Below are 72089 nucleotides of genomic sequence, written 5' to 3'. Positions count from 1 at the left end.
ACACTTAAATGTATCTCCACTGTCAAGAGCAGCGCCACTAAAATGTTTTGCCCGCAAGGTGAAGAGGGCCTCCTCACCAAATCTCACTTGGGGCCCCCAAATGAGGCATATTTTCATAAGCTTCAGTCCCAGGAAAACACTGAATTTCTCATTTGGGTCCCAGGGTGAAAAAGTTTAAGAACCCCTTGTCTCATTGATCCTATCTTGGAGGAAGTTTCAAACTATAGATATGGCTTTTAACCACCTATCTAAATACCGTTAATTTGTCACTTTCACAAAACAGCCAATAGGACACACGTTTTAGAGAAAAGAGTTAAGGAACGAGTTCCATTCAGTATTAAGTACTGCACTTGATGGTAACCCTGCTAAAAGTCCTTGGTTGTACAGCACAGCAGTGGGTTGGAGTTAGTATGTTCAGACAGTCCCCAAGCGGTCACTTAGGCTGCGTTTAGACAGGCAGCCCAATTCTGATTTTTTTCTTTCTCCACTAATTGGTCTTTTGACCAATCACATCAGATATTTTTCAGAGCTGATCTGATTGGTCAAAAGACAAATGAGTAAAAAAAATATCAGAATTGGGCTGCCTGTCTAAACGCAGTCTAAGAATCAGTGACCCTGAGATTCCAAACGCTCCAAGACTGCTGCCACTTCACATCCTCTGACTCAACGCTCTCACTTCACCATGATTGACAGAATGACTCACATCTGTCTTGACGAGGGTGGGCTCAGCCCTGGTATTGACTTCCTGTTCTAGATTGTGGCAACGTCTCAGCTTCCGGTTGCCTTTCTCTGACCCAAATGGCACCCTATTCCCTATATAGTGTACTACTTTTGACGAAGGCCCGGTTTCCCAAATGCATCGTTGTAACGATGCGCCTATGAAGGTTCTATCTCCTTCGTTATTAACATTGCACTTAAACACTTGTAATCTAACACCTGCCTCAGACCATTCGTAGAACGGGCTAAGTGCGTCCTTAGATGCTTTTTTTGCCCTCCCGCGTCACTGTACACACACAAGATCTCGCTAAACATAGAATCACATAGTTTATCCGTATCTCTGTGACCGCTGATAACTTCAGAACAAAGTTGACAATAGTCAATGTCTTTGCAATTGATACAAACAAGCGACGTATAAAAAGATGCTTCAAATGAAAACCGAGGTGACTGCATTTAAACAGTAGGCTATAGGCCTATTTCAATCATATTGAAATACATTTAATGTTCAAATCGAGTTCTATGTTGATCATTATAGTCTGTCTATAATTTGTCTCAATATATTTAATGTGTAGCCTAACATGAGCAATGTTGTTCCAAATTAATATTTGCAGCCGTAGGCAGTAATATCTCTGTAGGATCTGATCCTTCATCAGTATTTTTAAATAATTTAAATGTTAAGGAAAGATTTGAATGGAAAAAGCTGATCTGAGCGCTGCACTCACTTTCGATCCTATCATTATCGATACATGCTCCAACGACATTATGTGTGGTGTTTTGGCAATGAAAGATACATTGTTAAAACACTCAAAGCCTAATGCCCCTTTGACATCGTGACGTGCTTCTTTACGCCATCTTCAAGTAGCCCCGCTACTGAACATACAATTGTAGTGTTTGTAACACAAGATAGAGGAGAGCCTGTCTCTCTTCAGAGATTTTATTTATTTTGGGAGATTTTATTTATTTTTTATTTAGCTAAATATGACCTCTTCATTCAAGACAGAATAAATATGTTGTTTCAGGTGACAAACATGTTTTTGTTTAGTTAATTTTTCCACAACTTTCTCTAATTTTATTGCAAGTCAAGCTAGCTAGGCAAGGTTGAAGATAGCATTGTAGCTAGCGACCTCCATTAAATAATTATAAAACAAACATCATTAGCATCAAACTTTAACGGGAGGCAACAGTCAATGTGTATTATTTAACAAGGGGGCGTTGCGTTACCACTCCGTTGTGGACATCCCCTGAAATGCATGACATCTGGCGCAACGTAGTCGGTCGGAGTGCTTATTGGTAATGTGAAGAGGTTTTGGAATCGCAACGCCCCCTTGTGGTTGAAGGCTCCGTTACGTCGTCTTTACTCCAGCCAGAGTCAGTCAAAAAACAGGAAGATATCAAACCACAGAAGATGAAAATGTTGTTTTCAATCATGGATTAATGGGATAGCTAGCAACTTGTAAACAATTACCCATTCCTATAAGTGAGTACTATTTTAATAATGTTAAATACACATTGGCTGTTAAGCCAATTACAAACTCAGCAAAAAAAAGAAACATCCTCTCACTCTCAACTGCCTTTATTTTCAGCAAACTTAACATGTGACTAACAGAAGTTGAATAAAATCAAAAGTAACAGTCAGTATCTGGTGTGGCCACCAGCTTCATTAAGTACTGCAGTGCATCTCCTCCTCATTGACTGCATCAGATTTGCCAGGTATTGCTGTGAGATGTTACCCCACTCTTCCACCAAGGCACCTGCAAGTTCCCGGATATTTCTGGGGTGAATGGCCCTAGCCTTCACCCTCCGATCCAACAGGTCCCAGACATGCTCAATGGGATAGAGATCTGGGCTCTTCAATGGCCATGGCAGAACACTGACATTCCTGTCTTGCAAGAAATCACACACAGAACGAGCAGTATGGCTGGTGGCATTGTCATGCTGGAGGGTCATGTCAGGATGAGCCTGCAGGAAGGGTACCACATAAGGGAGGAGGATGTCTTCCCTGTAACGCACAGCGTTGAGATGCCTGCAATGACAACAAGCTCAGTCCGATGATGCTGTGGCACACCGCCCCAGATCATGACTGACCCTCCACCTTCAAATCGATCCCGCTCCAGAGTACAGGCCTCGGTGTAACGCTCATGTAACGGATGTGAAACGGCTAGCTAGTTAGCGGTGGTGCGCGCTAAATAGTGTTTCAATCGGTGACGTCACTTGCTCTGAGACCTTGAAGTTGTAGTTCCCCTTGTTAAGCAAGGGCCGCGGCTTTTGTAGAGCGATGGGTAACGATGCTTCGTGGGTGACTGTTGTTGATGTGCGCAGAGGGTCCCTGGTTCGCGCCCTGGTATGGGCGAGGGGACGGTCTAAAGTTATACTGTTACATTCATTCCTTTGACGATAAATGCGAATTCGACCATCCCCCCTGGTGAGACAAAACTGTGATTCGTCAGTGAATAGCACTTTTTGTCAGTCCTGTCTGGACCAGTGACAGTGGGTTTGGGCCCATTGTCAACGTTGTTCCTGGTGATGTCTGGTGAGGACCTGCCTTAGAACAGGCCCTCAGTCCAACCTCTCACCTTATTGTGGACAGTCTGAGCACTGATAGAGGGATTGTGTGTTCCTGGTGTAACTCGGCAACAACTGCCCATCCTGTACCTGTCCTGCAGGTGTGATGTTCAGATGTACCGATCCTGTGCAGGTGTTGATACACGTGGTCTGCCACTGCGAGGATGATCAGCGGTCCGTCGTGTAGTGCTGTTTTAGACGTCTCACAGTACGGACATTGCAATTTATTGCCCTGGCCACATCTGCAGTCCTCATGCCTATGTCACATTCACGCAGATGAGCAGGGATCCTGGGCATATTTGTTTTTGTGTTTTTCAGTCAATAGAAAGGCCTCTTTAGTGTCCTAAGTTTTCATAACTGTGACCTTATTTGCCTACTGTCTGTAAGCTGTTAGTGTCTTAATGACAGTTCCACAGGTGCATGTTCATTAATTGTTTATGGTTCATTGAACAAGCATGGAAAACAGTGTTTAAGCCCTTTACAATGAAGATCTTAAGTTTTTGGATTTTTACAAATGCTCTTTGAAAGACAGGGCCCTGAAAGGGGCATATCTTTTTTTGCTGAGTTAATATGACTGTTGCCTCCCGTTTAAGTTTGATGGTGATGACGTTTATTTTTTATAGGATAATCATTAGGTGGAGGTCGCTAGATACAGTGGTATCTAAAACGTAGCCTATCTAGCTAGCTGCTCTGCAGTGCAAGCAAGCTTGACATGCTATAAAAGGTAAAGAAAGAAGTTGAGAAAAAAAAAAGTAAAACATGTTATCACCTGAAACAATATATTGAATGAAAAGGTCATATTTTGCTATTTCTCCTCCATCTTGCGTTACAAACACCAAACTTGTCCGTTCATTAGCGGGGCAAGATCTGAAGATCACATATCGTGTACTATGTCAGGATGTAAACAGTGGATCAGTTCCATTGCTATTGGGAAACCGGGCCCAGAGCTCTATGGACCTTGGTCAAAAGTAGTGCACTATACACAGAATAGGATGTAATTTAGGACTGTCCTTATCTCTCACACTTGTTCATTCTGCTGTTGTACCTGCCGTTCAACTCACTGTGGACTTGATTACTTTAATGTTTCCTTCTCAGCTACAACTTTCCAAATAAAAAAGGCATGATTCAAGAGCTTGGCTTGTACTATACAGTCCTTTCATTCCTCACTTCTCCAAGTTGATGTGAACCTGTAGTCATTTCAGATAAAAGAAACAAAAACAAATGAGCGTACCAGAATGAGATTTCTTAACACACACTTTGAATGATCCAAGAAACTGAAAACGAGGGATAGACAATGCGTTTCCCAATAACATCTAGGGCATTTCTGGTAAACAAAAGGTACGATTAGAAACGGCTATTTTAGTTGATGATTGGAGCAGCTTTATTAGTCTTTGCAGCACTTAAACATTGCAAGGTGTTCTTGGAATGAAAGGGAGGGATACTTAGTACAGAACAACACATTATTTGGCCCGTAAACATGTTCAACAAATGCCACTTAGCTAGCGTGTCCTTCCATGTGCACTTTAAAAAAAAATCATTAAGGCCCAGTACAGTCAGTGATTTTCCAGTGTTGTGTGTGTGTGTATACACACACAGTGGCAAGAAAAAGTGTGTGAACCCTTTGGAATTGCCTGGCTTTCTATATAAATTGGTCATCAAATTTGATCTGATCTTCATCTAAATCACAACAGAGAAAAATAGTGTGCTTAACTTAACACAAATTATTGTATTTTTCTTGTCTATATTGAACACATTGTTTAAACATTCAGTGTAGGTTGAAAAAAGTATGTGAACCCCTTAGGCTAATGACTTCTCCAAAAGCTCATTGGAGTCTGCTAACCTGGAGTCAAATCAATGAGACGAGATTGGAGCTGTTGGTTAGAGCTGCCTTGCCCTATAAAAACACTCACAAAATTTGAGTTTGCTATTCACAAGAAGCATTGCCTAATGTGAACCTTGCCTCAAACAAGAGATCTCAGAAGACCTAAGATTAAGAATTGTTGACTTCGATAAAGCTGTAAAGAGTTACAAAAGTATCTCTAAAAGCCTTGATGTTCATCAGTCCAAGGTAAGACAAATTGTCTATAAATGGAGAAAGTTCAGCACTGTTGCTACTCTTCCTAAGAGTGGACATCCTGCAAAGACGACTGCAAGAGCACAGTGCAGAATGCTCAATGAGGTTAAGAAGAATCCTAGTGTCAGCTAAAGACTTCTTCTCTGGAATCTCTGGAACATGCCAACATCTGACAAGTCTACGATACATAAAACACTAAACAAGAATGGTGTTCATGGGAGGACACCACGGAAGATGCCATTGCGGTCCAAAAAAAACGACAACATTGCTGCACGTCTGAAGTTTGCAAAAGTACACCTGGATGTCCCACAGCGCTACTGGCAAAATATTCGGTGGACAGATTAAACTACAGTTGAGTTGTTTGGAAGGAACACACAACAGCGTGGAGAAAAAGGCACAGCACACCGACATCAAAACCTTATCCCAACTGTAAAGTATGGTGAAGGGAGCATCATGGTTTGGGGCTGCTTTGCTGCCTCAGGGCCTGGACAACTTGCTATCATCGATGGAAAAATGAATTCCCAAGTTTATCAAGACATTTTGCAGGAAAAACGGTAGGCTATCTGTCCACCAATTGAAGCTCAACAGAAGTTGGGTGTTTCAACAGGATAACGACCCAAAACAGAAGTAAATCAACAACAGAATGGCTTCAACAGAAGAAAATATTCATTTTGGAGCATCCCAGAGTCCTGACCTCAACCTGATTGAGACATCCCAAGAATATTGCTGTACTGAAACAGTTCTGTAAAGAGGAATGGTCCAAAATTCTTCCTGACCGTTGTGCAGGTCTGATCCGCAACTACAGAAAACGTTTGGTTGAGGTTAATGCTGCCAAAGGAGGGTCAACCAGTTATTAAATCCAAGGGTTCACTTACTTTTTCAACCCTGCACTGTGAATATTTACACAATATGTTCAATAAAGACATGAAAACGTATAATTGTGTGTTATTAGTTTAAGCAGACTGTTTGTCTATTGTTGTGACCTAGATAGATCAGATCAAATTTTAAGACCAATTTATGCAGAAATCCAGGTATTTCTAAAGGGTTCGACATACTTTTTCTTGCCACTGTGTGTGTGTGTGTATATATATATATTTCCACACAGAGGTTGGAATAATACTGTGAAAGTGTGAAAATAATAATGCCCTTTTAGTGTAAGAGCTATGAAAGTAAGAGCCTGAAATGTCAGCCTTTTTTGGTGGAATGGAATTTTGGCCTACCTGGCGACATCACCAGGTGGTAAATTAGACCAATAAGAAAATGTTCCAAATCTCTCTGCCAATAATAATCAGTTTTCCCATCCCCACTCACACTACTGACAGTCCTAGCAAAATTCTTGCTTAAAAAAAAGAAGCTATTTGCTAAGAAGCTATTTTGGTAGAAAAATATCACAGCAAGGTACTTCAATTGTTAAACAGAAAATATTTGATATTGTAATAAAAATGTATGCATTGGATCTTTAAACTATAATATTAAAATAACCACACAGGAGGACAGTTATTCCATGTTGTATGTGTGTGTGTGTGTGTGTGTGCAACCTGGTCTCAGAGCATTTCGTATTATTCTGTACGTAAAACTGAGACACTCGCATTTAATATGATGCGTCACGTTTCATATGGTATGAATTAATTTGTGGACTTCAAATAAAATGTTACGAATTTGCTAAATGTATGATATGTTAAGAATTCTATCTACGTCGCTAATGTTAGCTCGGCTAGGGGTTAGGGTTAAGTTTAGGAGTTGGAGAAGGGTAGGTGGAAAGGTTAGCTAACATGCAAAGTAGCAAGGAGTTGAAAAGTTGCTAATTAGCTCAAAAGTTGTCAGTGACAAGATTTTAAATAACCACTGGTCTTAAGTAACTATACCAAACGTAATATATCATACTAATTTCAGTGTCTCGTTTTTAAGTTTATTATGTTACGTCTAGTCTATGAGACCAGGCTGGAGAATTCATTTGAGGAATGCGAGGGGAGTCAATCCTTCTTCAGGTTCATATCCATGTTGGTCCTTGAACTCCACTTCTCTACTCCTATACATTCTCAAGGGGTGCAACTGGCTTCTGTAGTATTTTTTTTTTTTAAAGAACCACAACAGGGATCTGGCCTGAAATGCACTGAATGACAATATACACCAAAATGGAGTCAGGGTTACCATTCCTCACGGTCCCATCCTTCGATGTCATTCACTGCATTTCAACCATTTGTCACTTCCTCCTCATCCTCCTGGAAGTAAGGATGTTCTTGAGCGTTTAGGGCAGAGATTCTTCTTAGAGGGTCAAAGGTTAGCATTTTCTGTGGGAACAAACAGAACGGCTAGGTTTACAAATGTGACTCAAGTAGCAATTAAAAGTAGGGGTTGTCCTATCTCTATCATAGCTTTTACAGGTGTTGGTCTGGGTAAATAAATACACTTTTAGCCAGGATTCACATATACAATTTTACCATTTAGCATTTCAACGCTCCCAAAAAGTTTTTTTTTAACCAAACAGAATACACCCTACAGCTGGTTAAAAAAACAAAAGTTTCACCAAAAGCAGCTCTGCCCCCTGCTCATTGATCTCAGGAACGTAGTCTGTGATTGGGCGGGGGCTGATAGGACTGAAGTTGTGTCGTGAGAGGGTGACATCAGCAGGCCACTCCTCCATGGGTGGCAGGCCAATCACACTGTGGAATGGCAGACAGAAAGGAACAAGCCAACCAGTCAGACAAGTGTTTCAGAAAGTATTAACAGAAGTTAGACTGATCCAAAGTGGCAAGGACTGAGTCCCGAAATGCACCCTATAGGCCCTGGTCAAAAGTAGTACACTATATAGGGAATAGGGTGCCATTTGGGATACACAAGTGGACATTTCTGCCCATACTCACTTGAATATCTTTCCCAGTTGGTCCATTTCAGAGTCTCCAGAGAACAACGGTCTACATGAGAAAGTTTGGATTTGGGTTAATGTGCTGTTGGCAAACTTCCCCTGCTGTGACAAGCAGTACCGTCTGTCTCTCTGTCCCCATATAGTCTTATTTTATTGTGCTGACCTACGGCCATGTCTGTGGGAGATTACAGGGCCAGGGCTGACCCTCCCCTGTGTACACTGGTGTGGCCTGGCCGTTAGCGTGGAGCCATAATGATAAGAGAAGAATCCCTGAGTCCTAGTTAATTGGAGTGCCACAGCAGTAGACTGCTATACTTCGATTTGACCACCTGGTGGGAGCATAATCATAGAAATGAGAGCTCGGTCACACTACAGTCTGAAACAAATTAGGTTTCTCAGTTTCCAATGTGGTAACTTGCTGGGTGGGATATAATCTATTAATCCAGCGGGCATCTTTTAGAATATCAGATTTACACACATACATACATAACATATACCATACAATATACCATACAATTTATATCACAGAGAGAAAATTATTTTAAAATAAATGTCCCAGTATGTCAAATAAGCCTTCTCTGGCCCTGACCACTCACTTGCGTCGGAACATCTCAGCAAAGATGCAACCCGTGCTCCAGATGTCCACCGGCGTGGCATAGGTGGACTGGAGCAGGACCTCAGGAGGCCTGTACCACAGAGTCACCACCTAGGGCAGACAAGGAGGATAGAGATGTCAATGGAGGGACAGTTGAGAGTAGGAGAGAGGTATGAATGTGTATGAATATTTATGCCAACTGTAAAGCATAAGTAAGCATTATGGTGAATGCACATAGAGACCCTTTCCATTCTCAACCAGTTTGTGTGTGTCTGTGTTCCTACCACAGGGGTAAGGGCCATGTGGCAACTGTAGATCCTGGCCAGTCCAAAGTCGGCCAGCTTAACCTGACCACGGCTGGTGACCAGGATGTTCTCTGGCTTCAGGTCCCGGTGCACCACACGGTTCGAGTGTAGGAATGACAGGCCGCACAGCAATTGACGCATCAGGTCCTAACACACAGGGGGACACATTTAACATGTGTACCAGGCTCGGGCCACACAACGGTCCAACATATCCAGCCAGATAGAGGGCGACCTGTGGACCTGCCAAACACTGAGATCATTTAAACGTTTGTTTTGGATGTACCTTCCTTTTAACATGGTTTACAGGGACCTACTATGTTTATTTAACATGGTTTACAGGGACCTACTATGTTTATTTAACATGGTTTACAGGGACCCGAGGGGGCTTCTCACTCTGATGTGGCTGGGGGGCAGTCCTGGGGCGGGGGCCTTCTCTAGGTAGGTCTTCAGGTCCTGGTCCACGTGTTCAAATACCAGGGTGACTTTAGTCTCCTGATCTGTCCTCAGGGTGGCACACACATCCATGAGCCTGATGTACAAACACACACACACACAGACAATGAGCCTAGCGTACACATACAGTCAAACATCACACACAGTCACGTCCATGAGCTCAGTGTACACAGTGTGTGATAAGTCATCTGAACGTTCCATGGTTGAATTTAGAATTCCTCAAGGTTCTGTGCTTGGACCCCTTATTTTTCTTTATACATGCTACCCCTTGGTAATGACATGCACTTTCATTACTATGCTGATGACACCCAATTGTATTCATCTTTTAAACCAGACGATACTTTAAAGTCAGCCCACCTTGAGGTGTGCATCACAGACGTTAAATACAGTTATAGTGCACTGGCATTGTAGCGTTTTTGTATATTCTATTTAATGATCTCGAGAATGGATGTCATGGTGGCATTTAATGTCTGTTTTTATGTGGTGAAGCCAAACAAATTTCCACATTACATGGACATTGGACAGTTTCTAATTATAAAAACATCCAACTTCTTGCATTTAAACTTTCACAAGGCTGAAATGATGGCACTTGGCCACAAGAAACTCTGTGTCAGACCTCACCCTCAACATTGATGGTTGCCTTATTACACCAAACATGGTTGTTAAAAATCTTAGTGTCCCCTTTTGACCCCGGCCTCACTTTTGACAACTACATAAAAAGCATATCCAAAACAGCATCCTTTCATCTCAGGAAAATGTCCAGAATTAGACATCTCTCAAACAGATGCAAAAAAATTGGTCCATGAATTTGTTTAATCTCCAGTTGCTCAGACTACACTATTAAAAGCCTACAACTTGCAAAGAACACTGCAGCTCGCATTTTAACCAACACTAGAAGGCACGAGCACATCACTCCAGTTTTATCAGCACTACACTGGCTGCCTGTAAAGTATTGGTTTGAAGACCTTACTCTTAACATTTAAAGCGCTGCATGGCCATGGCCTCTTATCTGACAGACGTGCTCGTTCCACACAACCCAGTGAGGGTGCTCCACTCCCAAGGAGACAGTTTGAGTTGATGAATCCTGCACACCCCCAACTTTTAAATTAGTGCTCGTCCACAACAGCACTGAAAAATAATATAGGGGAAACACTGTGTGGGATCTCTTAATACACAGTCAAACAGACAAGCTCATGGTCAATCACCATAATTTGAATGAGAGGCGAGTCATGCCATGTTGAGTCAGTCACTAGATAATAACCTTTATAGAACCTGCTTATCATAGACATACCAGTCAGTTTTTAGGCATTCCAAAGTTCTTATGCTATGTGGGCGTAGGGCTTCACAAGATACAGGTGATCAGGTCAAAACTAAAGTCACAGGCTACAAGTCGCAACAAAAACAACACAATGTGTCAATGAAAGCGTTTGACTGTGATTGTTCTCGTGTTTACGCATTTCAAAAGGTGTTATTTAAGTATGAAGTAGAAACATTGAACGTGTATAGCTTACGTTATTCCATTCATTCCCTTTTTACCACTACAATTTTACAGTTGACAGTGAGACTGTGCGGTTTTGTCAGTTAACCCTAGATCTACACAAAAGATGGCATGGGATGTGAACTAATCTCAAAACTAGACCTCTTTCCTGGCTGGAGAACATCACTATAAATAAAGGTTCAATGATTAAATGTGTTCTTCAAACCTCTTTGGAATGGCATGATTGCCAAAGTTTTTGCATGCATTTTTAGCAATACCAACTACCCACTGAAGACATTCTTTAAAAGGAAAGTACACTTGGTCATAAGACTTTATATGGGCAAATAAAATTAATAGAATAAAAAGGAAGGTTTTACATCTTCTTAAGTCTGACGGTGGTTTTAACCTTCTAGTCTTGGAATTGTATGAACAGACAACCCAACCCGTTTACTTGCGACATATAGTTAAATGCACTAAAGAGGAACAATGGGAACATATTGAAGATGAGCACACTCATCCCCAGAATATTTTTACATGTCTGTTTTCAAAAGATAAAGTTAAGAACATTAACAACTTCATAGTTAAGAACACTACTATAACAATATGGAAAAATATAACCGTATTCTACACAAACCAATATCACTTCCTAAAACCACAACCGTATGGAACAATCCTTGGATAGCTTTTCAGAATTCACAGATAAGAATGGTCCACATGGTAAACTAAAGTCATAGAAACTGTAAATGACTTGGTAACAGGAAATAGATTTATTTCCATGACAGAATTCAAAAGTAATTTTGGACTGACCAACGTAGATAATTTGAAATACATGAAACTTTTTAAAATAAAAAAAAGTTACATATCACCATTTTTCCCCTTTTGGACATCAGAGCAACCTTGAGGGAATCTTATTTGAGTCAGAAAAAGGATATGACATGACATGTTTTGTATATCTTCCCTTGCAGAGAGCATATCCAACTGACAATCTCTTAGAAAACAAATGTACTATTGGAACCAAGACTTTAAGAACTGATGTTGGCACAAGATGGAGGGAAAGTTGGAGCATAACTAACAATCACAGTTAATGAAAATGTGTGCTTAATCCAGTATAAATTAATGTATAGAATGTATTATACAAGAGACAAAATTAACTAATTCTACAACAACGGCAGAGTCATGTCTTAAGTGTAAAACTAATAATGACTCAATAATCCATGCTTTCCGGGAATGCTATAAAGTCCAGAAGCTGTGGGCAGAGCTAGAAAGTTTGTTGTCAGCAGTATTACAATGTAAACTTACTTTTAATCCATCTGTCTGCATATTTCAAGACATGGCATATGGGGGTGTAGTGAGATACCCGGTGGGTTGGACGATTCTCTTCTCATCACTCATCTTGAAAAAACATATACTAAAAACTTGGAAATCAATCAATCTGCCATCATTAACACAATGGAAAAATCGAATGATTTATTATTTAAATACTGAAAATGTGTGGGCTACGGAGAGAAACAAAATGGTGCAGTTTCAGGCCTTGTGGCGGAAAGTGATGCGGGCGCTGGAAATGGGGGTGTGTGCTAGTGGGCCTGTGTAGGCGTGATGTTGTTGATGTTGTCGTTTGTATTGTTTATAAAAATAGTTAAAAAAAAAATGTGTTCTTACTTGACCACGTTGGGATGATCAAACTGCTCCAGTCTCTTCAGCAGGGCCACTTCTCGGACCGTGGAGATAGGGAGGCCATCTTGGTCCGTCTGGACGCGAACACTCTTCAGAGCAACAAACTGGCCACTCTCCAGGTCCCGAGCCTTGTACACTGTTCCGTACGCACCCCCTCCAATCTCTGCCACTGGCTCGTACTGGACCCCACTGCCCTGGGCCATGGTCTGGTTGACAGACAGGCAGGCAGAAAAATAGCTATGTATGAATACATTTTCCTTCTGCAGTAAGACACTGTCCCCTCCAATCCCCTCTCTGTCACCGTGCTCTCCAAAATGGAGGTCCACCTGTCTTAGATCCAGCCCCCTCCTACGATCTTTCACCTTCTTGTGCACTAGACCTCATTAGCTGGGGTCACCTCTGCATTCCAGAGCGGAAGAGGCTGTCGGAAAGTGCGTGTGTGTATGTGACTGAATGGGGTTGGAATCTGACCTGATATTCAATGAGACAAGATTTCAGTCAACAAGACATTCCAGTGGTCAACCACACAGCACAGGCTCCCTGCAGACATAAGTCAGAGAGGGGGAGAGAGAATGACTCAGAGACATTAGACACGAGACAGAATGATGCCAGCACCATGGCGCTTTGTATTCCATACAGAATTCCATGCAGAAATAAAGGAAGTTGTGATCAGTCTGCATACTGTACAAAGTATGTAAACAAGGAAGGAAGTAGGCTAAATGCAGGAAGAGTAGCCTAAGTCACCTTATAACAAATAATATATGGGTAATAATGTGGTCAATGTTATATTGACAGGGTGTATGCTGTATAAATTATGTTATCTAAGGGTGCAAACAGAGGTAGTTCCACTGAATGGAGCCAAACAGAGGTTGGTTTCTCAGACAGAGATTAAGCCCAATCCTGGACTAAAAGGCTAATTTAATACAGATTCTCCACTGAGAATGAGTAAGGAAGACTAGGCTTGAATCCAGGATTAGTCTTAATCTAGGTCCTGGAAACCAGCCATAAATGCTTTTACCAAATTGCCATCCTTAGCTCCTCCTAGAGCCAGCAAGTATACAATAGGTGCGTGCTCAGCCCCCTTCTGTGCTGACTGTTCACACATGACTGTGTGGCCATGCACACCTCCAACTCAATCATCAAGTTCGCAGACAACAACAGTTGTAGGCTTGATTACCAACAACGACGAGACAGCCTACAGGGAGGAGGTGAGGGCTCTCGGAGTGTGGTGTCAGGAAAATAACCTCTCACTCGACATCAACAAAACAAAGGAGATGATCATGGACTTCAGGAAACAGCAGAGGGAGCACCCCCATATCCTCATCGACGGGACAGCAGTGGAGAAGGTGGAAAGTTTAGTTCCTCGGCGTACATATCACTGACAAACTCAAATGGTCCACCCACACAGACAGTGTGGTGAAGAAGGCGTAACAGTGCCTCTTCAACCCCAGGAGGCTGAAGAAATTTGGCTTGTCACATAAAACCTTCACAAACTTTTACAGATGCACAATTAAGAGCATCCTGTCGGGCTGTATCACCGCCTGGTACGGCAACTGCACCACCCACAACCGCAGGGCTCTCCAGATGGTGGTGTGGTCTGCACAACACATCACCGGGGACAAACTACCTGCCCCCCTGGACACCTACAGCACCGGATGTCACAGGAAGCCAAAAAGATCATCAAGGACAACAACCGCCTGAGCCACTGCCTGTTCACCCCGCTACCATCCAGAAGGTGGGGTCAGTACAGGCGCATCGAAGCTGGGACCGAGAGACTGAAAACAGCTCCTATCTCAAGGCCACCAGACTGTTAAACAGCCATCATTAGCACAGAGGCTGCTGCCTACATACAGACTTGAAATCATTGGCCACTAAATGGAACAGTGACAAATAGTCACTTTAATAATGTGTACATATCTTCCATTACTCATCTCATATGTATATACTGTATTCTATACCATCTATTGCATCATCGCCCATGCTGCTCTGACATTGCTCATCCATATATTTATTATTATTCCACTCCTTTACTTAGATTTGGGTGTATTAGGTATTTGTTGTTGACTTGTTAGATTACTTTTTGCACTAGAAGCACAAGCATTTCGCTACACTCTCAATAACATCTGCTAACCATGTGTACGTGACCAGGTGGTCAGTCACATGGTTCACAGGTGTACATTATCAATAGGCCACGATGGGGCATATGCAATGCTACATCAAGGACCATCTGAAATTTGTTCTGAATTATTTACTGATGTGGTACTACATTCTACCCAATTAAAAAAAGATAGGACAACTTTCATTGTTAAATCTACATACATCCAATAAACAATTTAATTATATGTAGTTGTCCTAGTATTTTCTTATCAAATAAACTTAAGCAAGCAAAATTAGCTAATGCTATCAAAATATTGGACAGAGCTCGTGGCATAAAGCATGAAAACGAAAGCACCCCCTCGACACGTGGTGTTCCTCCATAGTTCTATTCTCAGACAACACAGAGAACAGGCCACAACACTTTTCAAACGCAGTTTAACATCTGACGTGGCAAAAAGTCGTATATGTTAAAACATGGTTCTATACTTATTTTTGGCATAGCAAAGCATGTTTTAGCGGCAATAGCAAATTCATGCAACAAGTTGTGTAGAACTTGTGTGATTATGACTTGATATGTAAACATTGCCACAAACTAGCAGGAATACATTGCAACAAGCGACATTTGTTTAAGAAGTATTTTACAAGATGATGTGAACATAATGTTTACTAAATTGTATGTAATAGGCTACTTACCACGTGTCTTTACGTTTTATTTAACGTTAGCAGGCTACACTGCTACATTTAGTGCATGAACGAAATCATGTTTTTCACTTGGTTCTTCTTATCAAACCACAGTCGACACAGGTTTTACACCAAACTGGCAGAAACTGTTGCGGATGTCTTCGATCAAATCATTCGATTTAACTTCGGCCTTACTTCTTTTTTCTAAACACTCTGGCAAATCTCTAGGTAAGGTGGAGGCGCTTCCTGTAGCCATGCAAGGCGGGGCCAAATATCCATATACCCTCTTAAAAAATCATGACAACTTTGCAGCATGTTTTTTATTTAGGTGGCCATCCACTAGTACATTACACTCTGTAGAATGATACAGCTGCCAATTACATGTTCAAGTCTTCATAAACATTATGAATGAGTGAGTGCAGAGAGAGGCAATAAGTGGGTATTTTAAAAGTATTGAATTCTATGATGTGCTAACTCTTAGTATTTTTCCTCATGTAAGACTACACATTTGGTTTATTTCCTCCAAAGACAATGTATATTATATACATTGAAGAAGAGGGTGTGACTCCTTCGCCCCGGGCGCGCGCAGAGCTCCATGGCTTGGTGAATGAGGACCGTGCACCAAACCCCTCCCAGCTCTTTCTTACGCTGCGATTGGCGGGGAACTGCTGTTGCTAGGCTCATACACCAGCCCTGCATTCCAAATGAAGTATTCAGAATGAGTAATTGGACTTTTAGTTAAATTAAATTAATACTATATCGTATTAACAGAAACACAATTCATAGTATAGGGATATAAATCATGCCCTGGGCCTTTGCAATAAAGTTAATCATCATATAAAAAAAGAAACCTGAAATGACCAGACTTGGGGATATAAATCTTTCAATGCATAATTGCCCAGTCCATATAAATAATCACATTCTTTACCCATCTGCCACTGAAGGCAATGGTCATGTTCCTGCCCCACTATGCTGCATTCAAGACAACTCAGAAACTCTGAAATTTCCAACGTGGAAACTTGTTATAGAAAGATGAGCTCCAAGTTTCCCACTTGGAAAGTATCAGAATCAACCAATAGGAAGCTCTATGCAAAAGATTCACAAAAATTTGAAATCGGGAGGCTTTGGGGTTTCAGAGCTGTTTTGAAAGCACCGCCATAAGTTGCATTGCATCAACCAATGGTTGCGTGCCACATCATCGACTGTGCAGTCTGCATCAGATTGCAATATCATATGATGGGTTTAGCTGATAGTTAAACACATATCCAAGCGTTGTGATATCTGGCAGGCATCTGCAATGTAGTTGGACAGGAAAACAATCAATATCAGAGTCACAGACTACTTCAAACTAAAGGTATTCCAAGGTCCAAAAAGTTAAACCCTTTCCGAAATGGACCATGGGCTTTCCAACCCGGACCCGATATGCATATATATATATTTTTTTAAATATAGAGACCTGTTCCGAACGGACCCGAAGACAACTAGACCTGGTCGGATCCAGACCCGATCCGATCAGAGTGAGGGAAGCAAAAGAAAAGGAATTTTTATACCTGCTTTATTAACTGGGAACTGATAAAGTGTGAGAGGAGGGATAGAGGTACCGCTCTAACAGCCAGGGGAGGGGCCGTACTATTAGGTAGTGACAGGGTGAGCAGGGAGGGAGAGACAAGAGACACCAGCCAACTCGAGCAATAGTAGACTAATAGCTGCCAGAGCTATGTTACTTATCATCAAATATGATTATGTAGTACCTGTCTTGACTGCAACAAACCCGGGAGAAGATAGAGCGGTTAGAGTGTTTGGACAGTAACCGGAAAGTTGCTTGTTGGAATCCCAAAGGCAGAAAGGTGGAAAAATCTGCCGTTCTGCCCTTGAGCAAGGCAATTAACTCCCACAACAACTGCTCGGTTGAATGCATTCAGTTGTACAACTGACTAGGTATTCCCTTTCCCTAACAGTTTATAGGTTATTATAGGTAGTTGATGTCATCATTAGGCCTGATTGACAGTTAGCGTTAAGTGATTCTCTTTATTTTGATAACATTGACATCATGTTATTCATACTCTTCTCATCCACCTCCTGTTTACTCATAAAAAGGACTTCCTTTCTCAGATTATCCAATAGTAAATCATCAGGGAAGTTGATCAGTTGTAATAGCTCCCCCCTAAAGCCATTCATTCAGCGCTGGAAGTTTTGGTGATACTATAGACAAAGTTGCAGGGTGGTACAGTATGCTTCTCCATTATCCTTTAACTGCAGTGGGCTAAATTAGTGTCACACAGAGTGTTTCTAGGAAGTCTTAAACAAATCTACTTTGAAACAAAAGTATACACCTCATACACATGGTTATGGGCTTCAAAAAAAGAAGACACCTGTACCATGTCAGATACAGTATAGCGCTAACATGTATTATATTTTGAGTTTGCATCCCAACATTACGCTTTATGTATAGTACCAGTCAAAATGTTGGTCATACCTACTCATTCAAGGGTTTTTCTTTATTTTTACTATTTTCTACATTGTAGAATAATAGTGAAGACATCAAAACTGTGAAATAACACATATGGAATCATGTAGTAACCAAAAAAGTGATAAACAAATCAAAATATATTTTATATTTTGAGATTCTTCAAAGTAGCCACCCTTTGCCTTGATGACAGCTTTGCACACTCTTGGCATTGTCAACTGTGTCATGAGGTAGTAACCTGGCATGCATTTCAATTAACAGGTGTGCCTTGTTAAAAGTTAATTTGTGGAATTTCTTTCCTTCTTAATGTGTATGAGATAATCAGTTGTGTTGTGTTATACAGAAGATTACTTTAAGACATGAAGGTCAGTCAATCTGGAACATTTCAAGAACTTTGAAAGTTTCTTCAAATGCAGTCGCAAAAACCATCAAGCGCTATGATGAAACTGGCTCTCAAGAGGACCGCCACAGGAAAGGAAGACCCAGAGTTACCTCTGCTGCAGAGGATAAATTCATTAGAGTTGAGTTTGGGGCAGAAGGTAGCCTAGTGGTTAGAGCGTTGGGCCAGTAACCGAAAGGTTGCTAGATCTAATCTCCAAGCTGACAAGATAAAAATCTGTCGTTCTGCCCCTGAACAAGGCAGTTAACCCACTGTTCCTAGGCCGTCATTGTAAATAACAATTTGTTCTTAAGTGACTGCCTAGTTAAATAAAGGTTAAAAGAAAGAGTTAACTGCATGTCAGATTGCAGCCCAAATAAATGCTTCACAGAGTTTGAGTAACCGACACATCAAGGCACACTTAACCAGCATGGCTCCCGCAGCAATATGCCATCCCATCTGGTTTGTGCTTAGTGGAACTATAATTTGTTTTTCAATAGGACAATGACCCAAAACACACCTCCAAGCTGTGTGAGGGCTATTTGACCAAGAAGGAGAGTGATAGAGTGTTGCATCAGATGATCTGGCCTCCACAATCACCCGACCTCAACCCAATTGAGATGGTTTGGAATGAGTTGGATCGCAGAGTGAAGGAAAAGCAGCCAAAAAGTGCTCAGCATATTTAGGGAACTCCTTTAAAACTGTTGGAAAAGCATTCCATGTAACTACCTCATGAAGCTGGTTGAGAGAATGCCAAGTGTGTGCAAAGCTGTCATCAAGGCAAAGGGTGGCTACTTTGAAGAATCTAAAATATAACATGTGTTTTGATTTGTTTAACACTTTTTTGGTTACTACTTGATTCCATATGTGTTATTTCATAGTTTTGATGTCTTCACTATTAATCTACAATGTAGAAAATAGGAAAAATAAAGAAAAACCCTTGAATGAGTAGGTGTGTCCAAACTTTTGACTTGTACTGTGTGTGTATAATATATAATGTATGTAATGTCTACGATCATATTTTAATTGTAAGGTACTTTTGTCTGTAATGTCTTTTTTCGTTATGTGTCGGACTCCAGGAAGATGATCTTTCGCCATTGGCGTCGGCTAATGGGGATCCTGCACCTTCAACGCTGTTCTATTTGTACTTAACTGGGCTTCTGTATGGTCTTATTATATAGTTCATCATCACCCAGTTGGGTACGAACACCTATAAGGGTTACATTCCAAAGGTGGAGAGCTCTTGTCTCAGTACGTTTTTAGCACCATGGTAAAGTTGGATGCTCTCAGGCAAACGAACGCAGGACTCCATCCTGTCTGGTGCGTCCAGAGGGCCCTCTGCCAGGACCCTCCCACGATGCGGGCGCATATGCCGGGTCTATTTCACTCAGAATGGCTGGGTGCACTAACGGTAGCAGTAAAGCCACTTAGTTGGGATGACCATCTGTCCACCAGAGAGATATCAGAGCCTAGACAGCCTGCAGCCTGTCGGCCACTAGAGCAGCGATCAGAAAGATCTCCACGATGTTTGAGGGACCCAAGATTTCCTTGCAATGGCTACTTTTAAGGAGACTCTTATTGGTCAGGATTGTGGGGAAAACACCCTTATTAAGAGCAACCTCGACCTCTTGTATCCTATTTTGTGTCAGAGTCACTATTATAGTTGATTATTCCACCACTCTATTTGTCTGTTTCTGATGGCAATATCTCAAAGCAGAAGCCAATGACAAAGTGGTTGGGCTAATTATTGATTTGTAAGGACTAAGGTTATTATAGTTTTTATTTTTATTTCGTTTTTTGATTTTATTTTGAAATTCAACCTTAATGTGACTTGGATTTCAAATGAATAGCAGAGAGACTGGTGCAAAACAAATATTGTGAAAGTAAACTATTTTGCTCATGTTTCCATCAATCCAATGCTATTTCATTTTAGTAGTACAGATGTTCTATCTTAAATTGACCAGTTTCTCACAGCAGGAAAATAATCCTGCTGCAACAGAAAATGGGAATTATTATGTGTATTATATTTGATGTACATTTTTGTAAAGGTTGATGCATTTTCGTTAGTGCAAATCAAGTCCGAAATGTTAAAGTCGAAATTACAAACTTTAGAAGCCTTTTTAAAACTTGATTACATACAAGTTTGCATTTCCCGCTGAGCAAGACAATTCCCTGCCACAACAGTGATCAAATTAAGATAGTATATCTGTACACATAAGAAGAATCAAGTTCGCTATCGAGACTATTCCCCCCCCCCCCCCCCTGTTATTAGTGATAGCTTGTGATTGCGATGCACAAACTAGGCCTATTTGAAAAGGCGCCCTCTCCTGGCAGCATTTACCCACAAGATTCAGTAGTTTGAACACCCCCACCCCAAAAGCATGAAAACCATTATTTGTTATGTGAAAAATAACTGTAACTGAACTAATTTTATTATGGTTCTTATTTTATTTTGAAGCCAAAGATAATACTTTCAGTACAGTTTTAGTTTTTCAAATGGGTTTGTTAATTATTTTACTTCAGAGTACTAAATATTTTTTTCATGATTAGTTTTCGTTTTCGTCTCAGTTTTCTTTTACTATAATAACCCAGTGTAATGGGAAAATTATTATTGGATGTGAACTTAATGACCAGGGGAAAACAAGTCTTGGTGAATGTAATATTTCTGGTAAACAAGCTAGACAGCTGAACTGAGAGAATTCTCTTAGTTTAAACCAGCTGCCTTGCCAGCACAATCTGTGTGCATTTGGTGTGGGTGACGTGGCTGAGTGCATAGACAGACTGTGCACAGCCAGCAGGGGTGGTCACTGTGTACGTGTGTGTTTGTTTGAGTGTCTAAGTGTCTGTTTTTGTGTACCTGTGTTTGTACCGTGTCAGTGTGTGTGTGTCTTTATGAGTATTTCAGTGTGTTGGTGTGTGTATGTATTTTGTTTTATGAGTTTTTGTAGATGTATTATTCAGACTGATGGTCACAAAGCTGCTCAGCCCTCTGTAGATAACCAATGACACATTTTGCTATTGTCTCAGTGACACAACCTTGTCCCTCTACCTTTGAATGCTACACTATCTTTTCCTCATCTTTCTCTCTTAAGTTGCTTCTGCTTTCTCCTACAGTAGTTATCTCCCTCTTAGTTAGCTAACATTGTGTGCTGTAGTAGTGTCTCTAAGACTGACAGAATCTCAGAGTTAGCATGCCTGGACAACCTGCTGGCCCTTTTCACAGAACATTACGTTTTACATTTACATTTTAGTAATTTAGCAGACGCTCTTATCCATAGCGACTTACAGTCAGTGCATTCATGTTGCAGTCAGTGTTAGCTTGTTAGCATGAACTGATGGAGCCTATCCAAACATCATATTCTTAAATTGATAGTTTATGAAATGTGACACAGTCCTGCCTAGCAGTTGTTTCTTCTTTTTTTTTTTTTTTACACTCGTACAGACAGATAGAGCAGTGGTTGTCAATTTTCCATGACCTAAATCTCTTTTTCTTTCATACATCTGGGCCTCGCTGTCCTTTCATGGCTCTTGTCCTCCACACAAATTATCTAATTTCAGTACTAATATATCAGCAGATAATTGTACTGGTTACAATTCTATTCACAGTGCTGCAAAATCTGACTGCTCATTTTGCCTATACAGTACCAGACAAAAATTTGGACACCTACTCATTCAAGGGTTATTCTTTATTTAGACTATTTTCTATATTGTAGAATAATAGAGAATACATCAAAACTATGAAATGACACAAACAGAATCATGTAGTAACCAAAAATGTTTTGAATAAATCAATATACATGTTATATTTTAGATTCCACCCTTTGCCTTGATGATAGCTTTGCACACTCTTGGCATTCTCTCAGACAGCTTCATGAGGAATGCTTTTCCAATAGTCTGAAGGAGTTCCCACATGTGCTGAGCACTTGTTGGCTGCTTTTCCTTCACTCTGCGGTCCAACTCATCCCAAACTATTTCAAATGGGTTGAGGTTGGGTGATTGTGGAGGCCAGGTCATCTGATGCAGCACATCATCACTCTCCTTGGTCAAATAGCCCTTACACAGCCTAGAGGTGTGTTTTGGGTCATTGTCCTGTTGAAAAACAAGTGATAGTGGGACTAAGTGCAAACCAGATGGGATGGCGTATTGCTGCAGAATGATGTGGTAGCCATGGTTGTTAAGTGTGCCTGGACTGTAAAATAAATCACAGACAGTGTCACCAGCAAAGCACACCCACACCATCACACCTCCTTCTCCATGCTTCACAGTAGGAACCACACATGCGGAGATCACGCTGCGTCTTACAAAGACACGGCGGTTGGAACCAAAAAGCTCAAATTTGGACTCATCAGACCAAAGGACCATTTATTTGGACTGCAATCTGAGGTGCAGTTAACTCTAATGAACTCATCCTCTGCAGCATAGGTAACTCTGGGTCTTCCTTCCCTGTGGCAGTCTTCATGACAGCCAGTTTCATCACAGGGCTTGATTGTTTTTGCAACTGCACTTGTATAAACTTTCAAAATTCTTGAAATGTTCCGGATTGACTGATCTTTCTGTCTTAAAGTAATGATGGACTGTCGTTTCTCTTTTTTTATTTGAGCTGTTCTTGCTATAATATGTTCTTGGTATTTTACCAAATAGGGCTATCTTCTGTATACCACCCCTACCTTGTCACAACACAACTGATTGGCTCAAACGCATTAAAAAAGAAAGAAATTCCACAAATGTACTTTTAACAAGGCACACCTGTTAATTGAAACGCATTCCAGGTGACTACCTCATGAAGCTGGTTGAGAGAATGCCAAGAGTGTGCAAAGCTGTCATCAAGGCAAAGGGCGGCTACTTTGAGGCGGGCAATTGGCCATCGAAGGTGAGCATTTGCCCACTATAGTCTGTTACAATGCCAAACTGCAGTCAGGTCAAGACCCTGGTGAGGAAGATGAACACGCAGATGAGTTTCCCTGACACGGTTTCTGACAGTTTGTGCAGAAATCCTTTGGTTATGCAAACCCACAGTTTCATCAGCTGTCCGGGTGGCTCATCTCAGACCATCCCGCAGGTGAAGAAGCTGGATGTGGAGGTCCTGGGCTGTCATGGTTACACATGGTCTCTGGTGGACATTCCTGCAGTCAGCATTCCAATTGGTGGCATTGTGTTGTGTGAAGAAACTGCACATTTTAGAGTCACCTTTTATTGTCCCTAGCATCAGGTGCACCTGTGTAATGATCTTGCTGTTTAATCAGCTTCTTGATACACCACACCTGTCAGGTGGATGGATTATCTTGGCAAAGGATAAATGCTCACTAACAGGGATGTAAACACATTAATGCACAACATTTGAGAGAAATAAGCTTTTTGTACATATGGAACATTTCTGAGATCTTTAATTTCAGCTCAGAAAACATGGGACCAACACTTTACATGTTGTGTTTATACTTTTGCTCAGTATGAATGTAAGAGGAAATACACAAAAAGGCCTAACATAAATAATTGTTTGATTCCCTAAACAGATCTGCTACTGAGATAAACCATTTTTCTTGTTATGTGATCATTGAAATCATCTGTCATGTGACCATATTTTCAATGCATTATTATAATGAGCTTATACTTGTTTCTTTCTTTCTTTCTTATTTCCGTTGGCTAGTTTAAGGATCCGCCCCTTTTTTCAATTTTCGCCTAAAATAACATACCCAAATCTAACTGCCTGTAGCTCAGGCCCTGAAGCAAGGATATGCATAATCCTGGTACCATTCGAAAGGAAACCACTTTGAAGTTTGTGTAAATGTGAAAGGAATATAGGGGAATATAACACAATAAATCTGGTAAAAGATAATACAAAGAAAAAAACAGCCGTTTTTTTTTTGTACCATGATCTTTAAAATGCAAGAGAAAGGCCATAATGTATTATTCCAGCCCAGGTGAAATTTAGATGTTGGCTACTAGATTGCAGCAGTGTATGTGCAAAGTTTTAGACTGATTCAATGAACCATTGCATTTATGTTCAAACTTTTTTTTATCAAGACTGTCCAAATGTGCCTAATTTGTTTATGAATAACTTTTCATGATCAAAATTGTGCCCTCTCCTCAAACAATTGCATGGTATTATTTCACTGTAATAGCTACTGTAAATTGGACAGTGCAGTTAGCTTAACAAGAATTGAAGCTTTCTGCCAATATCAGACATGTCCAGGGAACAAGTCCAGGGAAATGTTCTTGTTACTTACAACCTCATGCTAATCGCATTAGCCTACGTTAGCTTAACCGTCCCGTGGAAGGAACACCGATCCCGAAGAAGATGTATTTTTCAGCTAATTTATTATTGAGTGAAAATCTTCTGTGTACATGCGAGGCGCACGTGGATCCAGCACTCCGTAGGCTGCTGCATGTGTAGCCGATAGAGAGCATCCTGCCCCTAGAGAGTTCGACCCAGGGTGACTCTCCGCGGGTGTCCGGCCGGGCCAGACAGCGCTCATAATACACACAAGGCTTTACCCTCGCTCCCATATCGCTATGACTAATGTTTTCATCTGGCTGTGATTAAACTCTAATCTAGTTATGGCATAATTCATCTATATAATCGTCTGATGCTGCTTGGCCGAGTTCTTTGAAATTTGTTAAACATTTTATTTGTGGCATCAAGTACCACCTGGCTGAACTTAATGAAAGAGCACCTCAATGGTGGGGTGGCCAGTGAAGCAATGTGCATCATTACAACATCCATGTAAGCCAAGACCCTAGTATGCGTTTAGGTGATAGGCATAGACTTGTTTGAGAAAGCTTTGAATAAACGATGCATAGGCACATGTTACAAGAGAGAGATATTTGATAAAAGACACACCCTATTGCAGTGGCAGACTACTAATGTCCGTCCTTGTCCATACACCGTTTAGATTTCCCGGGACACTCTGACTAACACGTGGCTGCAACGTCACATGGAAATCAGCACCTCGGACAGCGGCTTCTGCCAACGCGCAGCAAAACGGTGGAGCTTTTTCCTTTACGGATAGACGGAGGAAGGAATAATCATAATAATAATCATTCGACAACAACAATATAGATAAACACATCTGTTTCAATTCGGCTAGCATGCATTTCCATGGCAGGATCCTCCAGTTATCAGATTTCGATGGAGGCACGTCTGCTGTCGGAAGCAAGTATTTCAGCGCAACCATGTAAATTAACGTCTTATTGTTATTAATTGAACTGGTGAAATTAGTTATTGGTAGTAAACTAACCCGTTATTTGATGGCAAAGTTTAACTGGCATAGCGAAGTAATCGCTTCGTTCGCCTATTCTGGGGGGTTCTTCCCTGGCATCTTCGTTCTTCCTGGTTTGTGTTGTGCAGGAATCATTGCAGAAAGAATAAAAAAGCAGCATGGAAATTCAATGGCAAAGTGATGTGCGTTTTTCTACACATTTTTGGTGTCTCGTCCGATTCTGTTTAAAATGCAAACACGTTGGATAGTAGTGTCTCTCGGACTTGTGTGGAGGGGGAACAGTGTGGACGTAGCCTATTCTCTATCTATCAGCCAGAAAAAACACGGTAAGGAAACAGGGGACGAGAAAAACGGTGATCTGATGGCTAGCATGCCATTGAGGGACAAACAAGAGAGATGATTGCCATCTCGTTTTAATTTCAACTGGCCTTTTTTGTATGGACTAAACAGCTGAAAGCAACACCCCAAAATGACTCGGTGGAATTACTCATGCCATAGCATTAATATAATTGTATATTATACCTGAGACTCCAAAGCTCCTCTGAACCCCTCTCAATCTTGCTCCGCTCTCGTCTTGAAATAGAATATCACATTTTCGCTCAAAACCATGTTAAAGGTTCCCCTTAAATGCAGCTCCCGTTTAATTCAAGCTTTGGCATTGTCCCATGAGTGACTGGGTCGAAAATGAACGTGAGGGGATTCCGTTTGATCTTATTGATGTTTGGATATGCTAATCGCTCACACTGAAAGCTATCATGATGGTTTTGTATTGGTATCCGTTGACTCGCGAAAAGAAACCTCTGCCCATCCATTAAAAAACTTCCGCATTGGCTATCATAGGCTACACTTGGTAACAGAAAAAATGTATCAAGAAATGATACAATCTATTTACATTGTCATATTTGGATTTCTATTGACCAAGATTTGTGCCCGGCAGCCATACTTTTTATAGACACCTCTGATATTTTGTTTTGATACCATAGCTAGAGAAGGCTACTTGAAACAAATAGCCTCGCACTTGGCATTAATAATAATAATACTAACAAAGCCCCCTTTGGCTCCCAAATCATGCAAACTAAATGCCTGATTCATCCAACTCCCTTTATTGATACCTTCTATTTCACCCTACAGCTGCATTTTGCCTATGTAGGCTAGTTCATGATGTTTAAGTACCGGATCCGTATGTTTTTCAATGAACTGAAAGTGCTGGTTTTCATGCGGTCTGGCTCAAGACGGGAGACCGATTCAGACACAGACACAGACAGGCGAACGAGCAGCATGCGAGGGCTCGGGGTAGGAGGCTGCGGGTGGCCACGCTTCGACTGCTCTATTCGGGACGATGAGGAGGAGTACTATGGCACCGATCCCCGGCCGCGCAGCCTGGCATTCGAGGAGAAGGATCAGAAGCTCCAAGCAGGCCTGGACACGGTGTCGCTCACAAGCAGCTTGGACAGTGGCATGCGCTCGCCGCAGTGCCGGATCTGTTTCCAGGGCCCCGAACAGGTAGGCGCCCCTGTCCTCAACCGTAGCCCTGCACTTCACCTATCTATCCAAGTCTAGGCTACCCTTCCCCCTGCTCCTTGTGACTACCCATTGTTTCCAGGGTTATTTCTATAAGTTTCTTCAAGGCTTATAAGTTGGTTCTTTGCATGTACTGTATTTCAGGTCTATACATAAGCACACACTGCAGGGAAGCTCAGGTATCCCTCTACTAGGCTATGGCAAACAAGCATGTCTTTTATCAGTTCAAAGATCAAACTGTTTGGATCAAGCCAAGCTTTGTCTCCAAAGACCCCATATTGGCAGGGCCTCCCGAGTGGCTCAGCAGTCTAAGGCCCTGCATCTCGGAAATCAGCCGCACCAAAGTGTCAGAGGAAACACCGTTCAACTGGCAACCGGGGTCAGCCTGCAGGCACCCGGCCCGCCACTAGAAGTCGCTAGAGTGTGATGAGCCAAGTAAAGCCTCCCCGGCCAAACCCTCGCCTAACATGGGTGACGCTAGGTTAATTGTGCCCTGTCCCATCTTCTCCTCTTCCGAGCCCGTAGGGGAGTTGCAGCGATTAGACAAGATTGGGTTGGTAAAATATATATCTTTTTAAATAATAATAATATGACATATTGGCTCCATACAGACTGTTACATTTTCCTGGAACCCAATAACTAAAACGGATACAAACCTTTTAACTTAAACTTTGTTGACGTGTTTCTGCATCATCATGTTCCAGCTGCAGCCAAAACAGACAGTGGTACAGGTTCCTTCTATTGAGGAGTTTAAACAGGATTTTGGTTGAATTCATTGTGACCCTATTAGGATGCCAAAAGTCTAATTTCAGAAAGCAACACATAGAATATGGAAATGTCTCCAATGGGCAAAACATTGTTGTTTTGTTGCATACATTGTTCCATACACACATTGTTCCATACATTGTTCCAAACATACATCTTGTTCCATACATTGTTCCATACACATGGAAAATAAATACAAATAAATATAATAATACAAATAAATAAATAATACATAAAGGAAGGAATGCACTGCATGCCGAAACTTTGGTTGCATTAACTGTTTGGGAGCATAATTAGGGTATGCGACTTACCTTCTTTATTTTTATAATTTACTTAGTCAGCAACTCTATAACGTTTTTGGTGGGTGTGCGTCAGTTTGTCTTTTACTAGACCATACACATGTTGTTCCATACATTGTTCCACATGTACATTTTGTTCCACACATTGTTCCAGACATACATACATACATACATACATACATTCATTGTTCCATACATTGTTCCATACATTGTTCCATACATACATACATACATACATACATACATACATACAGTGGGGCAAAAAAGTATTTAGTCAGCTACCAATTGTGCAAGTTCTCCCACAAGATGAGAGAGGCCTGTAATTTTCATCATAGGTACACTTCAACTATGACAGACAAAATGAGGGAAAAAAAATCCAGAAAATCACATTGTAGGATTTTTAATGAATTTATTTGCAAAAGATGGTGGAAAATAAGTATTTGGTCACCTACAAACAAGCAAGATTTCTGGCTCTCACAGACCTGTAACTTCTTCTTTAAGAGGCTCCTCTGTCCTCCACTCATTACCTGTATTAATGGCACCTGTTTGAACTTGTTATCAGTATAAAAGACACTTGTCCACAACCTCAAACAGTCACACTCCAAACTCCACTATGGCCAAGATCAAAGAGCTGTCAAATTGTAGACCTGCACCAGGCTGGGAAGACTGAATCTGCAATAGGTAAGCAGCTTGGTTTGAAGAAATCAACTGTGGGAGCAATTATTAGGAAATGGAAGACATACAAGACCACTGATAATCTCCCTCGATCTGGGGCTCCACGCAAGATCTCACCCCGTGGGGTCAAAATGATCACAAGAATGGTGAGCAAAAATCCCATAACCACACAGGGGGACCTAGTGAATGACTTGCAGAGAGCTGGGACCAAAGTAACAAAGCCTACCATCAGTAACACACTACGCCGCCAGGGACTCAAATCCTGCAGTGCCAGACGTGTCCCCCTGCTTAAGCCAGTACATGTCCAGGCCCGTCTGAAGTTTGCTAGAGAGCATTTGGATGATCCAGAAGAAGATTGGGAGAATGTCATATGGTCAGATGAAACCAAAATATAACTTTTTGGTAAAAACTCAACTCGTCGTGTTTGGAGGACAAAGAATGCTGAGTTGCATCCAAAGAACACCATACCTACTGTGAAGCATGGGGGTGGAAACATCATGCTTTGGGGCTGTTTCTCTGCAAAGGGACCAGGACGACTGATCCGTGCAAAGGAAAGAATGAATGGGGCCATGTATCGTGAGATTTTGAGTGAAAACCTCCTTCCATCAGCAAGGGCATTGAAGATGAAACGTGGCTGGGTCTTTCAGCATGACAATGATCCCAAACACACCGCCCGGGCAACGAAGGAGTGGCTTCGTAAGAAGCATTTCAAGGTCCTGGAGTGGCCTAGCCAGTCTCCAGATCTCAACTCCATAGAAAATCTTTGGAGGGAGTTGAAAGTCCGTGTTGCCCAGCAATAGCCCCAAAGCAACACTGCTCTAGAGGAGATCTGCATGGAGGAATGGGCCAAAATACCAGCAACAGTGTGTGAAAACCTTGTGAAGACTTGCAGAAAACGTTTGACCTCTGTCATTGCCAACAAAGGGTATATAACAAAGTATTGAGATAAACTTTTGTTATTGACCAAATACTTATTTTCCACCATCATTTGTAGATAAATTCATTAAAAATCCTACAATGTGATTTTCTGGATTTTTTTTCTCATTTTGTCTGTCATAGTTGAAGTGTACCTATGATGACAATTACAGGCCTCTCTCATCTTTTTAAGTGGGAGAACTTGCACAATTGGTGGCTGACTAAATACTTTTTTGCCCCACTGTACATAATATTGTTCCATACATTGTTCCATATATACATGTTGTTCCATACATTGTTCCATACATACATGTTGTTCAATACATTGTTCCATACACATGTTGTTCCATACATTGTTCCATACATACATATTTTTTCCATATGTTGTTTCCATGTAGATAATTTCAGGGTAAAACAGGCAGTGGTTTCACCATCAAGAACCAGATACAAATTAATACTGTAGGTACATACCATGATTTTAACAGAAGTGCTTTCGATATTAATCTGATTGTTGTGATTTGATTCAATGTCAGTCTGAACCTGACACTACTGTATAACACCAACAGTCTTGAAAGGTTTTCATCAATCGCAAACCTTTTCAGGATTTCATCACAGGCAAAAAGGAAAACACAAATAATGTGAAGAGGTGTACAACATGTTAGGGAGCAACAATGACATACAGTAGTTTTAACACAGTAGGACATACCTAGTCCGTTGCACAACTGAATGTATTCAATCGAAATGTGCTTCCACATTTAACCCAACCCCTCTGGATCAGCGCCATAGGCGCCCAGGGATCAGTTGTTGTTTGGGGGTTAACTGCCTTGCTCAAGGGCAGAACGGACAATTTTTCAACCTTGCCAGCTCAGGGATTCAAACCAGCGACCTTTCAGTTACTGGCACAACACTCTTAACCTCTAAGCTACCAGTAGATAAAGTGAAATACAGTTGTAAAGTGCATCCTGGGTAATGCATTTAATGACTTTTGCCCTTTTATAATGACATCCAATCACAATTAATCAACAAAGATTATTGTTTGCACAAAATTCAATCTATTAGTGATGGTAGAAAATGTCTGTTACTCTAGCAAATCAACTTCCTGTATTCTTGAGTAAATTAAAATACATTTTGTTTGAATTGGGCTATTTGTCAAAGCTAAGTCTAACTTTGGGCTGTAGTTTTATAGATAGGAACAGTCTCTGTTGCAGCACCATGTCCCATGATATAGGGATCCCCTGAGGGAATCAAATGAGACAGGACCTTTGAACACTTTTAATTAGGCTTGGTGGTATCCTTTGAAAGGAGGCACGTGGGTCCATTAATAGAGTGGAGATGACAACATCGCATGGAGTTGATTTATAGGAGTGTCGTGATGGGGACTTACTGTGCAGGGAAATAAGAGATGAAGAGAGGACTGTGGAGTCTGCAAGACAAAAACCATGTAGCTAGGGGTATAGGGCCCTAACCTTATCACAAATCTACAGTCAAGTGTATTATTCCACCTCTGCACTGGGGAATGGTATTCCTTCCAAACCTCTAATTGTACATGTATATTAAACGGGTCACATTTTCTCATTTAGCCGAAAGACTGCAGATAAAGAAGAGCTTAGGAAGTGGGTTTCGAATGGGAGGTCGAGGAGTCTTTTATCCTAGATGATAATTCATTTTCAAAGTATGGTTCTAAGAATATCCTTGAAACGGCTGGCTATAGCTCTATGTTATTTGCAGTGAGGTAATGGTGGTGGTGCACGTGTATGGACCCAGGCTCTGCTGGTTGAAGAGTGCTGATGTGTAAGGCATTGGACTGCAGGCAGATTCTGACATTCATCCAACATCACTGGAGAGACATGCTCATGGAACCAAGAGTGCCCACAGTGGATTGTCTAGATGGACAACTCCCACATGCAATCCCAGGGTTTTAGCTGAAACACACCATGAACACTGTATTCCACTCCATTACATTAAAGATATAATCAACTTGAGTCGGTTAAATCGCATTCTTCCTTCTACCTGTGTATTTGTTCTCTGAATAGAAACTATACAGAAAGTGGTCATTACCATCTGGGTGAAAGAATCTGATCACCTTGTGCATGAATTCATATACACTGTTTTTTCACACTGGTCTAGTCAGAGAGGAATGTTGTAAGTTATGTCTGAGACCAGAGACAATAACAACCTTTCTGTCACCGTCAGGTGTTTCTGGAGCACTAACTCTGTGTAATTGTGCACATGTCAACATATGTGTATGTGCGGTTGTGTCTGTGTGCGTGTGTGTGTGTGTGTGTCTCATTATGTAGTACATCCTAAATGATATGAACCAAGCAGAGAGCAAGATAATAAAGGAGCGATGATGAGAGATGGAGAAAGACAGTGGGGGAGGGGAAAGAGACAAAGGAGAGCGAGGGATAGAGAGAGGGGGAGGTGAGATGGACAGTTAGGTAAAGTGTAGTATGGTGGGAAAAGAACAATAGAGTGGGAAATAGGTGATGAAAAGAAAATGCAGATTTGAGGGATTCTGTTATCTCTTTTAAAACCACATGGTTAATTGAGAACGTTCATTTTTACATGTACCTTTCTAGCTTTTGAGGTTTCATTATGATGATTCTATGTAAGCTATTCACAAAAAAAGGTTACTCTTTGGCTTTGATATTGGTACAGTTTGACATTTTCAATTTTCATACATCAGCCCTTTCTATAGCCAGGTTATATTCAACTTGATAAACACTTGAATGTCAGTTGTGTTTTCAATTCAGTCAATTCATAAGGTTAACTGGAATTCCAATTCCATTTCCAAATGTTTCTAATTGAATGCCATTGAGGAAAATATAAACTACCTTTCAAAAGTTTGGTGTCACTTAGAAATGTCCTTGTTTTTTAAAGAAAAGCACATTTTTGGTCCATTGAAATAACATCAAATTGATCAGAAATACAGTGTAGACATTGTTAATGTTGTAAATGACTATTTAAAAGAGGGGTGAGAGGCCCAGGTGCACAACTGAGCAAGAGCACAAGTACATTAGGGTGTCTAGTTTGAGAAACAGATTCCTCACAAGTCCTCAACTGGCAGCTTCATTCAATAGTAACCGCAAAACACTAGTCTCAACGTCAACAGTGAAGAGGCGACTCCGGGATGCTGGCCTTCTAGGCAGAGTTCCTCTCTCCAGTGTCTGTGTTCTTTTGCCCAGCTTAATCTTTTCTATTCATTGGCCAGTCTGAGATATGTCTTTTTCTTTGCAACTCTGCGTAGAAGGCCAGCATCCCAGAGTCGCCTTTTCACTGTTGACGTGAGTTTTATTGCTTCTTTAATCAGGACAACAGTTCTCAGCTGTGCTAACATAATTGCAAAATGGTTTTCTAATGATCAATTAGCCTTTTAAAATGATAAACTTGGATTAGCTAACACACCGTGCCATTGGAACACAGGAGTGATGGTTGCTGATAATGTGCCTCTGTACACCTATGTAGATATTCCATTAAAAATCTGCCGTTTCCAGCTACAATAGTCATTTACAACATTAACAATGTCTACACTGTATTTCTAATGAATTTCATGTTATTTTAATGGACAAAAACTTTTGAACGGTAGTGTACATTTCAGTTAATGGGGGCAATTGAAATGGAATTGATCCCAACCTTAGTTATGGTCAGCCTTTTACCCAACATAGTGAGAGGTAACCGTTGGCCTTGAAACAACTTCATGAAAAAGCTGAGGATTTTGAGGAGCACAACATTAATCACATACAGTGCAATAGCACTACACCTATATATATATATATATTATTTTTTTAAACCTTTATTTAACCAGGAAGGGCTCATTGAGATTAAATTAAAATTTTCAAGAGCGCCCTGGCCAAGATAGGCAGCACCAAGTCATTACAAAAAAATTACAGACAGACAACAATAGGAGTGTCGTGATGGAGACTTAATGTGCAGGGAGTACAAGTAATCTTGTAAAAAACATTGAATTCACAAGAGTATAAAAAAGCAAATTAAAAACATTGACAGGTCAGGGAATCAGCCTCAAAATCCTTCATCAAGTGATTTAAAAACACCAATCAGGACAAGTTCTTCCAGTTTTAAAGTATTTTCCAAGACGATGGCGCAGAGTACATAAAAGCCCTTTTACCAAATTCAGTTCGGACATTTGGAACAGTTAGCAGGATAAAGTCAAGCGAACGAAGAGAGTACCCACCACATTTCTGAACAATAAAAATGCACAAATAAAAAGGTAATAAATAAAAAATGGCTTTGTAAATAAAGGTATACCAGTGACTGAGCCTACGAGTGACTAGAGAAGGCCAGCCATCCCTGGTATACAAAGTGCAGTGGTGCGTAAGGGTTTTGCAGTTTAAAATAAATCTCTAAGTGCCATGGTAAAGAGTGTGAATTGATCTCAAACACTGAGCGGCAGCATTCATATATAAAATATCCCCATAGTCTAGTAAAGGCATAAATGTAGCTGATACTAGCCTCCTTCTGGCTTCAAAGGAAAAACAGGTCTTATTCCTAAAATAAAATCCCTTTTCAGCTTCATTTTTTTTGTAAGTTGTTGAATATGCAATTTACAAGAGAGGTCGTCATCAATTAAAATTCCAAGATATTTATATGAGGTTACAACCTCAATCTCCTTGCCCTGACAGGTAGTAATAGGTGAAAGGTTCAGAGGCTTTTTCTTGCATTAGAAAACACCATTAGTTTAGTTCTCAGTATTGAGGATAAGCTTCAATTGACACAAGGTATGTTGAACAGTATAAAAAGCAGTTTGCATATCACACTTCTATCACAGTTTCTCTATTCCTTCTCCTCATCGATTCTTCAGGTTAAGTGTCTCAACAGGTGATGGCCCGACCTCCGTGGTGCTTGCCATTTATCTTCGACAAACACAATTAGCCACCTCGTCAGGAGGTATCAAATATTCATGATCATTAGCAGGCCGTTCTCCAGCGGCTCGGTTATGGGGGTGACTCCCTGTTGACACTGTCAACCTGAGATGGAGAGATGAACATGCTGTGTCACTGTGGGTCAACCGGCCTGGGCCTGTATTCACAAAGCGTCTCAGAGTAGAAAATTGGTTGTAAGTGGTGAGAATAGAGACATTTTACTCCTACTGTTATGGGTAAAAATAAAAGCTATGCATGAAGCCTCTTTAGTCATTAGAGTCACACCTAGTCTAAATATATTTTGGAGACCTCATGAGCTGTCGTAACCAGTTAAGAGTTACTAGCAGGTGTCTTGATTAGGAAAATGCAGCGAGTCAGCGATTCCTGCGCCACATGCAATTGAATTGGATTTTTTTAAATAATGTTTGATATTTCTATGAGAACCATAAATAATCTAGACCTACATGCATTGGTATCTCTTTCGCATTGACAATGATTTCACACAAGGCCTATTTCCCATCATATGTACCTATAACCCCTACCCACTGGGCACAGAAGTCAGTTCACCATCTAGTTTTGGAGTTGTCAACTAATGTGAATTCAATGTGAAATCAACAAAAAATGTCACCTTGTCATTGGGTTTAGGTTAAACGTTGGGTAAAAATACGAACTGACCCTACGTTAATGACTTTTGTCCAATTCAAACAGTTTTCCAGGTTGATTCAACATCGTAACAAAATATATTGTTTTGTTGAAATCTATCACATGGAAACAACGTTGATTTAAACAGTTTTTGCCAAGTGGGTAGGCTATAATAAACACGTTTTTCTTTTGATGATTTAATTACCTGCCTTCCATTGACATTGGCGTGACATTTTGATAACCATGTAAATCTCTCTCGAACAAGTTGAATATTACCAATATATTCACCTTTATTTACTCTCAGATTCAAACATGTTAATATGCATCAAAGTAGACCATGCAAAACTAAAAATCCCTGCAAGGCCAGCTCCTGCATGTCATCACTAACTGAAACCTTTGCTAACAGGTATTGTGTCAATTGAAAACATGCACAAGACAGATCACAGAATTGTCCATTTTAAGAAATGTAGCCAATTTATTACATTTACTAAATTTAAATGTATAAATTATTACTACATTTAGCTAACATTAGATAGTTAATCCAGATATTCTGACCTTTGCCTCTATTGCCAGTCTTGTGCAGGTCATCATGGCATTTATAGTTCTTTATTATAGCCACATTAGCAGTAAATTAGCATTTCATTTTGGGGGGGTTAAATACTTGCAAATATATTGATAAAAGTCACCTTGTCCTAGAGAGATTTACACGGTTATCAAAACATCACGCCAGGGTAAGCCTACATGAAACACAGTGTTTCTAAAATACCCTATGGGAAAATGAATGGTGGAAAAATTATTGGAACCATATCCCTGTTTGACTGCTAGGTTTTATGGGTATTATGACTCATACTGTCGTACTCTATGTCATCATTGGTTCACCTGTCTCTCCATAACATCCCATTAACAAATAAATCATTGGTTACTTAGTTGTCTACATGATTTGATTTATAAGGCATTATACCCAAGGAGCAGATTCACTTACCCTTGAATTAGCCTATATAATGTTGCTGGTTCTTTTTGGACCCAGCTACTTCAGTCCTTGCCAATTGAACCATCAACTGCTGTGGATATTTATATGCCCCGAAACAAATCTTATTTATATTAAGTTGTTATGATGGGCACTCTGTGAGTGTTTGGAGGTTGGGAATCAAGTTTGGTCCCACCCATGCTCAATACTCCATACTTCATCCCCCAAAACATCATAGTGACAGAGGCAAAGATACAATCCAGCGAGCAATTGTTGGTTTCCAGGATATTCATAGGGTATTCCAATAATGTTCATGACAGACACATTCCATGAATTGTTCAGGAACGTTTTCAGTACTCTGTGGAGACATTCTTTCAACATTCACTTTGTATATGAAAATAATGTTTTGTCCATGTCTGTGATTGTTAGCTGTTAGCTGAGAATAAGTGTTGATTGACAATAATAAGTATTGATCAAGACTGAGATACACTTGGTTGCAGGATTCAAATACAATATAATGTTCATAGAATGAACTACAGAGACCAATAACATCTCAATGTAGAAAACAAAATATGGGCAATAGGGGTGAGAGAAATTAGTCCTACTATTTTGGATGAATTAGGATGTTTGTAGAATTTTTTGGGGCTCAACTGGTAGAGCATGGTACTTGCAAGGCCAGGGTTGTGGGTTCGATTCCCATGAGGGGACCAGTAGTAAAAAGTATGAAAATTCATGCACTCACTAACTGTGAGTCGCTCTGGATAAGAGTGTCTGCTAAATTACAAAAAATGTAAATGTAATAAAATAAATAAAATCTGAAATGTCTTGAGTCAATAAGTATTCAGCCCCTTTGTTATGGCAAGCCTAAATAAGTTCAGTAGTAAAAATGTAAAGTATGTTCATGAAATGGACCACATAAAAGCTCAAGTGTTTTGTGTGCGTAATTGTAAAGTGTTTTTATCCTAAGTGGACACTGGGCACTACATAATTTCAACATGGAAAATTGGGTAACATTTGGTTGAGACATTGATCAATGAGATTACAACCTATATTCACCCACTCAAAAAGACAGTTGAATTTCCAATGCTTTCAACCATCTAAAAGCACAACCAAATTCCAATGGAAAAACAATGTCTGATATTTTTTAAGTTGTCACACTAACGTCTTATCACTTCACTTTCAACCATTTAAACGCACAGCAAAGTTCAAATGGGAACAAAATGTCAGATATTTAATTAATTTATACGGTACAAAAGAGGAATGTGATATCACTGTGCTTCAACTAATATAAAAAACAAATGACCTGGATTGCAGTTGAGATTACATTAAAAGTACACGGTGCAAGTGATCAATGCCGTTCAAGATTATTACAGCGATTTTGAAGATCTCCACAGACCTGCGATGACCTATGTCTGCTATTTTGAACATGAATGCTTTATATGATTACTGAAGAAGAAATGTATAGTTACAGTAACCTCAAAATGTGCCCATGGATGTGTTACTCATTTTAAGGTCAAATGTTACATTCATTTGCAAGATCGTCTTAACTTTTATAAGAGCACAAGGCGAGACCCAAATGCAGACACAGGAGGCAGATGGTTGAGCTCCGATATTTATTATAACAAAAGGGGTAGGTAAAAACAGGTCGGGGACAGGCGAGAGTTCATAAACCAGGTCAGAGTCCAAACAGTACCAGGCGATAGGCAGGCTCGAGGTCAGGACAGGCAGAGTGGTCAGGCAGGCGGGTTCGGCGTCAGGACAGGAAAGGGTCAAAACCAGGAAGTCTAGGGAAAAAACAGAGACTGGGAAAAATAGGAGCTAGGACAAACACTGGTTGACTTGGCAAAACAAGACAAACTGGCACAGAGAGACAGGAAATACAGGGAGAAATACACTGCTGATAATAAGCGACACCTGGAGGGGGTGGAGACAAGCACAAGGACAGGTGGAACAGATCAGGGCGTGACAACTTTAGGCTATTTACCGTATTACAAAAGTCAAATTGAATTGTGCTTGCATGTTAATGCAGCAAATAACAACATTTGAAGGAGATGTATCTTCTGCTTGGATAGTTCCGTCTGTGCCACTAACTTAGTCTGGTTTTAATTATAGTTTGTCAACAAATTAATAATTGACATGTTGGATTCACATCTCCATCTCAACCTAAATCAAATCTAACTTTAAATCTGTCATGTACTGTCATGTACTGTCATGTTGTGTCTTGTTTCTGTCCTTTCCCTTCACCCTGTCTCCCTCTGCTGGTCGTTGTTAGGTTACCTTTTCTCCCCCTCTTTTCCCCAGCTGTGCCTTGTCTCCTCCTAACTACCTCGTCACCCCTTTTCCCACCTGTTCCCTTTTTCCCTCTGATTAGGTCTCTATATCTCTCTCTGTTCCTGCTCCTGTCCTTGTCGGATTCTTGTTTGTGTTGTTCATGCCTGAACCAGACTATCGTCATGTTTGCTGCAACCTTGTCCTGTCCTGTCGGAACCTGCCGGTCCATCTGAGCCTACGTTTTGTTTTGTTATTAAAGAAGCTCTGTTTACGTTAATTCGCTTTTGGGTCCTCATTCACGCACCGTAACAGAAGAATCCGACCAAGAATGGACCCAGCGACTTCGGATCCTCTCCACTCAGCCGTCGAGATCCAGGGAGCGATGCTAGGCAGACACAAGCAGGAATTGTCTGCTGCTCGGCATGCCGTTGAGACCCTGGCCACCCAAGTCTCCAACCTCACAGAACAGGTTCACCATCTCCGCCTCGATCCACCGGCCACTTCCAGGGCTTTCGAATCTCCGGAGCCCAGAATCAATAACCCGCCGTGTTACTCTGGGGAGCCCACTGAATGCCGCTCGTTCCTCACCCAGTGTGATATTGTGTTTTCTCTCCAGCCCAACACTTACTCCAGGAGCACTGCTCGTGTCGCCTACGTCATATCTCTCCTTACTGGACGGGCTCGTGAGTGGGGCACGGCAATCTGGGAGGCAAGGGCTGAGTGTACTAACCAGTATCAGGACTTTAAGGAGGAGATGATACGGGTTTTTGATCGATCTGTTTTTGGGGAGGAGGCTTCCAGGGCCCTGTCTTCCCTATGTCAGGGTAATCGATCCATAACAGACTACTCTATTGAGTTTCGCACTCTTGCTGCCTCCAGTGGCTGGAACGAGCCGGCTTTGCTCGCTCGTTTTCTGGAGGGTCTCCGCTTAGAGGTAAAGGATGAGATTCTCTCCCGGGAGGTTCCTTCCAGCGTGGATTCCTTGATTGAACTCGCTATTCGCATTGAGCGACGGGTTGATCTTCGTCACCGAGCTCGTGGAAAGGAGCTCGCGTTCTCCGTTGCCCCCCTCTCCGCATCACTACCATCTTCCTCTGCCGGCTCGGGTGCTGAGCCTATGCAGCTGGGAGGTATCCGCATCTCGACTAAGGAGAGGGAACGGAGAATCACCAACCGCCTCTGTCTCTATTGCGGTTCTGCTGGTCATTTTGTCACTTCATGTCCAGTAAAAGCCAGAGCTCATCAGTAAGCGGAGGGCTACTGGTGAGCGCTACTACTCCTGTCTCTCCTTCAAGATCCTGCACTACCTTGTCGGTCCATCTACGCTGGACCGGTTCGTCAGCTTCCTGCAGTGCCTTAATAGACTCTGGGGCGGAGGGCTGTTTTATGGACGAGACCTGGGCTCGGGAACATGACATTCCTCTCAGACAGTTAAGGGAGTCCACGGCCTTGTTCGCCCTGGATGGTAGTCCTCTCCCCAGGATTCAGCGTGAGACGCTACCTTTAACCCTCACTGTTTCTGGTAATCATAGCGAAACCATTTCTTTTTTAATTTTTCGTTCACCTTTTACACCTGTTGTTTTGGGCCATCCCTGGCTAGTTTGTCATAATCCTTCCATTAATTGGTCTAGTAATTCTATCCTCTCCTGGAACATCTCTTGTCATGTGAAATGTTTAATGTCTGCTATCCCTCCTGTTTCCTCTGTCTCTTCTTCACAGGAGGAGCCTGGTGATTTGACAGGGGTGCCGGAGGAATATCACGATCTGCGCACGGTGTTCAGTCGGTCCAGGGCCACCTCTCTTCCTCCACACCGGTCGTATGATTGTAGTATTGATCTCCTTCCGGGAACCACTCCCCCCCGGGGTAGACTATACTCTCTGTCGGCTCCCGAACGTAAGGCTCTCGAAGATTATTTGTCTGTAGCTCTTGCCGCCGGTACCATAGTCCCCTCCTCCTCTCCCGCCGGAGCGGGGTTTTTTTTTGTTAAGAAGAAGGACGGGTCCCTGCGCCCCTGCATAGATTATCGAGGGCTGAATGACATAACAGTGAAGAATCGTTATCCGCTTCCTCTTATGTCTTCAGCCTTCGAGATCCTGCAGGGAGCCAGGTTTTTCACTAAGTTGGACCTTCGTAACGCTTACCATCTCGTGCGCATCAGGGAGGGGGACGAGTGGAAGACGGCGTTTAACACTCCGTTAGGGCACTTTGAATACCGGGTTCTTCCTTTCGGCCTCGCTAACGCTCCAGCTGTCTTTCAGGCATTAGTCAATGATGTCCTGAGAGACATGCTGAACATCTTTGTTTTCGTTTACCTTGACGATATCCTGATTTTTTTCACCGTCACTCCAGATTCATGTTCAGCACGTTCGACGTGTCCTCCAGCGCCTTTTAGAGAATTGTCTTTTTGTGAAGGCTGAGAAGTGCTCTTTTCATGCCTCCTCCGTCTCATTTCTCGGTTCTGTTATTTCCGCTGAAGGCATTAAGATGGATCCCGCTAAGGTCCAAGCTGTCATTGATTGGCCCGTCCCTAAGTCACGCGTCGAGCTGCAGCGCTTTCTCGGCTTTGCGAACTTCTATCGTCGTTTCATCCGTAATTTCGGTCAGGTGGCAGCTCCTCTCACAGCCCTTACTTCTGTCAAGACGTGCTTTAAGTGGTCCGTTTCCGCCCAGGGAGCTTTTGATCTCCTCAAGAATCGTTTTACATCCGCACCTATCCTTGTTACACCTGACGTCTCTAGACAGTTCGTTGTCGAGGTTGACGCGTCAGAGGTGGGCGTGGGAGCCATTCTTTCTCAGCGCTCCTTCTCTGACGACAAGGTCCACCCTTGCGCGTATTTTTCTCATCGCCTGTCGCCGTCGGAACGTAACTATGATGTGGGAAACCGCGAACTGCTCGCCATCCGCTTAGCCCTAGGCGAATGGCGACAGTGGTTGGAGGGGGCGACCGTTCCTTTTGTCGTTTGGACTGACCATAGGAACCTTGAGTACATCCGTTCTGCCAAACGACTTAATGCGCGTCAGGCGCGCTGGGCGCTGTTTTTCGCTCGTTTCGAGTTCGTGATTTCTTATCGTCCGGGCTCTAAGAACACCAAGCCTGATGCTTTATCTCGTCTCTTCAGTTCTTCAGTAGCCTCCACTGACCCCGAGGGGATTCTCCCTGAGGGGCGTGTTGTCGGGTTGACTGTCTGGGGAATTGAGAGGCAGGTAAAGCAAGCACTCACTCAAACTCCGTCGCCGCGCGCTTGTCCCAGGAACCTTCTTTTCGTTCCCGTTCCTACTCGTCTGGCCGTTCTTCAGTGGGCTCACTCTGCCAAGTTAGCCGGCCACCCTGGCGTTCGGGGTACGCTTGCTTCCATTCGCCAGTGCTTTTGGTGGCCCACCCGGGAGCATGACACGCGTCGCTTCGTGGCTGCTTGTTCGGTCTGCGCGCAGACTAAGTCCGGTAACTCTCCTCCTGCCGGCCGTCTCAGGCCGCTTCCCATTCCCTCTCGACCGTGGTCTCACATCGCCTTAGATTTTGTCACCGGACTGCCTTCGTCAGCGGGGAAGACTGTTATTCTTACGGTTGTCGACAGGTTCTCTAAGGCGGCTCATTTTATTCCCCTTGCTAAGCTTCCTTCTGCTAAAGAGACGGCACAAATCATCATCGAGAATGTTTTCAGAATTCATGGCCTTCCGTCAGACGTCGTTTCGGACAGAGGTCCGCAATTCACGTCTCAATTTTGGAGGGAGTTTTGCCGTTTGATTGGGGCTTCCGTCAGTCTCTCTTCCGGCTTTCACCCCCAGTCTAACGGTCAAGCAGAACGGGCCAATCAGACTATTGGTCGCATCTTACGCAGTCTTTCTTTTCGCAACCCTGCGTCTTGGTCAGAACAGCTCCCCTGGGCAGAATACGCCCACAACTCGCTTCCTTCGTCTGCGACCGGGCTATCTCCTTTTCAGAGTAGCCTCGGGTACCAGCCTCCGCTGTTCTCATCTCAGTTCGCCGAGTCCAGCGTCCCCTCCGCTCAGGCTTTTGTCCAACGTTGCGAGCGCACCTGGAAGAGGGTCAGGTCTGCACTTTGCCGTTATAGGGCGCAGACTGTGAGGGCTGCTAATAAGCGTAGAACTAAGAGTCCTAGATATTGTCGCGGTCAGAGAGTTTGGCTCTCCACTCAGAACCTTCCCCTTAAGACCACTTCTCGCAAGTTGACCCCGCGGTTCATTGGTCCGTTCCGTATTTCTCAGGTCATTAATCCTGTCGCAGTTCGACTTCTTCTTCCGCGATACCTTCGTCGCGTCCACCCGGTCTTCCATGTCTCCTGTATCAAGCCCGTTCTTCGCGCCCCCGCTCGTCTTCCCCCCCCCCCCCCCCATCCTTGTCGAGGGCGCACCCATCTACAGGGTCCGTAGGATTTTGGACATGCGTCCTCGGGGCCGTGGTCATCAGTACCTAGTAGATTGGGAGGGGTACGGTCCTGAGGAGAGGAGTTGGGTTCCCTCTCGGGACGTGCTGGACCGTGCGCTGATCGATGATTTCCTCCGTTGCCGCCAGGTTTCCTCCTCGAGTGCGCCAGGAGGCGCTCGGTGAGTGGGGGGGTACTGTCATGTACTGTCATGTACTGTCATGTTGTGTCTTGTTTCTGTCCTTTCCCTTCACCCTGTCTCCCTCTGCTGGTCGTTGTTAGGTTACCTTTTCTCCCCCGCTTTCCCCCAGCTGTGCCTTGTCTCCTCCTAACTACCTCGTCACCCCTTTTCCCACCTGTTCCCTTTTTCCCTCTGATTAGGTCTCTATATCTCTCTCTGTTCCTGCTCCTGTCCTTGTCGGATTCTTGTTTGTGTTGTTCATGCCTGAACCAGACTATCGTCGTGTTTGCTGCAACCTTGTCCTGTCCTGTCGGAACCTGCCGGTCCATCTGAGCCTACGTTTTGTTTTGTTATTAAAGAAGCTCTGTTTACGTTAATTCGCTTTTGGGTCCTCATTCACGCACCGTAACAAAATCACTTTAAATTAAGTTTGATTTGAATTAGTCCTATTCTTTAACTTTGATATGTTGGATTCATGTTTCCATCTCAAACAAATTTAAGTTATAGAATAGGAATACATCAAATCAGACATTAAATACACTTTAAATAAAGTTTAATTTGATTTCTTCCTATTCTTTAATTTAGATATTTGGTTGAGATGGAGATGAGAATCCAACATATAACTATTTTATTTGTAGACAAACTGGAATTAAAGCCAGACCAAGTCAGTGGCACAGATAGAACTATCCAAGCAGAAGATACAGTTGAAAGCGGAAGTTTACCTACACTTAGGTTGGAGTAGTTAAAACTAGTTTTTCAACCACTCCACAAATATCTTGTTAACAAACTATAGTTTTGGCAAGTCGGTTAGGACAACTACTTTGTGCATAACACAAGTAATTTTTCCAACAATTGTTTACAGACAGACTATTTCAGTGTATCACAATTCCAGTGGTTCAGAAGTTTACATGCACTAAGTTGACTGTGCCTTTAAACAGCTTGGAAAATTCCAGAAAACTATGTCATGGCTATAGAAGCTTCTGATAGGCTAATTGACATCATTTGAGTCAATTGGAGGTGTACCTGTGGATGTATTTCAAGGCCTACCTTCAAACGCAGTGCCTCTTTGCTTGACATCATGGGAAAATCTAAATAAATCAGCCAAGACCTCCACAAGTCTGGTTCATCCTTGGGAGCAATTTCCAAACGACTGAAGGTACCACGTCCATCTGTACAAACAATAATATGCAAGTATAAACACCATGGGACCGTCATACCACTCATGGAGACGCGTTCTGTCTCCTAGAGATGAACGGACTTTGGTGTGAAAAGTGCAAATCAAAGAACAACAGCAAAGGACTTTTTTTTTTTAACTAGGCAAGTCAGTTAAGAACAAATTCTAATTTTCAATGACAGAATGTTCAGGGGCAGAATGACAGATTTATACCTTGTCAGCTCAGGGATTTGAACTTGCAACCGTTTGGTTACTAGTCCAACACTCTAACCATGAGGCTACCCTGCCACCCCAGGCAAAGTATCCTTGTGAAGATGCTGGAAGAAACGGGTACAAAAGTATCTATATCCACAGTAAAACGAGTCCTATATCGACATAACCTGAAAGGCTGTTCAGCCACTGCTCCAAAACCGTCAGTAAAAAAACAGACTACGGTTTGCAACTGCACATGGGGACAAATATCGTACATTTCAGAGAAATGTCCTCTGGTCTGATGAAACAAAAATATAACTATTTGGCCATAATGACCATCATTACCATCAAGGGGGAGGCTTGCAAGCCAAATGACACCATCCCAACCGTGAAGCACGGGGGTGGCAGCATCATGTTGTGGGGGTGTTTTGCTGCAGGAAGGACTGGTGCACTTCACAAAATAGATGGCATCATGAGGGATATTGAAGCAACATCTCAAGACATCAGTCAGGAAGTTAAAGCTTGGTCGCAAATGGGTCTTCCAAATGGACAATGACTCCAAGCATACTTCCAAAGTTGTGGCAAAATGGCTTAAGGACAACAAAGTCAAGGTATTGGAGACCTCAATCCTATAGAAAATGTTTGGGCTGAACTGAAAAAGTGTGTGCGAGCAAGGAGGCCTACAAACCTGACTCAGTTACACCCGCTCTACCAGGAGGAATGGGCCAAAATTCATCCAACTTATTGTGGGAAGCTTGTGGAAGGCCACCCAAACAATAAACAATTTAAAGGCAATGCTACCAAATACTAATTGAGTGCATGTAAACTTCTGACCCACTGGGAATGTGATGAAAGAAATAAAAGCTGAAATAAATGATTCCCTCTACTATTATTCTGACATTTCAAATTCTTAAAATAAAGTGGTGATCCTCACTGAACTGCTTTTTACTAGAGGTTAAATGTCAGGAATTGTGAAAAGCTGAGTTTAAATGTATTTGGCTAAATTGTATGTAAACTTCAGACTTCAACTGTACATATCCTTCAAATGTTGATATTTGGTTGCGTCGACAACCAAACACTTCATTATCCATAAATATCATGACATTTTAAATCAACCGGAGCTTTGTTGAATTCTGGGTTGAATTCTGGATTGAATTCAAACAATTGGTGTTGATGACTTATACAGTATGCCTAGGGTTTCAAGCTTTGGTTGATTTAAAATGTCATGATATTTAGTGATATTGAATTGTGTTGCGGCCTGAATAGCATCATTGATCATTGATCAAGTATTGTCACATTTCATTTGATCTGTTAAACCTACCCTTTGGAATTACTTTGATAACAATAAACAATCTATTTAGTTTTTAAGTGGAGATCTCTCAACAATCATTCTAACGATAGCATATTGGCAATAGTCAGTGACAAATAGCTAAGTGGGGCTTGGTTAAAACCTTGGATGGGAGAACATGGGGTAGCTGTAGTTTGGTCAATTCTCCAGTAGGAGGTGCTGCCCTGCCTATTGTATTTTTTAAATTAAGATAGTTTTTCAAGGTTATATCCACTATCATTGCTTTTAAGGTACAAATTCAAAATATTTTATACAAGGTCTGTCTATGTTGAAATGTGGTTACCATGAGGGAAAGGGGATACCTAGTATGTTGCACAACAATGCATTCAACCAAAATGTGTCTTCCTCATTTAACCCAACCCCTCTGATTCAGAGGCGCAGCCTTAATCGACGTCATCAGCACCCGGGGAGCAGTTGTTGGGGGTTAACTGGCTTGCTCAAAGGCAGAACGGCAGATTTTTCCACCTTGCCAGCTCTGAGATTCAAACAGTGACCTTTCTGTTGCTGGCCCAACGCTCTTAACCGCCAGGTTACCTGCCACCCATGTGTGCAGATCAAATCATGTGGTTGAAATTTCACCCTCAAAACAAGAGTTGATTACTTTTTTCAAATCCAATGCAGATTCTGCATCACAATACATTAAAACAATGTTGATTTAACCTGTTTGTGTCCAGTGGGATGCCATTGGCTTTCTGGATGGCCATGCAGGCAAACAGGCAGTGAGACATGTGCGCTGACTCACCGTCCACCCCTCCTTCCCGTCACCGTCCTCCCCTCCACTTCTCTCTCCTCTCCGTCTCTACAGCAGCACTGTGGCTATCTGGAATCTGAGCACACAAAAACACACACACACACACACACACACACACACACACAGGAGAGAGAGAGTGTGAGAAAGGTAAACAATATGAGGGGGGAACACAGCAAGCGAAAGAGAGAAACAAAGAGGAGAAGGAAATGGGCAGTGGGGAACCGTAAGGGCCTTCAGAGAAGGGTTAGGGTTATAATTGTTCTATTTTTTAAATATACATTTAGTTAGAATTTTTATTTAATTCCTATCTTTTCAATAATATTTCAATAAAATTCGGATTGAATGTCTTCAGTTTGTTTTGGAAAGGAAAGGGTTAACATTGAAGAGAAAAAAATATAAAAATCAGGAATTTTAATTTGGTGGTCTCTGGGGATAAAAATAAAGCTATCTAGCTGTTGGCTAGGCCTTCAGAAGCTAGACATAAGGCCTTTGCAATTCAACTGTATTAGAGCAGCATCCGCGAGTGAAAGTGGAATCAACCAATCACATTTTGACTTGCAATGCTTGAGACCGTAAAAAAATAATAATTGGAAACGGATGCCATCTCGAAAGCCTAGAGACACGTCACTACCACATATTATCCATTATATTGATCATATACTCAAGTGGCCGCTTTAACAATGGAACGAAATGTATTTAAAAAAAATGTATGTCAATTGGGAGGAGACCATTCTAGACAATGAGAGGGCAGATGTGTGTGAACAACAGGCACAACTCAAATAACATTTTTTTTTTTTTTTCAAGGTTGCCTGGATGTCTTGTGTCATACTTATATCAATCATTACACTCATAGCAACCTAAGCATTACGAAACTTTTATTCAATCTAATAAGCCATTACAATGTTTTTGACCAAATTCTCAGTAACCAGGTTTCCATCCAACCTTTTTATGCAAGTAAAGTACATGTCGGATAAAAAAATGTAATGACAGGCCTGATGTTTTCAGACAAATTTTCTGTTTCCTTTCCAAATGTCGACAAAACTAAATACGCTAGACAAGGTGGGATCTTTTTGTGTCTGTGAAATAAATTATGCAAGAAATGTAGGTGGAAAGTTTTTATGCGCATATAATGATCATATTATATATATGCCATCATATTGAAGTAAACTTGGAGTCACGTGATGACATGTTGTGCGGTCCTCCCAATTACAACTCATCGGGAAAGCATAACGTTCATTAGGCGTCAGATTCTTAAATTATGAGGAACTTCACAGGTGCAATGTGGCCTCCCGAGTGGCGCGTTGGTCTAAGGCACTGCATCGAAGTGCTAGCTCTGCCAATAGAGATTCTGGTTTCGAGTCCAGGCTCTGTCTCAGCCGGCCACGACGTCTCGACCTTCGCCTCTCGCGAGTCCGTACATGAGTTGCAGCGATGAGACAAGACTGGATACCATGAAATTGGGGAGAAAAAGGGGTAAAGAAAAAAAAAGTGCAAAGTGATGAGCTTGATGCTCCTTTCTAATAAATATTGAGGGTCTTATTCTGGTGACATGATCATTGATGAGGATGTGCAAGTAGACATACTTTTGTGCAAAAGAGCAGAAAAACAAATATGGGGATGAGGTAGGTAGTTGGTTGGATGAGCTATTTACAGATGGGCTGTGTGCAGCTGCAGCGATTGGTAAGCTGCTTTGACAGCTGATGCTTAAACTTAGTGAGGGAGACATAAGTCTCCAACTTCAGTGATTTTTTGGCTTTGGGGATGACCAGTTGCTGGAGTGCGTGACCAGTGAGTTGATATAAGGCGGAGCTTTACCTAGCAAAGACTTATAGATGATCTGGAGCCAGTGGGTTGATTACAACCTGTTAATAATGGTGCCAACATTTTGTGGCTGATCTTTCAGCAGGAGAGAGGGTGATGTCCATATCACCAACGAACTATCATGGTCCAAACACACCAAGACAGTCGTGAAGAGGGCACAACAACACATTTTACCCCTCAGGAGACTGAAAAGATTTGGCATGGGTCCACAGATCCTCAAAAAGTTCTACAGCTGCACCATCGAGAGCATCCTGACCAGTTGCATCACCGCCTAGTATGGCAACTGCTCGGCATCTGACCGTAAGACACTACGGAGGGTAGTGCGTACGGCCCAGTACATCACTGGGGCCAAGCTTCCTGCCATCCAGGAACTACACTGCTCAAAAAAATAAAGGGAACACTTAAACAACACAATGTAACTCCAAGTCAATCACACTTCTGTGAAATCAAACTGTCCACTTAGGAAGCAACACTGATTGACACATTTCACATGCTGTTGTGCAAATGGAATAGACAACAGGTGGAAATTATAGGCAATTAGCAAGACACCCCCAATAAAGGAGTGGTTCTGCAGGTGGGGACCACAGACCACTTCTCAGTTCCAATGCTTCCTGGCTGATGTTTTGGTCACTTTTGAATGCTGGCGGTGCTTTCACTCTAGTGGTAGCATGAGATGGAGTCTACAACCCACACAAGTGGCTCAGGTAGTGCAGCTCATCCAGGATGACACATCAATGCGAGCTGTGGCAAGAAGGTTTGCTGTGTCTGTCAGCGTAGTGTCCAGAGCATGGAGGCGCTACCAGGAGACAGGCCAGTACATCAGGAGGTGTGGAGGAGGCCGTAGGAGGGCAACAACCCAGCAGCAGGACCGCTACCTCCGCCTTTGTGCAAGGAGGAGCAGTACCAGAGCCCTGCAAAATGACCTCCAGCAGGTCACAAATGTGCATGTGTCTGCTCAAACGGACTCCATGAGGGTGGTATGAGGGCCCGACGTCCACAGGTGGGGGTTGTGCTTACAGCCCAACACCATGCAGGACTTTTTTCATTTGCCAGAGAACACCATGATTGGCAAACTCGACACTGGCACCCTGTGCTCTTCACAGATGAAAGCAGGTTCACACTGAGCACATGTGACAGACGTGACAGTCTGAAGACACCGTGGAGAACGTTCTGTTGCCTGCAACATCCTCCAGCATGACCGGTTTGGCGGTGGGTCAGTCATGGTGTGGGGTGGCATTTCTTTGGGGGGCCGCACAGCCCTCCATGTGCTCGCCAGAGGTAGCCTGACTGCCATTAGGTACCGAGATGAGATCCTCAGACCCCTTGTGAGACCATATGCTGGTGCGGTTGGCCCTGGGTTCCTCCTAATGCAAGACAATGCTAGACCTCATGTGGCTGGAGTGTGTCAGCAGTTCCTGCAAGAGGAAGGCATTGATGCTATGGACTGGCCCGCCCGTTCCCCAGACCTGAATCCAATTGAGCACATCTGGGACATCATGTCTCGCTCCATCCACCAACGCCACGTTGCACCACAGACTGTCCAGGAGTTGGCGGATGCTTTAGTCCAGGTCTGGGAGGAGATCCCTCAGGAGACCATCCGCCATCTCATCAGGAGCATGCCCAGGCATTGTAGGGAGGTCATACAGGCACGTGGAGGCCACACGCACTACTGAGCCTCATTTTGACTTGTTTTAAGGACATTACATTAAAAAGTTGGATCAGCCTGTAGTGTGGTTTTCCACTTTAGTGTTGAGTGTGACTCCAAATCCAGACCTTCCATGGGTTGATAAATTTGATCTCCATTGATAATTTGTGTGATTTTGTTGTCAGCACATTCAACTATGTAAAGAAAAAAGTATTTAATAAGAATATTTCATTCATTCAGATCTAGGATGTGTTATTTTAGTGTTCCCTTTATTTTTTTGAGCAGTGTATGTACTAGGCGGTGTCAGAGGAAAGCCCCGAAAATGGTCAAAGACTCCAGTCACCCAAGTCATAGACTGTTCTCTCTGCCATTGCACAGCAAGCGGTACCAGAGCGCCAAGTCTAGGACCAAAAGGCTCCTTACAGCTTCTACCCACAAGCCATAAGGCTGCTGAATAATTAATCAAATGGCCCCCCGGACTATTTACATTGACCCCCCTCCCATTTGTTTTTACACTGCTGCTACTCGCTGTTTATTATCTATGCATATTCACTTTACCCATGCCTACATGAACAAATTACCTCGACTAACCTGTAACCTCACACATTGACACGGTATCGGGATATATAGCCTCATTATTGTTATTATATTGTGCTACTGTAACGGATGTGAAACGGTTAGCTAGTTAGCGGTGGTGCGCGCTAAATAGCGTTTCAATCGGTGACGTCACTTGCTCTGAGACCTTGAAGTAGTGGTTCCCCTTGCTCTGCAATGGCCGTGGCTTTTGTGGAGCGATGGGTAACGATGCTTTGTGGGTGACTGTTGTTGATGTGTGCAGAGGGTCCCTGGTTCGCACCCGGGTATGGGCGAAGGGACGGTCTAAAGTTATACTGTTACATTGATGCTGTTTTTACTTGAGTTTATTTGGTAAATATTTTCTTAACTTTTTTGAACTGCATTGTTGGTTAAGGGCTTGTAAGTAAACATTTCATGGTAAGGTCTACTACACCTGTTGTATTCGGCACATGTGACAAATAAAGTTAGATTTTTATTTGATTTGAATGTGTCAAAGACCTAACTGGGTCCAGCACCGCACGGTATGGCTTGTTATACACTATACATGTATATACAAAGTATATAAACCATTTCAAATTAGTGGAATCAGCCACACCTATTGCTGACAGGTGTATAAAATCGAGCACACAGCCATGCAATCTCCATAGACAAACACTGGCAGTAGAATGGCCTTACTGAAGAGCTCAGTGACTTTCAACGTGGCACCGTCATAGGATGGCACCTTTCCAACAAGTCCGTTCATCAAATTTCTGCCCTGCTAGAGCTGCCCCGGTCAACTGTAAGTGCTGTTACTGTGAAGTGGAAACGTCTAGGAGCAACAACTGCTCAGCCGCGACGTGGTAGCCCACACAAGCTTACATTGTCTGTCCTCAGTTGCAACACTCACTACCGAGTTCCAAACGGCCTCTGGAAGCAATATCAGCACAAGAAATGTTCATGGGGAGCTTCATGAAATGGGTTTCCATGACTGTGCAGCCTCACACAAGCCTAAGATCACCATGCGCAATGCCAAGCATCGGCCATTGGATTCTGGAGCAGTGGAAATGCGTTCTCTGGAGTGATGAATCATTCTTCACCATCTGGCAGTCCGATGGACGAATCGGAGTTTGGCGGATGCCAGGAGAACGCTACCTGCCCCAATGCATAGTGTCAACCGTAAAGTTTGGTGGAGGAGGAATAATGGTCTGGTCTATTTTTCATGGTTCGGGCTAGGACCCTTAGTTCCAGTGAAGGGAAATCTTAATGTTACAGCATACAATGACATTCTAGACAATTCTGTGCTCCTAACTTTTTGGTAACAATTTGAGAAAGGCCCTTTCCTGTTTCAGCATGACAATGCCCCCTGTGCACAAAGCGAGGTCCATACAGAATTGTTTGTTGAGATCAGTGTGAAAAAATCTGACTAGCCTGCACAGAGCCCTGACCTCAACTCCATCGAACACCTTTGGGATGAATTGGAACGCTAACTGCGACCCAGGCCTAATCGCCCAACATTAGTGCCTCACAGCAATGTTCCAACATCTAGTGGAAAGCCTTCCCAGGCTGGAGGCTGTTAGAGCAGCAAAGGGGGACCAACTCCATATTAATGCTCATGATTCTGGAATGAGATGTTCAACGAGCAGGTGTCCACATACAGGTGTCCACATACAACACCCTTAAGAAAACCCTGTACCCAGAAGTGCCTCTAGAGATCCAGGTGCACACTTGTTTTTGAACATCCGTGTCAGCTTCACCAACGATTCAGTGCTTAGTGCCTGGTCTCAGGGATTGCAGGCTTTTGTAGCAACCCATCACTGATACACTTGATTCAACAAATCTATGAATCATCCACATCATGCTTAGCTGAATCAGGTATTTTAGTGCTGGTCTGGACCAAAAGTCTAGGATCAAAAGACCGGAGTAGTTGCCCATGCCTTCAGTAGATATTTAGAGATATTTAACTGAAGCATATGTTTCTGTGTCCTGCAGGGGGATTTGCTGAGCCCGTGTCGCTGTGACGGCTCTGTGCGCTGTACTCACCAGCCCTGCCTCATCCGCTGGATCAGCGAGAGAGGCTCCTGGAGTTGTGAGCTCTGCTACTTCAAGTACCAGGTCCTGGCCATCAGCACCAAGAACCCACTGCAGGTACAGGATCTGTTTGTGTGTGCACATGTGGGTGTAAGTGACTACAAGTGCTGCCCTATACCTCGGGGTTTCCATACCAAATCAAAGGTATTCTGTGAATGCTGAAACATAGCACTCCAATGCTCCGAAAATACATACAAATGTAACAAAACACATTTTCACGTCTTCCTGCCTGCAACTGTGTGACATCAGTGCACAGATAATTATCTCCACCAAAAAGACACACATTGATCCACCTCTCCCTCCTTCCACCTTCCTCTTTCTCTCTCCACCGCCCCTCTCTGTATACCCCCCCTCCCCTCTCTGTATACCCCCCCTCTCTCCAGTGGCAAGCCATCTCTCTGACAGTGATAGAGAAGGTGCAGATAGCAGCCATCATCCTGGGTTCTCTGTTCCTTATCGCCAGCATCTCCTGGCTGGTGTGGTCGTCCCTCAGCCCTTCGGCCAAGTGGCAGCGCCAGGACCTGCTCTTCCAGATCTGCTATGGCATGTACGGCTTCATGGACATTGTGTGCATAGGTAAGCTAGAAGGTTCTATAATGTAAACCTCACTGATATTCTATCAAAAGATAATCATAAGCTTTTGTGATTGCTATTGCAGGTATGAGTAGAGTTGCATATGCCAACAAAGGAGAATACCTACATGCTTGTCACGTCATGCTTGTCGTATGAAGGAGACCAAGGCGCAGTGTGGTATGCGTACATTCTCTTTAAAAGAATGAACACCGAACAAAATAACAAACGAACCGTGACTCTATACACTATATTGCTGACAGGCAACTACACATAGACAAGATCCCACACCAGAAAGTGGGGGGGAAAAAATGCCTGCCTAAATATGATCCCCAATCAGAGACAACGATAAACAGCTGTCTCTGATTGGGAACCATATCAGACCAACATAGACATACAAAAACCCTAGACATACAAAAAACCCTAGACATACAAAAACCTAGAGTACCCACCCTCGTCACACCCTGACCTAACCAAAATATATAGAAAACAGAGACATCTAAGGTCAGGGCGTGACAATGCTCCCAGAGTTTGAATGTAGGAAGGGTGGTTGAAACGTTCCAGTGTTACAGCACTAGGTCTAGGATCTAAACAGTTTACAGATATTCTACCTTCTCTTCATAAGCTTTTGTGATTGGTCTCCTGACAGTTACTATGTCTGACCTGAACTTTGACAAGGGGAAGCATCCTACAGTTTTTTAATTTCAGTGCAGTTTTCACAAGTATGCGGTACATTTTCATAACTTTTAGTACAAAACTCAAAAACAGTTCATCATAAAGGCATTTGCTTCAAAACTCAAAGCACAGTTTCAATTGACTAAGTACAAACACAAAATCATACAGTCACCTTTTTCTCCAAACTTAATCAGTGTTTCATCTACTGTAGAAATACATGTTTTGTTAAACAACATTTTACTGTTACATAATCTGAACGCTCTTAATTGATGATCGCTTAAATGTTTGGTAAACCTAAAGCTTCTAAAGGTAAACCGGTTTGTCTACTACAGATTTTGAGAACTACATAATGAAAATGTATGTCTGCAATGTAGAAACATAGAAGTATGATTAATACTCAAATGTACTACTACTATGATGACTGTTATGATTTTATTTCACAGTATGTTTTAAAAAAATCTGATATTGACAAGACCAGATATGTGCAACAAATCAAATTTTATTGGTTGCATAAACAATTTAGATGTTACAGCAGGTGCAGCGAAATGCTAGTTGTTCTAGCTCCTACAATGCTGCAACTCAATTTCAATACCGTACCAATATGAAAATAATCCAGACAGTCCAAAACAAGAAAGAAATGCATCCCTACGGCCAATACCAAGGGTAGGCAACCCTGGTACTGACTGGAGTGCTGCAGGCACGGCATGTTTTTTTTATTTAACCGACCTGGAAGACCAGGTGTGTTGAATTTAGGCAATCACTGAACTGATTAATGAGCTCAGTTTGTCAGGTGTGGGGATCTAGTTGGAACAAAATAGTTCCTGCAAATCTTGCCCATCACCGGCAGCTAAAATCAAATCAAATGAGGTGTGTGTCACCCAACACTCTCTCTCCTCCTCCACTGAAGTAACGTATCTGCTCCTTGGTGCACCTTGGAAGGAACCACTTATTATGGAGAATAGGGGGGTACTCTTTTCCTGGTCCAGTCAGTGTGCCCCTTCCGCAAACTTCAGCTGACAGATCTTTTTATAAATAAATGTTATCAAATGTGGGCTAAAAAATTAACTATAGTTATTAATTTAACACCTGAAAAATAAATAAAAAACAGGACTTATCTGAGGGGCCACGTGCCTAGCAACCTTGCACAATGAAAGGTTTTGAATGTAAGACTGGCTGCATTACAAGTGTTACCAGTTTGGTGTTTTGTAGTAAGAGTTTTGAAAATTCACCACAAAGCGATAAAAAAACGTTATTAACTCTTGATCATTTTAACATTCATGGTCAGTTCTCCTTGTAGTTGTCAGCTGTGTGTGTGTGTGTGTATAATTTAGTTAGTGAGAGCAATTAGTTTGTTTTGCTCGTTTCTGTTTGGGCTTTCAGCTCACTTAGGTCGTAGTCTGTGTGACATGTAATGCTGAAAATGTACAGCCACTTCTCAAGAGCCTTGTACATCCAGACTGTTTAAATATTTACAGCATACTTGTGCAAAGGTAGCCTACAATCATTTCTGCCTTAAAGGTTTTTTCCCCCCACAGTGTGTTCTTACTTTCTCTCCTGTTCTTCTCTTTCTCTGTGTCCTTTCATCTGTTTCCTTCTTTGTCTGGCTATTCACACTCTGCAATCTTTCACTTCTCTCCATCCACTTGCCTTCCTCCTCCATCCACCTATTTTCTATTCACTGTCTCTCTATCTCCTACCTCTTGTATCGCTCCTGCATCCCTCACGTTCATACCTGTCCTCTCTCTCTCTCCCTTTCTCTCTCTTACTTGCCCATGTCTGTCTGTCCATGTCTGTCTGGTTTTCTCTGTCCAGGTCTTATAATTCATGAGGGATCGTCTGTATACCGGATCTTTAAGCGCTGGCAGGCGGTGAACCAGCAGTGGAAAGTACTGAACTATGAGAAAGACAAGGACATGGGCGACCCCGTCAGCTCCAGCAGCAAGGGTGGGGGGCGTGGGGGTCGAAACCCTCCCCACAGTTCAGCCGGGGCGGACAGGGGAGGCCGGGCAGGCCAGCGTGTTAGGACTATTCTCAACCACCACTGTGGCTACACCATCCTGCACATCCTCAGCCAGCTGAGGCCCAGCGATGCACGCATCAGCGCCACGACCAACCGTGAGATGGTCATGAGGGTCACCACCGTATGAGACCGGACTCTGCGGGTGGGAGGGATTTGGACAACAGCCACCAACCCCCTGATCCACCTCCTTAAAACCCCCAAATGACTCTCACCGTTCGCCCCTGGCCTTACCCCCCTCTGCACTGAGTATCTCCCTAAGCCCAAAGTGTGGCGCAGTGAGAGTGAACATAAACACAACGGCATAGACGCAGAGATCCTGCTTCTGATAACCCTCCTATGAGACACGAGGGGAGGGAGAGCAGCACAGCTAGAGTGTTGTTGAAGTTACAGACACAGACTGTAGGACAAAACCATTAATAAAAAAAGACTAAAAGGAAATGGCTTCGATAAAAAAAGAAAAAAAAGCTGGAGGGCTTTCTTTCGCCAGGTGAAATACACAAGGTATTGTCATTATTCCTGTTCTTCTATTTTCTGAAGAAAACCTCAAAGTATTGTTACTGATTTAGATTTTATAATCGAGAACATGTTGAGGAAAAATGGCAAGGGACATTTTCTTACATCTGCCCCCCAAACCCATGCCTCCAATTTTGACCCACATCTCCCCCTCCTCAACTCAACTCATCCCTGTATCCCCATACCCTCCCCTTTTCTCTTTCTTTTTCTCCACGGTGTCTGTCAAATACATTCCCTGTCCACCTGTAACACCTAAACTGTCCCTTTGGCGCAAAGCAGACATGGAACCCTCTAAAGGATACGAGCAAAAAAGTGCAATAAAACTATTTAAAGAGATATGACTGACACATCTGAATGAGATTCCAACATTACAATTCATCTTCTGCAATAAAGAAACCTGTACATGTCATGGTGAAACCCTGTGTGACGTCACAGTTTTATATTGTGCACAATATTTGGTATCAATAGTATATGTTGTCTTGTTTTCATCAGTTACTGTGTGAAGTTCTGAGATTTGTACCTTGGAATATTTGAATATGTTAAAGTTAACAATAGAAGGTAGGTAAAGCATCAATAATTAGAGTTAATCAACTGGAACCGATTTACATTTTTCTTTAATGGTTTGAATATAATATAAGCTAACCTCAATCGACTGAAATTGACATGGAATTAGCCCCATCTGCCAATGGGTAGGGTAAGGATTCAATTGCAGAATGGCGTGTATAATAATTTTGGCCTTTCACAACAGAAATTGTGAAGCTTTGTGTACCCACTATTACCATTTTCTGGATTCTGACTGTAGTTTACAGAATGCAGGAGAGTACAATGCTTATGTGTTAGAGTGGACTACTTATACCCTCATTGTTTGTGAAAAGTAATTATTTTCAATTCAGTAAATGCGGAGTAGGCCAACAGATGGCGACAAATGACCAATATAAAAGATTGATGGTCTTTGATGGTCTATGGGCAGCAATTCATGTTTTGATATCTTTAAAACAGATTAAAACAGCCACAATAAAAAGAACATGGCCTTTAAGTTGAACATTTTACTGCAGTGGGCTGAATCAGGGTCACACAGAGTGATTATTGGTGGTCTTAAACAAATCTACTTTACAACATGGTTCTGGGCTTAAAAATAGAAAACACCTGTACCATGTCAGATATAGAGTTGAAATATATAAACATTTTGCATTTGCATCCCAATATTACACATTATATACATCACAGAAGACTGAAATATAACAAAATTGTTTGACATAGAAACACTGGATTTTTGTCAGGTTTTCTGAAATAATATTTATTAATTATTATTATTTATTAAATATTAATAACATAATTCCACGCATGAGGCCAAAAAGGGAGCTTTTGGTCATTGACTGCAGGAAAGGGCTACCATATCCATAATACGGAACAGGTGAAATAGAATAATGCCCAAATAGATGTGTCCCGTTGCAAAGAAAATGGTATACATAATTTGTCTTTCAGTGAAGTGACACACATCATGCACAGTGGTGGAAAAAGTATTAAATTGTCATACTTGAGTAAAAGTAAAGATAACTTAATAGAAAATGACTCAAGTAACAGTAAAAGTCAACCAGTAAAATTCTACTTGAGTAAAAGTCTAAAAGTATCTGGTTTTAAATGTACTTGAGTACAGTGATGGAAAAAGTACTAAATTGTCATCAATTGTCAAAGCTATACATCAAATTCCTTAAACCAGAGAGCACCTTTTTCTTTGTTTTTTAAACACTCCGACACTCAGACATCATTTCCAGATGCAGTATTTGAGTTTAGTGAGTCCGCCAGATCAGAGGAAGTAGGGATGACACTGCGTTATATTGATAGGTGCACGAATTGCACCGTAATTCTGTCCTACCTGAGCATTCTAAATGTAACGAGTACCTTTTGGTGCCAGGGAAAATGTATGGGAGTAAAAAGTACATATTTTCTTCAGGACTGTAGTGAAGTAAAATTTTAAGTTGTCAAAAATATAAATAATAAAGTACAGATACCCCCAAAAACTACTTAAGTAGTACTTTAACATATTTTTACCTAAGTACTTTATACAACTGCATTTGCATTGATACAATACAGCAGTAAATCCATATCTACAGTTGAAGTCGGAAGTTTACATACACCTTAGCCAAATACATTTAAACTCCGTTTTTCACAATTCCTGACATTTAATCCTAGTAAAAATTCCCTGTCTTAGGTCAGTAATGATCACCACTTTATTTTAAGAATGTGAAATGTTAGAATAATAGTAGAGAGAATTATTTATTTCCGCTTTTATTTATTTTATCACATTCCCAGTGGGTCAGAAGTTTACATACACTCAATTAGTATTTGGTAGCATTGCCTTTAAATTGTTTAACTTGGGTCAAACGTTTCAGGTAGCTTTCCACAACTTTCCCAAAATAAGTTGGGTGAATTTTGGCCCAATCCTCCTGACAGAGCTGGTGCAACTGAGTCAGGTTTTGTAGGCCGCCTTGCTCGCACATGCTTTTTGAGTTCTGCCCACAAATTTTCTATGGGATTGAGGTCAGGGCTTTGTGATGGCCACTCCAATACCTTGACTTTGTTGTGCTTAAGCCATTTTGCCACAACTTTGGAAGTATGCTTGGGGTCATTGGCCATTTGGAAGACCCATTTTGTTGCTTCAATATATCCACATAATTGTCCTCCCTCATGATGCCATCTATTTTGTGAAGTGCACCAGTCCCTCCTGCAGCAAATCACCCCCACAACATGATGCTGCCACCCCCGTGCTTCGCGGTTGGGATGGTGTTCTTCGGCTTGCAAGCGTTACCCTTTTTCCTCCAAACATAATGATGGTCATTATAGCCTAACAGTTCTATTTTTGTTTCATCAGATCAGAGGAAATTTCTCCAAAAAGTACAATCTTTGTCCCCATGTGCAGTTGCAAACCGTAGTCTGGCTTTTTCAAGGTAGTTTTGGAGCAGTTGTTATGTGCCTCCTAAGTGGAGGGAGGTGCAGGAGTCAGGAGCAGGAGAGCAAGGAAGTCCCAATAGCACAATCATTTATTAGAAGTCCCAACTCAACAACAACAGGTGGAGGAACACGTCCAAACGAAGTCCCCACACACAGGGAATAAACTCAACACACGGAGGAGAAACCTCTACTCCTAATTACAGTTCACTTTTCACACCAAAGTACATTCATCTCTAGGAGACAGAATGCATCTCCTTCCTGAGCGGTATGACGGCTGCGTGGTCCCATGGTGTTTATACTTGCATACTATTGTTTGTACAGATGAACGTGGTACCTTCAGGTGTTTGGAAATTGCTCTCAAGGATGAACCAGACTTGTGGAGGTCTACAATTTATTTTCTGAGGTCTTGGCTGATTTATTTTAATTTTCCCATGATGTCAAGCAAAGAGGCATTGAGTTTGAACACCTTCAATTGATTCCAATTATATCAATTAGTCTATCAGAAGCTTCTAAAGAAATGACATAATTTTCTAGAATTTTCTAAGCTGTTTAAAGGCACAGTCAGCCTAGTGTATGTAAACCTCTGACTCACTGGAATAGTGATATAGTGAATTCAAAGTGAAATCATCTGTTTGTAAACAGTTGTTGGAAAGATTACTTGTGTCATGCACAAAGTAGATGTCCTAACCGACTTGCCAAAACTGTAGTTTGTTAACAAGAAATTTGTGGAGTGGTTGAAAAACGAGTTTTAATAACTCCAACCTAAGTGTATGTAAACTTCTGACTTCAACTGTAGTAGATTGGCTCCACTACAGGCTGAATTGTATCATAACGGTCTGTGATTGTATCAATGAATTAGGTAGAAGAACTCAGGAAGAATTGTCGCAGCTGAGATATTCTTGGTATTGCGGGATATCACAAGCAAGAAGCTACATGAAGTACTGGCTGGAACAGTTCTGTCCTCTCAGTTTCCCAGACCTGTGTAGCTCTGATTGAATTGTGAACATATTAGGATTAGTTGTGTTCTGTATTTTGTTTTAAATCAAATCAAATCTCAAATCAAATCGAATTTTATTAGTCACATGTGCCGAATACAACAGGTGTAGACCTTACAGTGAAATGCTTACTTACGAGCCCCTGACCAACAATGCAGTATAAAAATAAAACATTTGAATAAGAATAAGAAACAAAAGTAACAAGTAATTAAAGTGCAGCAGTAAAATAACAATAGCGATACTATATACAGGGGGGTACCAGTACAGAGTCAATGCACCGGTTAGTCAAGATAATTGAGGTAATATGTACATGTAGGTAGATATTAAAGTGACTATGCATAGATGATAACAATAGAGAGAAGCAGCGGTGTAAAAGGAGGGGGACAATGCAAATCAGTTAACCACCTAACTGAGGAACTCAATTTAACCTTGCGCAATACCCTAGATGCAGTTGCACCCCTAAAAACTAAAAACATTTCTCATAAGAAACTAGCTCCCTGGTACACAGAAAATACCCGAGCTCTGAAGCAAGCTTCCAGAAAATTGGAACAGGAAATGGCGCCACACCAAACTGGAAGTCTCCCGACTAGCTTGGAAAGACAGTACTGTGCAGTACCGAAGAGCCCTTACTGCTGCTCGATCATCCTATTTTTCTAACTTAATTGAGGAAAATAAGAACAATCCGAAGTTCCTTTTTGATACTGTCGCAAAGCTAACTAAAAAGCAGCATTCCCTAAGAGAGGATGACTTTCACTTTAGCAGTGATAAATTCATGAACTTCTTTGAGGAAAAGATTATGATTATTAGAAAGCAAATTACGGACTCCTCCGGACTCCTTAAATCTGCGTATTCCTTCAAAGCTCAGTTGTCCTGAGTCTGCACAACTCTGCCAGGACCTAGGATCAAGAGAGACGCTCAAGTGTTTTAGTACTATATCTCTTGACACAATGATGAAAATAATCATGGCCTCTAAACCTTCAAGCTGCATACTGGACCCTATTCCAACTAAACTACTGAAAGAGCTGCTTCCTGTGCTTGGCCCTCCTATGTTGAACATAATAAACGGCTCTCTATCCACCGGATGTGTACCAAACTCACTAAAAGTGGCAGTAATAAAGCCTCTCTTGAAAAAGCCAAAATTTGACCCAGAAAATATAAAAAACTATCGGCCTATATCGAATCTTCCATTCCTCTCAAAATGTTTAGAAAAGGCTGTTGCGCAACAACTCACTGCCTTCCTGAAGACAAACAATGTATACGAAATGCTTCAGTCTGGTTTTAGACCCCATCATAGCACTGAGACGCCACTTGTGAAGGTGGTAAATGACATTTTAATGGCATCGGACCGAGGCTCTGCATCTGTCCTCGTGCTCCTAGACCTTAGTGCTGCTTTTGATACCATCGATCACCACATTCTTTTGGAGAGATTGGAAACCCAAATTGGTCTACACGGACAAGTTCTGGCCTGGTTTAGATCTTATCTGTCGGAAAGATATCAGTTTGTCTCTGTGAATGGTTTGTCCTCTGACAAATCAACTGTAAATTTCGGTGTTCCTCAAGGTTCCGTTTTAGGACCACTATTGTTTTCACTATATATTTTACCTCTTGGGGATGTTATTCGAAAACATAATGTTAACTTTCACTGCTATGCGGATGACACACAGCTGTACATTTCAATGAAACATGGTGAAGCCCCAAAATTGCCCTTGCTAGAAGCATGTGTTTCAGACATAAGGAAGTGGATGGCTGCAAACTTTCTACTTTTAAACTCGAACAAAACAGAGATGCTTGTTCTAGGTCCCAAGAAACAAAGAGATCTTCTGTTGAATCTGACAATTAATCTTAATGGTTGTATAGTCGTCTCAAATAAAACTGTGAAGGACCTCGGCGTTACTCTGGACCCTGATCTCTCTTTTGAAGAACATATCAAGACCATTTCAAGGACATTTTCCATCTACGTAACATTGCAAAAATCAGTGGGTGGGGTTATATCCTTCCTGTTTGGCCCTGTCCAGGGGTGTCCTCGGACAGGGCCAGTTCAAAGTTCAAATGCCTTGGGAGGTGCAGACAAAGGATGTTAGCCCAGAAAATGGGGCGGCAGGTAGCCTAGTGGTTAGAGCATTGGACTAGTAACCGAAAGGTTGCAAGATCGAGTCCCCGAGCTGACAAGGTTAAAATCTGTTGTTCTTCCCCAGAACAAGGCAGTTAACCCATTGCCATTGAAAATAAGAATTTATTGCCTGCCTACGGCGCAACGCCATGAGGTACCTGCCCAACTTCTTTTCCAAGTGACAGGTATTTAACTGTTTTCCCCTCCCCTGTTCCACATGTTTTGTCTCCTTTTCCCCTCTTTCTTTTTTTGTGTGAAGTGTATTCTAACAATTAAAAAAAAATGTTTTCATACACCTCAATGTTGATGATGAGGTAGCCAAAGAGTCTAAGGTTGTCACCCACATAACACTTCTACCGTGTATTTTTCGTGTTTATATTTATTTGTAGACACGTCTGTCAAACATCCCACCTCTAAATAATACAGCACTTGATCCCTTCAGCAAGTTTTCTAAATGTTTTGTTTCCTGGTGATGCTCAAATTCAAATGGTGTTTGCTACAATTTTGTACAGCTTTCTGACCATTGGGCATTGAGGTTATGTGAAGTTATCCACCTTAGGAAGGACACGTTATTTAATATTTACTATCAACAACAATATAAATATTTCTGTATATCACAAAATAGTGGATACAAACAGAGTGAAAGAGGCGAAGTGAGACGGGTAACTCGGCCCAAAATGTCTTCTCCAGCAGGTGGCGTTTTTTCTCTTTTTTCTGCTTACCATGGAGGTCAATGAGAATGTTGAATTTGGTCCAAAAAAATGTAACGGCTTATTTGCTACGTGATTTTTATTTGGTCGAATAGAAGTTTTGTAATGCTTAGGTTGTACCGATATAAGTAGGACACTTGACATCCCGGGAAAAAACACTTTATATCGGAGTTGTGCTATCTGGTGTCCTTGGGATGTCCCTACCCTAATCTGTAACTCCAACCTGCTACTTTAACCATTTTCAATTTCAACTTCAATGGGGTAGGGACGTCCCAAGGATCAGGGATAGCACACGCGTAGCTACCCTCTCATTCATTGTTAGAGTGGCCAATGGACTATCTGGTCAATATAATGGAACATCTGTGATGTAAAATATTTTCATAACCTTTCAGTGAGTAAAATCACCCTGTCTATATCAGGTAGTTTACAACCCTCTAGTGGCAACAATAGGAAGTGTTTGATCTGCACCAACAATAGGAAGTGTTTGATCAGCACCAACAATAGGAAGTGTTTGATCAGCACCAACAATAGGAAGTGTTTGATCAGCACCAACAATAGGAAGTGTTTGATCAGCACCAACAATAGGAAGTGTTTGAGAAGCACCAACAATAGGAAGTGTTTGATCAGCACCAACAATAGGAAGTGTTTGAGAAGCACCAACAATAGGAAGTGTTTGAAAAGCACCAACAATAGGAAGTGTTTGAGAAGCACCAACAATAGGAAGTGTTTGAGAAGCACCAACAATAGGAAGTGTTTGAGAAGCACCAACAATAGGAAGTGTTTGATCAGCACCAAAAATAGGAAGTGTTTGATCAGCACCAACAGGGACCAATGTGACGTACAGCAGCTTGGTTTTTATCTCTATAACCGGAGAGGAACAATAGATAATGATTTCTAACCCTTATGTCACAACAGAGATTTTAGCCTCAAATTAATAATTTGTATTTTGGATAAATCCAGGATTTCTCAACAAATGAGACACTGTGCCAGTGACCACATGTCAGGTGTCACATCATCGGAGTATAGGACACTAATCAGTATTTTACAGCCGACTAGTGGAGGGTTTATCCTTTCAATTTTGTATTTGTATTTATTATGGGGGGATCCCCATTGCAGCTACTCTTCCTGGGGTCCAGCAAAATTAAAGCAGTTCATACAATTTTAAAAACATTACAATACATTCACAGATTTCACAACACACTGTGTGCCCTCAGGCCCCTACTCCACCACCACCACATATCTACAGTACAAAATCTATGTGTACGTGCGTGTATAGTGCGCATGTTATAGTGTGTGTGTATGCATGTGTCTGTGCCTATATTTGTGTTGCTTCACAGTCCTCACTGTTCCAGAAGGTGTATTTCTATGCGTTTTTTAAATCAAAATTTACTGCTGTCATGAGTTACTTGATGTGGAATAGAGTTCCATGTAGTTATGGCTCTATGTAGTACTGTGCACAGTCTGTTCTGGACTTAGGGAATGTGAAGAGACCTCTTGTGGCATGTCTTGTGGGGTATGCATGGGTGTCCGGTGCATTCAACATGTCAATACCACTCATAAATAAAAGTAGTGATGAAGTCAATCTCTCCTCCACTTTCAGCCAGGAGAGATTGACATGCATATTATTCATATTAGCTCTCTGTGTACATTCAAGGGCCAGCTGTGCTGCCCTGTTCTGAGCCAATTGCAATTTTCCTAAGTCCTTTTTTGTGGCACCTGATCACACGACTGAACAATAGTCTAGGTACGACAAAACTAGGGCCTGTAGGACCTGCCTTGTTGATAGTGCTGTTAAGAAGGTAGTGTAACTCCCTCCAGTAACCACGAGCACAACCGTTCCTTGATTTTAACTGGCAGCTTTATTCTGTAGATTTAGTCCGAATTATCACCTTCCGTGAGAACTATAAAGTAAATGAAAAATACAGTTAAGCACACTCTTACAACCTTATCTTACGAGTGACTTATTAGCTTGGTGTAACTCTGAAGTGCTTACATACATAACAGTTTAACCAGCGTTATAACGGGTTCAGATTAAATACATGAATAAAGGAAAAATACCTAATTGGCTGCTTATTACAGAAGGGAGGAAATCAAACTTCACACTTATTATTCCTGGCATGAATTCACACTTCATCCTTAATTATTATAATGTTACCATCCTAACATACACGCTTCAACCTTTATGAACTACACCTGATGACATGAAAACTTAGCTAACACAGCGCGGGATTGCCTTCCCTCCAAAAGTGTGTTGCTACAATAAGGATCCCCGTTACAACAGTATTAGCTACGTAGTTTCGCTTGTCTTATCATTTCCCCCGCACAGCGGACACGTAAACAATTCAAACAAAAGACAACGACATAGACTTACAGGTTAACTGTCAGTTACAGGTAGCGCAGGTCTTTATTATTTATATATTTCTCCCCATTTTAGCTACTGTTGTATCAATATGTTTTGACCATGACAGTTTACAATCCAGGGTTACTCCAAGCAGTTTAGTCACCTCAACTTGCTCAATTTCCACATGATTTATTACAATATTTAGTTGAGGTTTAGGGTTTAGTGAATGATTTGTCCCAAATACAATGTTTTTAGTTTTAGTTTTTTTATATTTAGGACTAACTTATTCCTTTCGACCCACTCTGAAACTAACTGCAACTCTCTAAGTGTTGCAGTCATTTCAGTCGCTGTAGTAGCTGACATGTATAGAGTTGAGTCATCCTCATACATAGAAACTCTGTCTTTACTCAAAGCCAGTGGCATGTCATTAGTAAAGATTGTAATGGGCCTAGACAGCTGCCCCGGGGAATTCCTGATTCTACCTGGATTATGTTGGAACGACTTCCATTAAAGAACACCCTCTGTGTTCTGTTAGACAGGCAACTCTTTATCCACAATATAGCAAGGGGTGTACAGCAGCAAACTATGATCAATAATGTCAAAAGCCACAATGAAGTCTAACAAACAGCCCACACAATCGTATTATCATCACTTTCTCTAAGCCAATCATCAGCCATTTGTGTAAGTGCTGTGCTTGTTGAATGTCCTTCCCTATAAGCTTGCTGAAAGTTTGTCAATTTGTTTCCTATAAAATGTCACTGTATCTGGTCAAACACAATTTTTTCCAAAAGTTTACTAAGGGTTGGTAACAGGCTGATTGTTTGGCTATTTGAGCCAGTAAAGAGAGCTTTACTATTCTTGGGCAGCAGAATTTACATTTGCTTCCCTTCAAGTCTGGGGGCACACACATTCTAGTAGGCTTAAATTGAAAATATGGCAAATAGGAGTGGTTATATCGTCCGCTATTATCCTCAGTCATTTTCCATCCAAGTTGTCAGACCACAGTGGCTTGTCATTGTTGATAGACACCAATCATTTTCTCACCTCTTCCACACTCACTTTACAGAATGCAAAAATACAATGCTTGTCTTTCATCATTTGGTCAGATATACTTGGATGTGTAGTGTCAGTGTCATGCCTAAGTTTGCTAATCTGCCAATGAAAAAAGTATTAATGTAGTTGTCAATAACAGTTGGTTTTGTGATGAATGAGCCATCTGATTCAATGTATGATGGAGCTGAGTTTGCCTTTTTTTCCTCAATTTAATTGAAAGTGCTCCAAAGCTTTTTTACTATCATTTTTTGACATTTATCTTTGTTTCATAGTGTAGTGTCTTCTTCTTTTTCAGGTTAGTCACATGATTTCTCAATTTGCAATACGTTTGCCAATTGGTTGTGTAGCCAGACTTATTTGCCATTGCTTTTGCCTCTCACCCATACAATTTTTCAATTCCTCATCAATCCACATGGATTTAACTGTTTTTACTGTCATTTTCTTAATAGGCGCATGCTTATTATTATTAACTGGAAGAAGCAATTTCATAAATGTGTCAGGTGCAGTGTCTGTTTGCTCCTCTTTACACACAAACAAATGTTTTTTACATCAACAACATAGGGCGAGTAACCTAAATTAGATTGAATCAAACTTTAGGAATTTAAAATCGCAACACATTTTACAGGGAAAACCAATCAAGTGGAAAAAGTAAAAGCAAACAAGAAATTATAATACGTCTCATTTTCTTTCAACTTCTTGCATTGGAGCAAAGCTCCTAGGCTGAATTTGAACAGATGCGTTGACATGATGACATATGAAACGAGACGGAGTAGGCAGTGGAAATTTCACTCATGACATGCTATAGTGTATTGCTGTCCTAAGAGGGAGTCATTCTGAGTGTGGGCTCCTGGGGCTGACAACTGAAAGCAATGCAAAAAGTGTCTGTCGACTTGACTCGCTCACAAGTGTTAATAAAGTTTCAGAGCACCACAAATATCCAGACAATGATGTCATTAAGACCTGCCCATTTTGTGCCGAGGATTAGGTGCTTTGGAAAAACACACAGAGCGACTAACACACACATAAATATACTTTCAGTCATACAGACACACATTAACGGGAGCCCCTGAGTGATATTTGTGCACCCACACGCATGATGTATGTGTGGGTATAAATGGCGCTATACTCCCCAATATGTCGTTGTTCTTTTTTTCCTCTGTGCCAGAGCACTAATTAAAGTGTGAAGTTTTTTCCATCTTGTGAAGTGTGGCCCAGTCAAAACCCCCCTGGGGCAACGGCAGTCCCCCATGATTATCCCCCTGTTTTTCTGTCTTTAGTTATTTCAACTAATAAAAGAGTGAACTAGAACAGTTTTACTAATAGTAGTAAGTTGTGTACACCTTGTTAAAGGTAGAGACGAGAGGGACTTTAACTTAATAAAAATCACTTAGAGAATTTCCACCTTTACATCCCGGGCTACCTGACAACTAACACCAAAATATTATGAATTATGAGAACTACATAGCGCTAACTCATTTCACAAAAATAATAATATTTGATAGACTGGTTTGAATAATAACCACATTGATACAGTGGTTTGATACAAGATAATATTTAGTGGCATAGTTTTCTTGCTTTCACAGTATAAGAAGTACCAGAGGAAGTGACGGCAGGGGGAATTTGTTTCATAGGTCTGTGGCCTCAGTCTGTCTGGTCATGTCTGCGTTGTGATCTATTTGTTTTGTTGATTTCTCTCCTCAGCTCAGTAAGATGTTTCTCCTGTTTCCTGAGCCGCACTTCAAGAAGACCCAAGCACAAGTAGCGGATGTCAGTCCCACACTGTTGGCTGAGTACACCTACACACTGAAGGAAGGGGTAAGGATAGAGCACAGCGTATGGGGCGTGGGGGGGGGGGGGGTGGGGGGGGTTCATCAAGGGAACCCAAAGTCAACAGTTGTGGGACAGCAAGACATGATACATATGAGAGGACAGTACTGGCTACATTGCGTACATGGAGAGATACAAGGAGAGACTGCGGATGGAGAGGACAATGGGAGGCTTGTGCATGTAGGATTTTAATCTGCTCACATGCGCGTGGGTGTGTCTGTAGGCGCTACCTGCACACTCAGCAGCACTGACACAGAGCCCATGCCAGACCCTGATCTCTTCTGGGGGGAGGAGAGAAGAGCGGTCTAGTGAATTTTCCACTATGGCGGTTTAGACTGCAAAATCGATCTGCCCAGAACACACATGCACACACCTCCGCCACACACACCCTCCCCCCGCCTCCACACCTCCCCATTTCCTGGCGTGAACACAACAGCTGCTATGCTAATCTGTGCCATGGCTGAGTTTTCCAAGAAAGCCCTGTTCAAATGACACTATCTGTCCGCAATCCAATGTAAACTACAATGACACAGGTGATAAACCTCTATGTTGGTTCTGGGCTATATCTGTCCTTTTGGGGGGGAGGGGGGGGGACCTTTGCTCTTCAAAGTATTTAAGGCCACCACACCAAGGCATGTTTTGTGAAAAATATTGAAAGATCATAGGAAAATTGGGAGATCAGGGTCAAATTTAATAGTGCACACGGATTCATTAGTGCAACTTCTTATTGGACAGGTCCAGGTAGTCCCTCCGTGTTTCGGTTCACTATCTCGGCATGAAAAACTGGTGCTATGGCATTTTGCATCCTTTTACCTATCTAACATCAGCTCACTTGCACTGAGGTGGGAGGGGTGGCAATATTTGAGTTATGTCTTTAAAAAGTAGCTCAAAAATGACTATCATTCTGCGCAAATAGTGAGATTTTAGACTCCCCAAAAGCATGTCTTAGCAGTAACGAGGTTGGTTATGGCATGGATTTTGACAGCAGAAGCTAAGCCTATCCAGCCATGACCAAATCTGTATGCATTTTGCACACAACCTGCATGCATTTTGCGTACCATACACACAATTTGAGGTCAAAGTACACTGGTATGAACGTGGCAGAGAAGTTACCCCTAAATTGAACCTAGAAAAATATGAAAGTGTCATTTAGACCAGCTCAATTTCATTTACGATCAAACATAAACTAATGTGTTGGCTACATTGTTTGATATAATGTAAGACTCTATGCTACCCCCTACCCAACCTTAGGCCTACATCACTACCACCTTGTCAGAAATATCTAGGTAAAGCCCTGATTGTACATTAAAACCTATTTATAGTTAGCTACTGAAGAGCAACTAATTACCAAGTACTCATAACAGTCTGGTGTCTGGAAAATAACCTCTCCCTCAACATCAACAAAATGAAGGAGCTGACCGTGGACTACAGGAGACAGCAGAGAGAGAACGTCCACATCTATGGGGCTGCAGTGGAAAGGGTCAAAAGTTTCACATTTTTACATCACTGACAACCTGAAATGGTCCCTTCACACAAACAGCATGGTGAAGGCGGCGCACCAGCGCCTCTTCAACCTAAGGAGGCTGAAGAAATTTGTCCTCTCTTAAACTTCTAAAGATGCACCATTGAAAGCATCCTATTGGGCTGTATCACGGCCTGGTATGACAATTGCACCGTCCGCAACCACAGGGCTCTCCAGAGGGTGGTGCAGTCAGCCCAAAGCATCACCGTGGGCACACTGCTTGCCCTCATGGACATCTACAGCACCCGGTGTCACAGGAAGTCCAAGAAGATCAACGACCTCAGCCACCCGAGCCACGGCCTGTTCACCCCGCTACCATCTAGAAGGCGGAAACTGTACAGGTGCATCAAAGCTGGGACCGAGAGACTGAGAAACAGCTTCTATCTCCAGGCCATCAGACTGTTAAACAGTCACCACTAGCCTTAGTCACTGTTCTAGATGGCTACCACCCAGCACAATATACTTTTCTATTAATTTACTGTTCATACACATCATTAAATGTATAATATATTTATATACGGTACCAGTCAAAAGTTTGGACACCGACTCATTCAATGGTTGTTGTTTTAAAAAAAAACTATTTTCTACATTATAGAATAATAGTGAAGACATCCAAACTATGAAATAACAGATATGGAATTATGTAGTAACCAAGAAAGTGTTAAACAAATCAAAAATATATTTTAGATTATTCAAGGTAGCCACCCTTTGCTTTGACAGCTTTGCACAATTGTGGCATTCTCTCAACCCAGCTTTTCCATGCTTTTCCAACCATCTTGAAGGAGTTCCCGCATATGCTGAGCACTTGTTGGCTGCTTTTCCTTCACTCTGCGGTCCAACTCATCCCAAACCGTCTCAATTGGGTTGAGGTTGGGTGATTGTGGAGGCCAGGTCATCTGATGCAGCACTCCATCACTCTCCTTCTTGCCTGGAGGTGTATTTTGGGTCATTGTCCTGTTGAAATGATAGTCCCACTAAGCGCCAACCAGATGGGATGGCGTATCGCTACAGAATGCTGTGGTAGCCATGCTGGTTAAGAGTGCCTTGAATTCCAAATAAATCAGTAATGAAGCAATGATGGACTGTAATTTCTCTTTGCTTATTTGAGCTGTTCTTGCCATAATATGGACTTTTACCACCCCTACCTTTTCACAACACGACGGATTGGCTCATACGCATTAAGAAGGAAAGAAATTCCACAAATGTACTTTTAACAAGGCAATTGTTAATTGAAATGCATTCCAGGTGACTACCCCATGAAGCTGGTTGAGAGAACGCCAAGGGTGTGCAAATCTGTCATCAAGATAAAGGATGGCTACTTTGAAGAGTCTCAAATATAAAATATACCTTTTTGGTTACTATATGATTTCATAGTTTTGATGTCTTCACTATTATTCTACTATGTAGAAAATAGTAAAAATAAAGAAAAAGTCTTGAATGAGTAGGCGTGTCCAAACTTTTGACTGGTACTGTACATGAGATTATTTTTATTTGTCAAACGGCAGCCAAGCATCACTCATCATGTCACCAAAATAAAACCCTCACTATTTATTTGAAAGGTGCATCAAGCTCATCACTGTGCACATTCATCTTCCTCTGAAGTTCATCATAAATTATTTAATCTGTAGCCTAATAGACTGCATACTTTCCCAAATCGTATTGGGAGGACCATACAACATATCATCGCGTTATTTCCATATTTGCGCGTAAAGGTGTTTCCTCCACCATTTCTCGCATAATTCATTTTACAGACTCAAAGATCCCACCTTGTCTAGCGTATTTTGTTTTGTCGACATTTGGAAAGTTTACTGACAAATGTACTGTTTCCAGTAAATATCCGACGTACTTTACTCGCATACAACTGTTTGATGGAAACCGGGTTACTGAAGGCAGTTTTTTTGGTCCTTACCAATGCATTCGCCAAGACTATCAATAAAGGTTTTGGCTCGTGAGACTGCTTTGAAATGCATCTTAATCACCAACGCTTTATTAAAAGATTAAGTTTGGGAGCCGCAAAACAGTGAGCGGACATCCCCTTTTTATCTGTATATTGTACATTATTTTAGCCGGCTATTTTGGATGTGCTTAAAACCCCCTCCATGTAGGCTACGTGTCCATATGCCCATCATTGAACCAGAGACGAGATGTTGCTGGTGACTCG

General features: G+C 41.9%; 2 protein-coding genes across 3 annotated transcripts; one reads left to right on the top strand and one right to left on the bottom strand.

Annotated features, from left to right (window-relative positions):
- Nucleotides 1–4636: 4636 nt before the first annotated feature.
- LOC110494214 (cyclin-dependent kinase 4) lies at nt 4637–16016 on the bottom strand. Of its 2 annotated transcripts, XM_021569049.3 has the most exons (9): nt 15514–16016; nt 13195–13263; nt 12709–12929; nt 9513–9648; nt 9099–9266; nt 8816–8925; nt 8218–8268; nt 7881–8016; nt 4637–7644 (listed from the first exon to the last, which is right to left on the bottom strand). In XM_021569049.3, the coding sequence occupies exons 3-9, from the start codon at nt 12924–12926 to the stop codon at nt 7546–7548; spliced, it is 918 nt and encodes a 305-aa protein (XP_021424724.1). In that variant the 5' UTR covers nt 12927–12929; nt 13195–13263; nt 15514–16016; the 3' UTR covers nt 4637–7545. The 2 variants fall into 2 exon arrangements, with proteins under 2 accessions (XP_021424724.1, XP_021424725.1); XM_021569050.3 differs by lacking the exon at nt 13195–13263 and having other exon boundaries at nt 15514–15814.
- A 9228-nt stretch (nt 16017–25244) lies between these two features.
- Nucleotides 25245–56835, top strand: LOC110494207 (E3 ubiquitin-protein ligase MARCHF9). Its single transcript, XM_021569043.3, has 4 exons — nt 25245–27067; nt 52542–52697; nt 53024–53216; nt 55698–56835. Exons 1-4 carry the CDS (start codon nt 26723–26725, stop codon nt 56030–56032), a joined length of 1029 nt encoding a protein of 342 aa, XP_021424718.2. The 5' UTR covers nt 25245–26722; the 3' UTR covers nt 56033–56835.
- Nucleotides 56836–72089: the final 15254 nt, after the last annotated feature.

This window comes from Oncorhynchus mykiss, chromosome 17 (genome assembly GCF_057628025.1).
Source record: "Oncorhynchus mykiss isolate SJ-2025 chromosome 17, ASM5762802v1, whole genome shotgun sequence".
Lineage (NCBI taxonomy): Eukaryota > Metazoa > Chordata > Actinopteri > Salmoniformes > Salmonidae > Oncorhynchus > Oncorhynchus mykiss.
Note: the sequence above shows the minus strand (reverse complement) of the source record. Positions and strands in the feature narration are given on the sequence as shown.

Coding starts and splice junctions, on each gene's coding strand:
- LOC110494214 (XM_021569049.3), bottom strand. CDS start 12,926: ATGGCCCAGGGCAGTGGGGTCCAGTACGAGCCAGTGGCAGAGATTGGA. Junction 9,649..12,708: donor GATCATCCCAACGTGGTCAA/GTAAGAACACAT, acceptor TTTGTACATCAG/GCTCATGGATGTGTGTGCCA. Junction 9,267..9,512: donor TGCCCCCCAGCCACATCAGA/GTGAGAAGCCCC, acceptor CCTGTGTGTTAG/GACCTGATGCGTCAATTGCT.
- LOC110494207 (XM_021569043.3), top strand. CDS start 26,723: ATGATGTTTAAGTACCGGATCCGTATGTTTTTCAATGAACTGAAAGTG. Junction 27,068..52,541: donor GTTTCCAGGGCCCCGAACAG/GTAGGCGCCCCT, acceptor TGTGTCCTGCAG/GGGGATTTGCTGAGCCCGTG. Junction 53,217..55,697: donor CATGGACATTGTGTGCATAG/GTAAGCTAGAAG, acceptor TTCTCTGTCCAG/GTCTTATAATTCATGAGGGA.